The sequence below is a fragment of the Rhopalosiphum padi genome, chromosome 3, assembly GCF_020882245.1.
Source record: "Rhopalosiphum padi isolate XX-2018 chromosome 3, ASM2088224v1, whole genome shotgun sequence".
Classification (NCBI taxonomy): Eukaryota; Metazoa; Arthropoda; class Insecta; order Hemiptera; family Aphididae; genus Rhopalosiphum; species Rhopalosiphum padi.
The window spans coordinates 2,282,236-2,333,123 of NC_083599.1; the positions used below are offsets into that span (position 1 = coordinate 2,282,236).

The 50,888-nt window shown below is 27.0% G+C and overlaps 1 protein-coding gene, 2 long non-coding RNA genes and 1 pseudogene across 4 annotated transcripts; all 4 read right to left on the reverse strand.

Moving 5' to 3' along the window:
- Nucleotides 1-10,861: 10,861 nt before the first annotated feature.
- LOC132923756 (uncharacterized) lies at nt 10,862-12,735 on the reverse strand. Its single transcript, XR_009661255.1, has 3 exons — nt 12,654-12,735; nt 11,755-11,900; nt 10,862-11,001 (listed from the first exon to the last, which is right to left on the reverse strand). It is a non-coding gene; the product is annotated as an uncharacterized LOC132923756 (long non-coding RNA).
- A 6,304-nt stretch (nt 12,736-19,039) lies between these two features.
- On the reverse strand, nt 19,040-30,230 carry LOC132927269 (small ribosomal subunit protein uS3-like). 2 transcript variants are annotated; one of them, XM_060991771.1, is made up of 7 exons: nt 30,105-30,230; nt 29,206-29,351; nt 28,087-28,326; nt 27,976-28,013; nt 23,155-23,662; nt 22,891-23,078; nt 19,040-19,092 (listed from the first exon to the last, which is right to left on the reverse strand). In XM_060991771.1, exons 4-7 carry the CDS (start codon nt 28,006-28,008, stop codon nt 19,081-19,083), a joined length of 741 nt encoding a protein of 246 aa, XP_060847754.1. In that variant the 5' UTR covers nt 28,009-28,013; nt 28,087-28,326; nt 29,206-29,351; nt 30,105-30,230; the 3' UTR covers nt 19,040-19,080. The 2 variants fall into 2 exon arrangements, with proteins under 2 accessions (XP_060847754.1, XP_060847753.1); XM_060991770.1 differs by lacking the exon at nt 19,040-19,092 and adding an exon at nt 19,897-19,991.
- An 804-nt stretch (nt 30,231-31,034) lies between these two features.
- LOC132927710 (uncharacterized) lies at nt 31,035-35,088 on the reverse strand. Its single transcript, XR_009661809.1, has 3 exons — nt 33,158-35,088; nt 31,924-32,069; nt 31,035-31,149 (listed from the first exon to the last, which is right to left on the reverse strand). It is a non-coding gene; the product is annotated as an uncharacterized LOC132927710 (long non-coding RNA).
- Nucleotides 35,089-45,845: 10,757 nt separating this feature from the next.
- LOC132924024 (uncharacterized) lies at nt 45,846-46,304 on the reverse strand (annotated as a pseudogene).
- Nucleotides 46,305-50,888: the final 4,584 nt, after the last annotated feature.

A 50,888-nucleotide genomic window follows, 5' to 3' on the forward strand; every position in this document is an offset into this window, starting at 1 on the left:
TTGAAAAAATACAATAGTATTAGATGAAAATAGCATTTGTAATTTAAGATATTAGGTTTATACCTACACCAAAATTCTTTGTAAACATCATTCATGATGTGTTCTTAGCTACAACTGCTCAAAAAAGAGACGACTATCGTACAGTCTTGATCCAAAACCGCTAGACATTTGTTTGGTATACGACCTTTCAAATTAAGCATATTACATTGAATACTGAAATGAAAAACAATGGTGTAATTAAACAATTTGTAGTTAATTAAGGGAATTATGCTTATTATTCTACAAAACTTAAATCAAACTGAATCTTGTTGGTAGTAGACTGTATAAACAATAGCATGGTAAGCCTAGAAGGTTTTGGATAAATCTTCGAATGAAAATCAGCGGATTATAAGTATAAGAATTTAGATATTTAGGATGTGAAGTTTATGTTTATTATCATTTAATTGATTAATTAATCACTGAAATGAGCATAATGATCACAATGTGTTCTTATTTATTACTAAAATAGCTTATTGAATCAAGTGGTTGTGAAATCAAATCAATTAAACAAAACTTGAATTTTTTAATTTTAAAAGAAATTAGTAACCGCATAGCAGGAATAATTTGTAACTTTTAATGGTTTTATAATAAAAAAAATTAATTTAAACATAATGAACATTTTTGGTAGTATTGTACACTTTGAAAAGCTTGCTTAATATTGTGATATTTGTTTCAAACAGATCAAATAAAAATTGTAATGTATTATATGTAAAACAATTCATTGATTTTAAATATGAGTATTATATACTTTTTAGTATAATATATAATTTAAATAACTCTTAAATGGACATTTTACAATTTTTATTCAGTTTGTATTGAGTATTGTGATAATTAATGGTATTGATTTTAAAGATTTAAGATTGAAAAAATACAATAGTATTAGATAAAAATAGCATATGTAATTTAAGATATTAGGTTTATACCTACACCAAAATTCTTTGTAAACATCATTCATGATGTGTTCTTAGCTACAACTGCTCAAAAAAGAGACAAACATCGTACAGTCTTGATCCAAAACCGCTAGACATTTGTTTGGTATACGACCTTCCAAATTATGCATATTAAATTAAATACTGAAATAAAAAACAATGGTGTAATTAAACAATTTGTAGTTAATTAAGGGAATTATGCTTATTATTCTACAAAACTTAAATCAAACTGAATCTTGTTGGTAGTAGACTGTATAAACAATAGCATGGTGAGTCTAGAAGGTTTTGGATAAATCTTCGAATGAAAATCAGCGGATTATAAGTATAAGAATTTAGATATTTAGGATGTGAAGTTTATGTTTATTATCATTTAATTGATTAATTAATCACTGAAATGAGCATAATGATCACAATGTGTTCTTATTTATTACTAAAATAGCTTATGGAATCAAGTGGTTGTGAAATCAAATCAATTAAACAAAACTTGAATTTTTTAATTTTAAAAGAAATTAGTAACCGCATAGCAGGAATAATTTGTAACTTTTAATGGTTTTATAATAAAAAAAATTAATTTAAACATAATGAACATTTTTGGTAGTATTGTACACTTTGAAAAGCTTGCTTAATATTGTGATATTTGTTTCAAACAGATCAAATAAAAATTGTAATGTATTATATGTAAAACAATTCATTGATTTTAAATATGAGTATTATATACTTTTTAGTATAATATATAATTTAAATAACTCTTAAATGGACATTTTACAATTTTTATTCAGTTTGTATTGAGTATTGTGATAATTAATGGTATTGATTTAAAAGATTTAAGATTGAAAAAATACAATAGTATTAGATGAAAATAGCATTTGTAATTTAAGATATTAGGTTTATACCTACACCAAAATTCTTTGTAAACATCATTCATGATGTGTTCTTAGCTACAACTGCTCAAAAAAGAGAAGACTATCGTACAGTCTTGATCCAAAACCGCTAGACATTTGTTTGGTATACGACCTTCCAAATTATGCATATTAAATTGAATACTGAAATAAAAAACAATGGTGTAATTAAACAATTTGTAGTTAATTAAGGGAATTATGCTTATTATTCTACAAAACTTAAATCAAACTGAATCTTGTTGGTAGTAGACTGTATAAACAATAGCATGGTGAGTCTAGAAGGTTTTAGATAAATCTTCGAATGAAAATCAGCGGATTATAAGTATAAGAATTTAGATATTTAGGATGTGAAGTTTATGTTTATTATCATTTAATTGATTAATTAATCACTGAAATGAGCATAATGATCACAATGTGTTCTTATTTATTACTAAAATAGCTTATTGAATCAAGTGGTTGTGAAATCAAATCAATTAAACAAAACTTGAATTTTTTAATTTTAAAAGAAATTAGTAACCGCATAGCAGGAATAATTTGTAACTTTTAATGGTTTTATAATAAAAAAAATTAATTTAAACATAATGAACATTTTTGGTATTATTGTACACTTTGAAAAGCTTGCTTAATATTGTGATATTTGTTTCAAACAGATCAAATAAAAATTGTAATGTATTATATGTAAAACAATTCATTGATTTTAAATATGAGTATTATATACTTTTTAGTATAATATATAATTTAAATAACTCTTAAATGGACATTTTACAATTTTTATTCAGTTTGTATTGAGTATTGTGATAATTAATGGTATTGATTTAAAAGATTTAAGATTGAAAAAATACAATAGTATTAGATGAAAATAGCATTTGTAATTTAAGATATTAGGTTTATACCTACACCAAAATTCTTTGTAAACATCATTCATGATGTGTTCTTAGCTACAACTGCTCAAAAAAGAGACAAACATCGTACAGTCTTGATCCAAAACCGCTAGACATTTGTTTGGTATACGACCTTCCAAATTATGCATATTAAATTGAATACTGAAATAAAAAACAATGGTGTAATTAAACAATTTGTAGTTAATTAAGGGAATTATGCTTATTATTCTACAAAACTTAAATCAAACTGAATCTTGTTGGTAGTAGACTGTATAAACAATAGCATGGTGAGTCTAGAAGGTTTTAGATAAATCTTCGAATGAAAATCAGCGGATTATAAGTATAAGAATTTAGATATTTAGGATGTGAAGTTTATGTTTATTATCATTTAATTGATTAATTAATCACTGAAATGAGCATAATGATCACAATGTGTTCTTATTTATTACTAAAATAGCTTATTGAATCAAGTGGTTGTGAAATCAAATCAATTAAACAAAACTTGAATTTTTTAATTTTAAAAGAAATTAGTAACCGCATAGCAGGAATAATTTGTAACTTTTAATGGTTTTATAATAAAAAAAATTAATTTAAACATAATGAACATTTTTGGTAGTATTGTACACTTTGAAAAGCTTGCTTAATATTGTGATATTTGTTTCAAACAGATCAAATAAAAATTGTAATGTATTATATGTAAAACAATTCATTGATTTTAAATATGAGTATTATATACTTTTTAGTATAATATATAATTTAAATAACTCTTAAATGGACATTTTACAATTTTTATTCAGTTTGTATTGAGTATTGTGATAATTAATGGTATTGATTTAAAAGATTTAAGATTGAAAAAATACAATAGTATTAGATGAAAATAGCATTTGTAATTTAAGATATTAGGTTTATACCTACACCAAAATTCTTTGTAAACATCATTCATGATGTGTTCTTAGCTACAACTGCTCAAAAAAGAGACGACTATCGTACAGTCTTGATCCAAAACCGCTAGACATTTGTTTGGTATACGACCTTTCAAATTAAGCATATTACATTGAATACTGAAATGAAAAACAATGGTGTAATTAAACAATTTGTAGTTAATTAAGGGAATTATGCTTATTATTCTACAAAACTTAAATCAAACTGAATCTTGTTGGTAGTAGACTGTATAAACAATAGCATGGTGAGTCTAGAAGGTTTTGGATAAATCTTCGAATGAAAATCAGCGGATTATAAGTATAAGAATTTAGATATTTAGGATGTGAAGTTTATGTTTATTATCATTTAATTGATTAATTAATCACTGAAATGAGCATAATGATCACAATGTGTTCTTATTTATTACTAAAATAGCTTATTGAATCAAGTGGTTGTGAAATCAAATCAATTAAACAAAACTTGAATTTTTTAATTTTAAAAGAAATTAGTAACCGCATAGCAGGAATAATTTGTAACTTTTAATGGTTTTATAATAAAAAAAATTAATTTAAACATAATGAACATTTTTGGTAGTATTGTACACTTTGAAAAGCTTGCTTAATATTGTGATATTTGTTTCAAACAGATCAAATAAAAATTGTAATGTATTATATGTAAAACAATTCATTGATTTTAAATATGAGTATTATATACTTTTTAGTATAATATATAATTTAAATAACTCTTAAATGGACATTTTACAATTTTTATTCAGTTTGTATTGAGTATTGTGATAATTAATGGTATTGATTTAAAAGATTTAAGATTGAAAAAATACAATAGTATTAGATGAAAATAGCATTTGTAATTTAAGATATTAGGTTTATACCTACACCAAAATTCTTTGTAAACATCATTTATGATGTGTTCTTAGCTACAACTGCTCAAAAAAGAGACGACTATCGTACAGTCTTGATCCAAAACCGCTAGACATTTGTTTGGTATACGACCTTCCAAATTATGCATATTAAATTGAATACTGAAATAAAAAACAATGGTGTAATTAAACAATTTATAGTTAATTAAGGGAATTATGCTTATTATTCTACAAAACTTAAATCAAACTGAATCTTGTTGGTAGTAGACTGTATAAACAATAGCATGGTGAGTCTTGAAGGTTTTGGATAAATCTTCGAATGAAAATCAGCGGATTATAAGTATAAGAATTTAGATATTTAGGATGTGAAGTTTATGTTTATTATCATTTAATTGATTAATTAATCACTGAAATGAGCATAATGATCACAATGTGTTCTTATTTATTACTAAAATAGCTTATGGAATCAAGTGGTTGTGAAATCAAATCAATTAAACAAAACTTGAATTTTTTAATTTTAAAAGAAATTAGTAACCGCATAGCAGGAATAATTTGTAACTTTTAATGGTTTTATAATAAAAAAAATTAATTTAAACATAATGAACATTTTTGGTAGTATTGTACACTTTGAAAAGCTTGCTTAATATTGTGATATTTGTTTCAAACAGATCAAATAAAAATTGTAATGTATTATATGTAAAACAATTCATTGATTTTAAATATGAGTATTATATACTTTTTAGTATAATATATAATTTAAATAACTCTTAAATGGACATTTTACAATTTTTATTCAGTTTGTATTGAGTATTGTGATAATTAATGGTATTGATTTAAAAGATTTAAGATTGAAAAAATACAATAGTATTAGATGAAAATAGCATTTGTAATTTAAGATATTAGGTTTATACCTACACCAAAATTCTTTGTAAACATCATTCATGATGTGTTCTTAGCTACAACTGCTCAAAAAAGAGACGACTATCGTACAGTCTTGATCCAAAACCGCTAGACATTTGTTTGGTATACGACCTTCCAAATTATGCATATTAAATTGAATACTGAAATAAAAAACAATGGTGTAATTAAACAATTTATAGTTAATTAAGGGAATTATGCTTATTATTCTACAAAACTTAAATCAAACTGAATCTTGTTGGTAGTAGACTGTATAAACAATAGCATGGTGAGTCTAGAAGGTTTTGGATAAATCTTCGAATGAAAATCAGCGGATTATAAGTATAAGAATTTAGATATTTAGGATGTGAAGTTTATGTTTATTATCATTTAATTGATTAATTAATCACTGAAATGAGCATAATGATCACAATGTGTTCTTATTTATTACTAAAATAGCTTATGGAATCAAGTGGTTGTGAAATCAAATCAATTAAACAAAACTTGAATTTTTTAATTTTAAAAGAAATTAGTAACCGCATAGCAGGAATAATTTGTAACTTTTAATGGTTTTATAATAAAAAAAATTAATTTAAACATAATGAACATTTTTGGTAGTATTGTACACTTTGAAAAGCTTGCTTAATATTGTGATATTTGTTTCAAACAGATCAAATAAAAATTGTAATGTATTATATGTAAAACAATTCATTGATTTTAAATATGAGTATTATATACTTTTTAGTATAATATATAATTTAAATAACTCTTAAATGGACATTTTACAATTTTTATTCAGTTTGTATTGAGTATTGTGATAATTAATGGTATTGATTTAAAAGATTTAAGATTGAAAAAATACAATAGTATTAGATGAAAATAGCATTTGTAATTTAAGATATTAGGTTTATACCTACACCAAAATTCTTTGTAAACATCATTCATGATGTGTTCTTAGCTACAACTGCTCAAAAAAGAGACAAACATCGTACAGTCTTGATCCAAAACCGCTAGACATTTGTTTGGTATACGACCTTCCAAATTATGCATATTAAATTGAATACTGAAATAAAAAACAATGGTGTAATTAAACAATTTGTAGTTAATTAAGGGAATTATGCTTATTATTCTACAAAACTTAAATCAAACTGAATCTTGTTGGTAGTAGACTGTATAAACAATAGCATGGTGAGTCTAGAAGGTTTTAGATAAATCTTCGAATGAAAATCAGCGGATTATAAGTATAAGAATTTAGATATTTAGGATGTGAAGTTTATGTTTATTATCATTTAATTGATTAATTAATCACTGAAATGAGCATAATGATCACAATGTGTTCTTATTTATTACTAAAATAGCTTATTGAATCAAGTGGTTGTGAAATCAAATCAATTAAACAAAACTTGAATTTTTTAATTTTAAAAGAAATTAGTAACCGCATAGCAGGAATAATTTGTAACTTTTAATGGTTTTATAATAAAAAAAATTAATTTAAACATAATGAACATTTTTGGTAGTATTGTACACTTTGAAAAGCTTGCTTAATATTGTGATATTTGTTTCAAACAGATCAAATAAAAATTGTAATGTATTATATGTAAAACAATTCATTGATTTTAAATATGAGTATTATATACTTTTTAGTATAATATATAATTTAAATAACTCTTAAATGGACATTTTACAATTTTTATTCAGTTTGTATTGAGTATTGTGATAATTAATGGTATTGATTTAAAAGATTTAAGATTGAAAAAATACAATAGTATTAGATGAAAATAGCATTTGTAATTTAAGATATTAGGTTTATACCTACACCAAAATTCTTTGTAAACATCATTCATGATGTGTTCTTAGCTACAACTGCTCAAAAAAGAGACGACTATCGTACAGTCTTGATCCAAAACCGCTAGACATTTGTTTGGTATACGACCTTTCAAATTAAGCATATTACATTGAATACTGAAATGAAAAACAATGGTGTAATTAAACAATTTGTAGTTAATTAAGGGAATTATGCTTATTATTCTACAAAACTTAAATCAAACTGAATCTTGTTGGTAGTAGACTGTATAAACAATAGCATGGTGAGTCTAGAAGGTTTTGGATAAATCTTCGAATGAAAATCAGCGGATTATAAGTATAAGAATTTAGATATTTAGGATGTGAAGTTTATGTTTATTATCATTTAATTGATTAATTAATCACTGAAATGAGCATAATGATCACAATGTGTTCTTATTTATTACTAAAATAGCTTATTGAATCAAGTGGTTGTGAAATCAAATCAATTAAACAAAACTTGAATTTTTTAATTTTAAAAGAAATTAGTAACCGCATAGCAGGAATAATTTGTAACTTTTAATGGTTTTATAATAAAAAAAATTAATTTAAACATAATGAACATTTTTGGTAGTATTGTACACTTTGAAAAGCTTGCTTAATATTGTGATATTTGTTTCAAACAGATCAAATAAAAATTGTAATGTATTATATGTAAAACAATTCATTGATTTTAAATATGAGTATTATATACTTTTTAGTATAATATATAATTTAAATAACTCTTAAATGGACATTTTACAATTTTTATTCAGTTTGTATTGAGTATTGTGATAATTAATGGTATTGATTTAAAAGATTTAAGATTGAAAAAATACAATAGTATTAGATGAAAATAGCATTTGTAATTTAAGATATTAGGTTTATACCTACACCAAAATTCTTTGTAAACATCATTTATGATGTGTTCTTAGCTACAACTGCTCAAAAAAGAGACGACTATCGTACAGTCTTGATCCAAAACCGCTAGACATTTGTTTGGTATACGACCTTCCAAATTATGCATATTAAATTGAATACTGAAATAAAAAACAATGGTGTAATTAAACAATTTATAGTTAATTAAGGGAATTATGCTTATTATTCTACAAAACTTAAATCAAACTGAATCTTGTTGGTAGTAGACTGTATAAACAATAGCATGGTGAGTCTTGAAGGTTTTGGATAAATCTTCGAATGAAAATCAGCGGATTATAAGTATAAGAATTTAGATATTTAGGATGTGAAGTTTATGTTTATTATCATTTAATTGATTAATTAATCACTGAAATGAGCATAATGATCACAATGTGTTCTTATTTATTACTAAAATAGCTTATGGAATCAAGTGGTTGTGAAATCAAATCAATTAAACAAAACTTGAATTTTTTAATTTTAAAAGAAATTAGTAACCGCATAGCAGGAATAATTTGTAACTTTTAATGGTTTTATAATAAAAAAAATTAATTTAAACATAATGAACATTTTTGGTAGTATTGTACACTTTGAAAAGCTTGCTTAATATTGTGATATTTGTTTCAAACAGATCAAATAAAAATTGTAATGTATTATATGTAAAACAATTCATTGATTTTAAATATGAGTATTATATACTTTTTAGTATAATATATAATTTAAATAACTCTTAAATGGACATTTTACAATTTTTATTCAGTTTGTATTGAGTATTGTGATAATTAATGGTATTGATTTAAAAGATTTAAGATTGAAAAAATACAATAGTATTAGATGAAAATAGCATTTGTAATTTAAGATATTAGGTTTATACCTACACCAAAATTCTTTGTAAACATCATTCATGATGTGTTCTTAGCTACAACTGCTCAAAAAAGAGACGACTATCGTACAGTCTTGATCCAAAACCGCTAGACATTTGTTTGGTATACGACCTTCCAAATTATGCATATTAAATTGAATACTGAAATAAAAAACAATGGTGTAATTAAACAATTTATAGTTAATTAAGGGAATTATGCTTATTATTCTACAAAACTTAAATCAAACTGAATCTTGTTGGTAGTAGACTGTATAAACAATAGCATGGTGAGTCTAGAAGGTTTTGGATAAATCTTCGAATGAAAATCAGCGGATTATAAGTATAAGAATTTAGATATTTAGGATGTGAAGTTTATGTTTATTATCATTTAATTGATTAATTAATCACTGAAATGAGCATAATGATCACAATGTGTTCTTATTTATTACTAAAATAGCTTATGGAATCAAGTGGTTGTGAAATCAAATCAATTAAACAAAACTTGAATTTTTTAATTTTAAAAGAAATTAGTAACCGCATAGCAGGAATAATTTGTAACTTTTAATGGTTTTATAATAAAAAAAATTAATTTAAACATAATGAACATTTTTGGTAGTATTGTACACTTTGAAAAGCTTGCTTAATATTGTGATATTTGTTTCAAACAGATCAAATAAAAATTGTAATGTATTATATGTAAAACAATTCATTGATTTTAAATATGAGTATTATATACTTTTTAGTATAATATATAATTTAAATAACTCTTAAATGGACATTTTACAATTTTTATTCAGTTTGTATTGAGTATTGTGATAATTAATGGTATTGATTTAAAAGATTTAAGATTGAAAAAATACAATAGTATTAGATGAAAATAGCATTTGTAATTTAAGATATTAGGTTTATACCTACACCAAAATTCTTTGTAAACATCATTCATGATGTGTTCTTAGCTACAACTGCTCAAAAAAGAGACGACTATCGTACAGTCTTGATCCAAAACCGCTAGACATTTGTTTGGTATACGACCTTCCAAATTATGCATATTAAATTGAATACTGAAATAAAAAACAATGGTGTAATTAAACAATTTGTAGTTAATTAAGGGAATTATGCTTATTATTCTACAAAACTTAAATCAAACTGAATCTTGTTGGTAGTAGACTGTATAAACAATAGCATGGTGAGTCTAGAAGGTTTTGGATAAATCTTCGAATGAAAATCAGCGGATTATAAGTATAAGAATTTAGATATTTAGGATGTGAAGTTTATGTTTATTATCATTTAATTGATTAATTAATCACTGAAATGAGCATAATGATCACAATGTGTTCTTATTTATTACTAAAATAGCTTATGGAATCAAGTGGTTGTGAAATCAAATCAATTAAACAAAACTTGAATTTTTTAATTTTAAAAGAAATTAGTAACCGCATAGCAGGAATAATTTGTAACTTTTAATGGTTTTATAATAAAAAAAATTAATTTAAACATAATGAACATTTTTGGTATTATTGTACACTTTGAAAAGCTTGCTTAATATTGTGATATTTGTTTTAAACAGATCAAATAAAAATTGTAATGTATTATATGTAAAACAATTCATTGATTTTAAATATGAGAATTATATACTTTTTAGTATAATATATAATTTAAATAATTCTTAAATGGACATTTTACAATTTTTATTCAGTTTGTATTAAGTATTGTGAAAATTAATGGTATTGATTTAAAAGATTTAAGATTGAAAAAATACAATAGTATTAGATGAAAATAGCATTTGTAATTTAAGATATTAGGTTTATACCTACACCAAAATTCTTTGTAAACATCATTCATGATGTGTTCTTAGCTACAACTGCTCAAAAAAGAGACGACCATCGTACAGTCTTGATCCAAAACCGCTAGACATTTGTTTGGTATACGACCTTTCAAATTATGCATATTACATTGAATACTGAAATGAAAAACAATGGTGTAATTAAACAATTTGTAGTTAATTAAGGGAATTATGCTTATTATTCTACAAAACTTAAATCAAACTGAATCTTGTTGGTAGTAGACTGTATAAACAATAGCATGGTGAGTCTAGAAGGTTTTGGATAAATCTTCGAATGAAAATCAGCGGATTATAAGTATAAGAATTTAGATATTTAGGATGTGAAGTTTATGTTTATTATCATTTAATTGATTAATTAATCACTGAAATGAGCATAATGATCATAATGTGTTCTTATTTATTACTAAAATAGCTTATTGAATCAAGTGGTTGTGAAATCAAATCAATTAAACAAAACTTGAATTTTTTAATTTTAAAAGAAATTAGTAACCGCATAGCAGGAATAATTTGTAACTTTTAATGGTTTTATAATAAAAAAAATTAATTTAAACATAATGAACATTTTTGGTAGTATTGTACACTTTGAAAAGCTTGCTTAATATTGTGATATTTGTTTCAAACAGATCAAACAAAAATTGTAATGTATTATATGTAAAACAATTCATTGATTTTAAATATGAGTATTATATACTTTTTAGTATAATATATAATTTAAATAATTCTTAAATGGACATTTTACAATTTTTATTCAGTTTGTATTAAGTATTGTGAAAATTAATGGTATTGATTTAAAAGATTTAAGATTGAAAAAATACAATAGTATTAGATGAAAATAGCATTTGTAATTTAAGATATTAGGTTTATACCTACACCAAAATTCTTTGTAAACATCATTCATGATGTGTTCTTAGCTACAACTGCTCAAAAAAGAGACGACTATCGTACAGTCTTGATCCAAAACCGCTAGACATTTGTTTGGTATACGACCTTTCAAATTATGCATATTACATTGAATACTGAAATGAAAAACAATGGTGTAATTAAACAATTTGTAGTTAATTAAGGGAATTATGCTTATTATTCTACAAAACTTAAATCAAACTGAATCTTGTTGGTAGTAGACTGTATAAACAATAGCATGGTGAGTCTAGAAGGTTTTGGATAAATCTTCGAATGAAAATCAGCGGATTATAAGTATAAGAATTTAGATATTTAGGATGTGAAGTTTATGTTTATTATCATTTAATTGATTAATTAATCACTGAAATGAGCATAATGATCATAATGTGTTCTTATTTATTACTAAAATAGCTTATTGAATCAAGTGGTTGTGAAATCAAATCAATTAAACAAAACTTGAATTTTTTAATTTTAAAAGAAATTAGTAACCGCATAGCAGGAATAATTTGTAACTTTTAATGGTTTTATAATAAAAAAAATTAATTTAAACATAATGAACATTTTTGGTAGTATTGTACACTTTGAAAAGCTTGCTTAATATTGTGATATTTGTTTCAAACAGATCAAATAAAAATTGTAATGTATTATATGTAAAACAATTCATTGATTTTAAATATGAGTATTATATACTTTTTAGTATAATATATAATTTAAATAACTCTTAAATGGACATTTTACAATTTTTATTCAGTTTGTATTGAGTATTGTGATAATTAATGGTATTGATTTAAAAGATTTAAGATTGAAAAAATACAATAGTATTAGATGAAAATAGCATTTGTAATTTAAGATATTAGGTTTATACCTACACCAAAATTCTTTGTAAACATCATTCATGATGTGTTCTTAGCTACAACTGCTCAAAAAAGAGACGACTATCGTACAGTCTTGATCCAAAACCGCTAGACATTTGTTTGGTATACGACCTTCCAAATTATGCATATTAAATTGAATACTGAAATAAAAAACAATGGTGTAATTAAACAATTTATAGTTAATTAAGGGAATTATGCTTATTATTCTACAAAACTTAAATCAAACTGAATCTTGTTGGTAGTAGACTGTATAAACAATAGCATGGTGAGTCTAGAAGGTTTTGGATAAATCTTCGAATGAAAATCAGCGGATTATAAGTATAAGAATTTAGATATTTAGGATGTGAAGTTTATGTTTATTATCATTTAATTGATTAATTAATCACTGAAATGAGCATAATGATCACAATGTGTTCTTATTTATTACTAAAATAGCTTATGGAATCAAGTGGTTGTGAAATCAAATCAATTAAACAAAACTTGAATTTTTTAATTTTAAAAGAAATTAGTAACCGCATAGCAGGAATAATTTGTAACTTTTAATGGTTTTATAATAAAAAAAATTAATTTAAACATAATGAACATTTTTGGTAGTATTGTACACTTTGAAAAGCTTGCTTAATATTGTGATATTTGTTTCAAACAGATCAAATAAAAATTGTAATGTATTATATGTAAAACAATTCATTGATTTTAAATATGAGTATTATATACTTTTTAGTATAATATATAATTTAAATAACTCTTAAATGGACATTTTACAATTTTTATTCAGTTTGTATTGAGTATTGTGATAATTAATGGTATTGATTTAAAAGATTTAAGATTGAAAAAATACAATAGTATTAGATGAAAATAGCATTTGTAATTTAAGATATTAGGTTTATACCTACACCAAAATTCTTTGTAAACATCATTCATGATGTGTTCTTAGCTACAACTGCTCAAAAAAGAGACGACTATCGTACAGTCTTGATCCAAAACCGCTAGACATTTGTTTGGTATACGACCTTCCAAATTATGCATATTAAATTGAATACTGAAATAAAAAACAATGGTGTAATTAAACAATTTATAGTTAATTAAGGGAATTATGCTTATTATTCTACAAAACTTAAATCAAACTGAATCTTGTTGGTAGTAGACTGTATAAACAATAGCATGGTGAGACTAGAAGGTTTTGGATAAATCTTCGAATGAAAATCAGCGGATTATAAGTATTAGAATTTAGATATTTAGGATGTGAAGTTTATGTTTATTATCATTTAATTGATTAATTAATCACTGAAATGAGCATAATGATCACAATGTGTTCTTATTTATTACTAAAATAGCTTATGGAATCAAGTGGTTGTGAAATCAAATCAATTAAACAAAACTTGAATTTTTTAATTTTAAAAGAAATTAGTAACCGCATAGCAGGAATAATTTGTAACTTTTAATGGTTTTATAATAAAAAAAATTAATTTAAACATAATGAACATTTTTGGTATTATTGTACACTTTGAAAAGCTTGCTTAATATTGTGATATTTGTTTCAAACAGATCAAATAAAAATTGTAATGTATTATATGTAAAACAATTCATTGATTTTAAATATGAGTATTATATACTTTTTAGTATAATATATAATTTAAATAACTCTTAAATGGACATTTTACAATTTTTATTCAGTTTGTATTAAGTATTGTGATAATTAATGGTATTGATTTAAAAGATTTAAGATTGAAAAAATACAATAGTATTAGATGAAAATAGCATTTGTAATTTAAGATATTAGGTTTATACCTACACCAAAATTCTTTGTAAACATCATTCATGATGTGTTCTTAGCTACAACTGCTCAAAAAAGAGACGACTATCGTACAGTCTTGATCCAAAACCGCTAGACATTTGTTTGGTATACGACCTTCCAAATTATGCATATTAAATTGAATACTGAAATAAAAAACAATGGTGTAATTAAACAATTTATAGTTAATTAAGGGAATTATGCTTATTATTCTACAAAACTTAAATCAAACTGAATCTTGTTGGTAGTAGACTGTATAAACAATAGCATGGTGAGTCTAGAAGGTTTTGGATAAATCTTCGAATGAAAATCAGCGGATTATAAGTATAAGAATTTAGATATTTAGGATGTGAAGTTTATGTTTATTATCATTTAATTGATTAATTAATCACTGAAATGAGCATAATGATCACAATGTGTTCTTATTTATTACTAAAATAGCTTATGGAATCAAGTGGTTGTGAAATCAAATCAATTAAACAAAACTTGAATTTTTTAATTTTAAAAGAAATTAGTAACCGCATAGCAGGAATAATTTGTAACTTTTAATGGTTTTATAATAAAAAAAATTAATTTAAACATAATGAACATTTTTGGTAGTATTGTACACTTTGAAAAGCTTGCTTAATATTGTGATATTTGTTTCAAACAGATCAAATAAAAATTGTAATGTATTATATGTAAAACAATTCATTGATTTTAAATATGAGTATTATATACTTTTTAGTATAATATATAATTTAAATAACTCTTAAATGGACATTTTACAATTTTTATTCAGTTTGTATTGAGTATTGTGATAATTAATGGTATTGATTTAAAAGATTTAAGATTGAAAAAATACAATAGTATTAGATGAAAATAGCATTTGTAATTTAAGATATTAGGTTTATACCTACACCAAAATTCTTTGTAAACATCATTCATGATGTGTTCTTAGCTACAACTGCTCAAAAAAGAGAAGACTATCGTACAGTCTTGATCCAAAACCGCTAGACATTTGTTTGGTATACGACCTTCCAAATTATGCATATTAAATTGAATACTGAAATAAAAAACAATGGTGTAATTAAACAATTTGTAGTTAATTAAGGGAATTATGCTTATTATTCTACAAAACTTAAATCAAACTGAATCTTGTTGGTAGTAGACTGTATAAACAATAGCATGGTGAGTCTAGAAGGTTTTAGATAAATCTTCGAATGAAAATCAGCGGATTATAAGTATAAGAATTTAGATATTTAGGATGTGAAGTTTATGTTTATTATCATTTAATTGATTAATTAATCACTGAAATGAGCATAATGATCACAATGTGTTCTTATTTATTACTAAAATAGCTTATTGAATCAAGTGGTTGTGAAATCAAATCAATTAAACAAAACTTGAATTTTTTAATTTTAAAAGAAATTAGTAACCGCATAGCAGGAATAATTTGTAACTTTTAATGGTTTTATAATAAAAAAAATTAATTTAAACATAATGAACATTTTTGGTAGTATTGTACACTTTGAAAAGCTTGCTTAATATTGTGATATTTGTTTCAAACAGATCAAATAAAAATTGTAATGTATTATATGTAAAACAATTCATTGATTTTAAATATGAGTATTATATACTTTTTAGTATAATATATAATTTAAATAACTCTTAAATGGACATTTTACAATTTTTATTCAGTTTGTATTGAGTATTGTGATAATTAATGGTATTGATTTAAAAGATTTAAGATTGAAAAAATACAATAGTATTAGATGAAAATAGCATTTGTAATTTAAGATATTAGGTTTATACCTACACCAAAATTCTTTGTAAACATCATTCATGATGTGTTCTTAGCTACAACTGCTCAAAAAAGAGACAAACATCGTACAGTCTTGATCCAAAACCGCTAGACATTTGTTTGGTATACGACCTTCCAAATTATGCATATTAAATTGAATACTGAAATAAAAAACAATGGTGTAATTAAACAATTTGTAGTTAATTAAGGGAATTATGCTTATTATTCTACAAAACTTAAATCAAACTGAATCTTGTTGGTAGTAGACTGTATAAACAATAGCATGGTGAGTCTAGAAGGTTTTAGATAAATCTTCGAATGAAAATCAGCGGATTATAAGTATAAGAATTTAGATATTTAGGATGTGAAGTTTATGTTTATTATCATTTAATTGATTAATTAATCACTGAAATGAGCATAATGATCACAATGTGTTCTTATTTATTACTAAAATAGCTTATTGAATCAAGTGGTTGTGAAATCAAATCAATTAAACAAAACTTGAATTTTTTAATTTTAAAAGAAATTAGTAACCGCATAGCAGGAATAATTTGTAACTTTTAATGGTTTTATAATAAAAAAAATTAATTTAAACATAATGAACATTTTTGGTAGTATTGTACACTTTGAAAAGCTTGCTTAATATTGTGATATTTGTTTCAAACAGATCAAATAAAAATTGTAATGTATTATATGTAAAACAATTCATTGATTTTAAATATGAGTATTATATACTTTTTAGTATAATATATAATTTAAATAACTCTTAAATGGACATTTTACAATTTTTATTCAGTTTGTATTGAGTATTGTGATAATTAATGGTATTGATTTAAAAGATTTAAGATTGAAAAAATACAATAGTATTAGATGAAAATAGCATTTGTAATTTAAGATATTAGGTTTATACCTACACCAAAATTCTTTGTAAACATCATTCATGATGTGTTCTTAGCTACAACTGCTCAAAAAAGAGACGACTATCGTACAGTCTTGATCCAAAACCGCTAGACATTTGTTTGGTATACGACCTTCCAAATTATGCATATTAAATTGAATACTGAAATAAAAAACAATGGTGTAATTAAACAATTTGTAGTTAATTAAGGGAATTATGCTTATTATTCTACAAAACTTAAATCAAACTGAATCTTGTTGGTAGTAGACTGTATAAACAATAGCATGGTGAGTCTAGAAGGTTTTGGATAAATCTTCGAATGAAAATCAGCGGATTATAAGTATAAGAATTTAGATATTTAGGATGTGAAGTTTATGTTTATTATCATTTAATTGATTAATTAATCACTGAAATGAGCATAATGATCACAATGTGTTCTTATTTATTACTAAAATAGCTTATGGAATCAAGTGGTTGTGAAATCAAATCAATTAAACAAAACTTGAATTTTTTAATTTTAAAAGAAATTAGTAACCGCATAGCAGGAATAATTTGTAACTTTTAATGGTTTTATAATAAAAAAAATTAATTTAAACATAATGAACATTTTTGGTAGTATTGTACACTTTGAAAAGCTTGCTTAATATTGTGATATTTGTTTCAAACAGATCAAATAAAAATTGTAATGTATTATATGTAAAACAATTCATTGATTTTAAATATGAGTATTATATACTTTTTAGTATAATATATAATTTAAATAACTCTTAAATGGACATTTTACAATTTTTATTCAGTTTGTATTGAGTATTGTGATAATTAATGGTATTGATTTAAAAGATTTAAGATTGAAAAAATACAATAGTATTAGATGAAAATAGCATTTGTAATTTAAGATATTAGGTTTATACCTACACCAAAATTCTTTGTAAACATCATTCATGATGTGTTCTTAGCTACAACTGCTCAAAAAAGAGACAAACATCGTACAGTCTTGATCCAAAACCGCTAGACATTTGTTTGGTATACGACCTTCCAAATTATGCATATTAAATTGAATACTGAAATAAAAAACAATGGTGTAATTAAACAATTTGTAGTTAATTAAGGGAATTATGCTTATTATTCTACAAAACTTAAATCAAACTGAATCTTGTTGGTAGTAGACTGTATAAACAATAGCATGGTGAGTCTAGAAGGTTTTAGATAAATCTTCGAATGAAAATCAGCGGATTATAAGTATAAGAATTTAGATATTTAGGATGTGAAGTTTATGTTTATTATCATTTAATTGATTAATTAATCACTGAAATGAGCATAATGATCACAATGTGTTCTTATTTATTACTAAAATAGCTTATTGAATCAAATGGTTGTGAAATCAAATCAATTAAACAAAACTTGAATTTTTTAATTTTAAAAGAAATTAGTAACCGCATAGCAGGAATAATTTGTAACTTTTAATGGTTTTATAATAAAAAAAATTAATTTAAACATAATGAACATTTTTGGTAGTATTGTACACTTTGAAAAGCTTGCTTAATATTGTGATATTTGTTTCAAACAGATCAAATAAAAATTGTAATGTATTATATGTAAAACAATTCATTGATTTTAAATATGAGTATTATATACTTTTTAGTATAATATATAATTTAAATAACTCTTAAATGGACATTTTACAATTTTTATTCAGTTTGTATTGAGTATTGTGATAATTAATGGTATTGATTTAAAAGATTTAAGATTGAAAAAATACAATAGTATTAGATGAAAATAGCATTTGTAATTTAAGATATTAGGTTTATACCTACACCAAAATTCTTTGTAAACATCATTCATGATGTGTTCTTAGCTACAACTGCTCAAAAAAGAGACAAACATCGTACAGTCTTGATCCAAAACCGCTAGACATTTGTTTGGTATACGACCTTCCAAATTATGCATATTAAATTGAATACTGAAATAAAAAACAATGGTGTAATTAAACAATTTGTAGTTAATTAAGGGAATTATGCTTATTATTCTACAAAACTTAAATCAAACTGAATCTTGTTGGTAGTAGACTGTATAAACAATAGCATGGTGAGTCTAGAAGGTTTTAGATAAATCTTCGAATGAAAATCAGCGGATTATAAGTATAAGAATTTAGATATTTAGGATGTGAAGTTTATGTTTATTATCATTTAATTGATTAATTAATCACTGAAATGAGCATAATGATCACAATGTGTTCTTATTTATTACTAAAATAGCTTATTGAATCAAGTGGTTGTGAAATCAAATCAATTAAACAAAACTTGAATTTTTTAATTTTAAAAGAAATTAGTAACCGCATAGCAGGAATAATTTGTAACTTTTAATGGTTTTATAATAAAAAAAATTAATTTAAACATAATGAACATTTTTGGTAGTATTGTACACTTTGAAAAGCTTGCTTAATATTGTGATATTTGTTTCAAACAGATCAAACAAAAATTGTAATGTATTATATGTAAAACAATTCATTGATTTTAAATATGAGTATTATATACTTTTTAGTATAATATATAATTTAAATAATTCTTAAATGGACATTTTACAATTTTTATTCAGTTTGTATTGAGTATTGTGAAAATTAATGGTATTGATTTAAAAGATTTAAGATTGAAAAAATACAATAGTATTAGATGAAAATAGCATTTGTAATTTAAGATATTAGGTTTATACCTACACCAAAATTCTTTGTAAACATCATTCATGATGTGTTCTTAGCTACAACTGCTCAAAAAAGAGACGACCATCGTACAGTCTTGATCCAAAACCGCTAGACATTTGTTTGGTATACGACCTCTCAAATTATGCATATTACATTGAATACTGAAATGAAAAACAATGGTGTAATTAAACAATTTATAGTTAATTAAGGGAATTATGCTTATTATTCTACAAAACTTAAATCAAACTGAATCTTGTTGGTAGTAGACTGTATAAACAATAGCATGGTGAGTCTAGAAGGTTTTGGATAAATCTTCGAATGAAAATCAGCGGATTATAAGTATAAGAATTTAGATATTTAGGATGTGAAGTTTATGTTTATTATCATTTAATTGATTAATTAATCACTGAAATGAGCATAATGATCATAATGTGTTCTTATTTATTACTAAACTAGCTTATTGAATCAAGTGGTTGTGAAATCAAATCAATTAAACAAAACTTGAATTTTTTAATTTTAAAAGAAATTAGTAACCGCATAGCAGGAATAATTTGTAACTTTTAATGGTTTTATAATAAAAAAAATTAATTTAAACATAATGAACATTTTTGGTAGTATTGTACACTTTGAAAAGCTTGCTTAATATTGTGATATTTGTTTCAAACAGATCAAATAAAAATTGTAATGTATTATATGTAAAACAATTCATTGATTTTAAATATGAGTATTATATACTTTTTAGTATAATATATAATTTAAATAACTCTTAAATGGACATTTTACAATTTTAATTCAGTTTGTATTAAGTATTGTGATAATTAATGGTATTGATTTAAAATTGATTTGATAACATTTAAAAGTTTTATGATTGAAAAAATACAATAGTATTAGATGAAAATAGCATTTGTAATTTAAGATATTAGGTTTATACCTACACAAAATTCCTAGTACAAATTATTCTTGATGTGTTCTTCACTTTAAATATTTCATAAAGAGACAACCATTTTAATGTCTTTATCCAGAACCGCTACATAATGCAATTAAAAAATGACATTCTTGATTTTAAATCGTTTGATATAAACCGAATTGTTTATAATTTAATAAATTCTGAGTAATTTTTAAAATTTTTGCACAATTACTCATAATCACAAAGTTTCTATGTAGAAAAATCACAAACCTTATATTTGTATGTATCTATTAGCTATTGCTTATTTCTAATTTATAAAGTATGTATAATATATTCTAATACGGTGTATTCATATTGCATATGGTATTTCTTAAATCTCCTAAGTATTTTATACATATCTCAGCATAACTAAGTATATTTTTAAACTATACGAATGTTTTACTATTTATGTATAAAGGTTATATATTTATAAGGCGTTATACCCGCATTGGTTTTTTCTGTCTTATTGACGTACATCATAGCAAATTTGCTTTCAGCAGAACTCATTTTGTGATGTTAGCTTAAATTTTAGAGTAAATTTACCTATTATCAAATTTAAAGCTAAGAATATTATCTAGAAATGTCATATGTTTTTATTGATATTATTATTGTAAAATGAGTTATGAACGTTATTAAGTTGTAATATTTTACATAGCTATTTTTTATTTTAAAATCATAATATCAACAAAATCATAAGACCTTTTCTAGATAATATTCTTAGCTTAAATTTGATGCTAGGTAAATTTACTCAAAAATTAAAGCTTACATCACAAAATGTGTTCTCTTGAACGCAAATTTGCTATGGTGTACGTTAGTAAAATAGAGACAACACATGCGGGTATAACATCCTCTTAATTTATATATATAGTTAATAAATCATTCATATAAAATTTGCTCCATGATATATATTGTACATCAATTAAATAGTATATTGTATTAGGTATATTCGGTTAATAAACTGTGTATATCGGATACAGAAATAATTGATTGGAAACAATGAAAACTGATTTTTAAGCAAGTATACTAATTCACCATATCGGTTGTTATAATATATATATTATAGAAAGTGCAAAAATGCTAATACACAGGTATAATAATATAATAATATAATGTAGGGTTTTATATTACCCTGTTTGCAATTAGTGATTCATATATTATATCAGTGGTATGGCAAGCATATTTCGATCCCTAAACAAATTATTTAAACAATAACCACCCACTATACCCTCTACAACATAATATATAATCTAAAACTGTATGGTAGTTTAGAATTTTCATTAAAAAACATATACGCCATTAACAATTTAATATAAAAAATTCTATGTTAGATAATTAATTATCATTCATCCACACAAATTTAAATTTTTAAGTTCAACATAAATTTCTAGGGCTAAGCAATTGCATAAGATAAATGTCATTCAACATGCCACAGTATTATAATATATGAAAAATAATAATGTAATATAATTTATTATAATATATATGTTTAATTTGTAAAACAAGGTTCTCAACTCATGCCAAACCCGAGATGAAAATTCAACTAATATCATCTAAGACTAATAGTAAATCAGTTGTAATAATAAAAAGCAATTTTAATCATCTTATTAAAATTTTAAGTCCAGTTTATATCTATTCTTATTTTAGATTAATTCTGAATTTTTTGAATTAAATAAATACTATTTTTGTTGTAAATAATCCTTAGATAATTTGTTACATTTAAACTATAGTGTAATTAAAACTACTCTTTATGCAAAAGATAATAGTAAACTACTGCACAACTTTCTACTTAAAAAAAATAATATCTGAAAGGTGGACGGGAATTATGTGCTATGAAGCAATCTCGATATATTTTAAAAATCGAAAAATTCCCACATTATTTTGATTGTACACAATCATCGTGTACAAACTTAGAAACCAGTATACAATACAGCAAAACATTGTTTTTAGTTGTTCCTGTAAAATTTACGAATTGCTTCATAGCACGTTATTAACACTCACCTATCAACTGCTGATAGATACTAACATACAAAAAGTTAATAACTAAAAATAAAATAGAATTAAGACTTGTGTTAAAAAAAAACTTTAGTTTATTTTATACAATCATTTCAACCAACAACAGGTTCAATTGGAACAGCAGGTACTGCTACTTCAGGTTTAGATTTAACATCACTGGTTGGTGCTATAGGTAAAATTTCTTCATTTGGTTCTTCAATGATGACATTATCTGGCAAAGGCTTCTTTGGGCCAAGTTTACCTTTTCGGTCCCATGGCAACATAATTTTTATTTTGATACCCAAAACTCCTAAAAAAATACATATATTAAATTATTAATTATTAATAATTTTCATAAAAAGAATATTAACGTTTACAACAATTACCTTGTCTTAAACAAACGTGTCTAGTAGCCATATTAACATAATCATTGCATGGGTCACCACTGTGAATCATAAGTCCATCAACGAATTTCATTGCCTTAGCACGTTGACCTCTTAATTTACCAGCCACTACGACTTCACATCCCTTAGCTCCACTTTCCATGATGAATCTCAACACACCATAACATGCTCTCCTGATTTCTAAACCGCCAGTCAACTTGTAACGTAATGACTCAGCTTGGGCAACAGCACACAATCCACGATGTGCTATTTTCTCAGCGAAAAGTTCAACTTCTTTATCTTTGAAATTAAAACGTTTTTGGATGAGAGATGTAAGTTCACGAATACGGCGTCCGTTTTCACCCAATACGTCTTGAGTACGTGTTGCACAAATAACAATTTCTGTGCGCGATGGAGAAGCACGGACATCAACGCCAGAATAACCATCTTCAGCAAGTTCTCGTGTCAAAAACTCGTTGAGTTCTGCACAAAATATACCATCCGACACAAACTAAAAAAAAGAAAAAACTAATATTATGATAACTGATAAATTTTACATACAGGTATAGTACCAGTCTAGCGATAAGCATTTTGTCTATTCTATCAGACTATTTCTATTTTATTTTTTTGTAGGGGAAATTTATTACACTATACAATTGGTTTTTAAACAACCAATTGAACTCAAAAATTTGAAATTTACTCATTAGAAAAACATGGAGAATATATTAACTTTCAGAGCAAAAATTACCAATTTTTTTTTTTCATTAACCGCCTTTTAATTTATCTTTACAGTTTTATAGGTTACAATAGGAGTACTTACTTTGACAAATTACTTTTTTTTTAACTATTATATAATAATTAATAATGTATAAATGTTATATTATGTCTTATTTTAATGTACCTAACATCGTTCGTAAGTATCTCATAGTACTGTACTAATGTTTGTTTTTAATTTGTGGTACTAGATGAATATAATTATAAAAGATATACATAGTTTAAATTATATAAATACAATATACATTGAAGATTTGTCTAGCTTTAATTATGATAACGATAATATTATAAAATGTTCTTTCTCTTAATATTCATAGTATATTTGCGAATTTTGACGAACTAGTCTTAGTGTTAAATTTAAACAAATCCAATTTTGATATAGTTGTTCTTACTGAAACATGGCTCTTATACGACTTTAATTTTGAGCTGAGTGGATATCAAACTATTATCTCACTCAGTATAATAAATAAAAATGATGGTGTAACCGTATCTTTTAAAAATTCTCTTAAAATAATTAATATTTCACATATGATAATAACTGAGTGTAACTCTGTTGAAATCTCTCTTGATATAGATAATATACCTATTAATATATACAGATCCCAATAGTAATATGGATAACTTTTTGGATAGCTTAAATAATTATCTAGAGCACTTAGATAATTATAATAAACGGTATATCGTTAGTGATCTGAATATTAATGTAATGGACCCAAATTTGTCAAATGACTATCTTAATATAATGGCATGTAATTATTTTATCTTTTGCATAAATTAATAACTATACACGTGTAACAAATAGAACAAAAATCTTGTATTGATCACGTATCTATTAAGAACATTGCACAAACTCATTTATACTGGAATGTAACACATCATTATGGAACAATAATCCAATTTAATCATCAATTAAGTTCAATCAATACACATAATATTAAGAATATTAAAAAGAAAAAAATAATTGATGTAATAAAGCTCATAAATGAAAATATTGATAATGTTATGATAATTGGTTTGATTTTTTAAATACAGATAATATAGATAAAGGTATGAATATTTTTTTTACATAAAATAGATGAAATAATGCTTCTTCAAGTGATACAGAAATTAATACAAAAAATAAATTTAAAACTTGGACGACCAAGCGTTTAGTGATCTATATAAAAAAAATAAACACAAGACTACATGATATTAATTTAAAAATGAAACATAGAAAATATAGAAATTTATTTACTAGTTTCATAAAAAAAGCAAAGCAAATATATTATCAAACCTTTTTAAAAAAAATATGACAAATTACCAATGACATAGCAGGTAAGCCAATAAACAAAAATATAGTTATAAATGAAATTATGCATAATGATCATATACTAAAAGATAATATAGATATGTATTGCAAATAAATTTAATAAATATTTTATTAATGTAGGTAATTGTATTAAAAAAAATATACTAAAAACCAAATTTAAGAAAGAAAATTGGGATAATCTAAATTCTAATTGTCATGTTAAAGATTCTATTTTTCTAACTCCCATTACTCGTGACAAAATAATAATATATATAAAAAAGATTAAAGATCATTCTACATTCGTTGAATAATTAATAATTGTATACTTAAAAATACTACTGGTAGTTTATCCCTTCCACTAAATGGTATTATTTAATTTATCTATGTCTTCCGGTATATATCCAACTTGTTTAAAAAAATGTATTGTCACTCCTATACTTAAGCAAGGAGATAAACTATTGTGTAGTAACTATAGACCAATCTCCTTATCCTTAACTTTGTCAAAAATCTAAAAAAAATGTATTAAATATAGAATTATGTCATTTTTAGATATAAACTCATTCTTCTTTATTTAACAATTAGGATTTCTCTTACATGCGATGCCCACTTTTTCCTACATAAATATGTACATGGACATCTTGATCAGAATAATAAAGTATTAGATATATTCATGGATATTAAGAAGGCATTTGACTGTGTGAATCATCAATTGTTACTTACAAAATTAAATTATGCTGGAATCCGATGTATTGCAAATAATCTAATTAGTTCATATCCAAGTGATAGATCTCAAATAGTCAAAATTAATGATAAACTAAGTCAATCGTTATCAGTAAAGCATGGTGTTCCACAGGGAGCAGTCTTGGGTCCATTATTTTTTATCCTATATATTAATGGTTTACTTAATATTAAAACAGAAGCAGAAATAATGTGTTTTGCTGATAACACAATCATTCTTGTCCATGATAAAAATAATAATATACTAATAATAATTAATAGATAATAATTTACTTGAATTAAAATTGAGTAAAACAATACACATTGTTTTTATTAGACAAAATATTGATATTCAAAATAATTTAAAAATCTGTCAACACTCGACACAGTGCTTAATGAATAATAACCTAAGCTGTATGTGCATATGTAATGAAAATATTAGCCATATAAAATACCTAAGAATATATATTGACTCCTGTTTAAAATGGAAAAATCATATAGAATATTTAATCTCGTTAAGCCATAAATTCTTTTATGTTTTTTTGTAATTTTAGTCTTTAGATATATATACTGGATAAAACACAATTAGGAATAATATATATCTCACTAGTTCAGTTAACTATTTCTTATGGAATTGAGTTGGGGTTGTGCTTATGATATTCATCTAAAAAAACTAAAAAAAACTATAAATAAAATAATTAAATTTATATTAAAGTTACCGAATTACACATGTTCGGATATTATATACAAGGAGTTAAATGTATTTAATTTTGAATAAGTTATTAAAAAAAAATTTGTTATTAATTATGTATAAGGAAAGGAGTATTGTTCCAATATGTAACCATAATGTTAACACTAGATTTAAGAAAAATTAAATATAAATATACCTAGATGTTATAAAATATAAATCTTTTGGTCTTAAAATTTCATTTAATACCGCTATTATGCTTTGTCAAGATTTAAAAATCAATATCAATCTCTTCAAAAACTATTATTTTTTAAGTATAGTATATTAAAACTAATCTAATTTCTAAAGTATAATTTAATATAGGTATCTTAATCATAAACATTGTTGTTTTCATTTGTTATGTTATTATAATTTTCTTTTTTCTCTTCTATTATTATATTGTAAAAAATTATCATTTGCAAAATAAATAAACAATATATAAATAAGTTGTCAGCAACGTGTATAAAAATGAACATTTATACTATTCCAATAATAGGTATCATAGGCGTAGTTAAAGGGGATTTTGGATGTTCAAACACCCCCCCCCCCCCCCAAATAAAGGATAAATAATTCATATTTAATTTCAATGTTTTATAATATTAATATAGACCTAGACCAAATCCCTTCAGAAGATATTTCCTACCTACGCCCATGGTAGGTTTATATATAAAAAATATATCCTGTCAAATGAAAATGTATTTTTAATTAATAAATAAAAGAAGTAACCTGGATGGCCACAGTGGAAAAAATTAAAATAGCATTGGGTTGTTTTAAAACTACTCATACCAGTAGGAATATTGGTCTCTGATAAGCAATAATATTTTAACCGTAAATATAGATAAGTGAAAAATAATTAATATTCTTAGTGTACAATTTCAAAATTCTTTATTAAGATCTATATTATCCTTTTAAATATAATATTATTGCTAAATGTTTTGTTAAAATTAACCCTAACATTGGCGCAATCAATAATTATCCTTGATTAGGTTAATATTAACCTAACAATATCATTTGATACAGTTGTTTCAAATCAACAAGCAAAAATTGATCATGAAAATCAAACACATTTTTATAATAAATATTAACAAATATATTATAATACATTTATTATGAAAAAAGATGCACTCTGTAAATGGCATACGATAACAAACACATGCAGTGATTAATTTGTCAAAAATATTTCAAGTAATGTATCGGTCATCTTTTTCAAACATTTTAATAAAAAGCGATGCGTTATAAGATATTATAGTAATAACTAAGTTATTCAAGTTTTTTTAATAGTGAAATAGAAAACATGCTAGGTGCATAATATACTCACCCTTTTCTTAACAGAAGTTGTTTTAGCAGGCATCTTTTCTAAAAACAATGTATTTACATAAAGTAATTGAAATGGAGTTTTTAATACAATATAAAATTTCTTAAATCTTACCTTGTTACTTATTTCCAAAAGTCGAACGCAAAATAAAACTTGACAACACGCTAACGTTTTCTAGACGTTGACACGTAGTCATTTGGCAATGAATATGTTAACCAAAAATTTCCTTGACAAATGCAATCGTAATACAGTGTGACCAACACAATTTTAGTGTGTTACAGAATGTGTACAATTCAATAAGACACATAAAGATAACGTGGCATATTCTTAAAAATTGTTTTTGTATTACAGAATCTGTAAATTTATTACAAGTTATTTTAAAACGATTACAAGCTACCAGTGTAATTTGGTTCTGGTGTGTAGCAGCCACCTTCGAGGTAATTGAGTGAAAATCATTTCACCGGAAATTCGGTAAAAATAATAATCGGGTATATAAAATATGGTCACTATAACATATGATAATGTCGATAACCATGTATGTGAGTTATCACTTATCACTTATCAATCGGTGTAAAGTCTGTTTTGACGCTTGCCCGGTGCTTTTTTATTATTCAAAAATAATAAATGTATGCCGAAATTGGTAATCGAGTATCAAGAAATCAGTCCTCAACAGGTAAGCCTCGATAACTAGCAGGACAATCTGATAACAGCGGATTGTCATAACTCCTAACGTCAAAAGTCTGATGATGAGTTGTAGAAAACAAGGGTTAAGTCGAAAGACGTGTAGAAAAATAAATTAAGAAATCACTTGTCATCGGAGAAAATCGATTTGAACGCAACTAAACCTCCAAAGTAGAACATCAGACTACGTCGGAACGCAGACGATGTTAAACATATATTCATAATAATAATAACAACAAAATATAATATAATAATAATAAAATATATATCCTACAGGTTGTCCAGACCTTTATATACGAAAATGTAAAAAACAAAAATAAATACAAACAATTGCAATTGAGTATCTATCCAACGGTCATCAACCAGTTTTATAATGTTATATAATTAAAAGAACCCTAAAAAAAGGGCTTTTTAAAGTTTTGATTTAAGTTATTTTAATAAGTATCGATTTAAAATTGATCTGATATCATTTAGAAGTTTTATGATTGAAAAAATACAATAGTTTTAGATGAAAATAGCATTTGTAATTTAAGATATGAGGTTTATACATACACCAAATTTCTTTGTAAACATCATTCATGATGCGTTCTTAGCTACAACTGCTCAATTAAGAGACGACCATTGTGAAGTCTTGATCCAGAACCGCTAGACATTTGTTCAGAATAGGACCTTCCAAATTATGCATATTATATTGAATACTGAAATGAAAAACAATGGTGTAATTAAACAATTTGTAGTTAATTAAGGGAATTATGCTTATTATTCTACAAAACTTAAATCGAACTGAATCTTGTTGGTAGTAGACTGTATAAACAATAGCATGGTGAGTCTAGAAGGTTTTGGATAAATCTTCGAATGAAAATCAGCGGATTATAAGTATAAGAATTTAGATATTTAGGATGTGAAGTTTATGTTTATTATCATTTAATTGATTAATTAATCACTGAAATGAGCATAATGATCACAATGTGTTCTTATTTATTACTAAAATAGCTTATTGAATCAAGTGGTTGTGAAATCAAATCAATTAAACAAAACTTGAATTTTTTAATTTTAAAAGAAATTAGTAACCGCATAGCAGGAATAATTTGTAACTTTTAATGGTTTTATAATAAAAAAAATTAATTTAAGCATAATGAACATTTTTGGTAGTATTGTACACTTTGAAAAGCTTGCTTAATATTGTGATATTTGTTTCAAACAGATCAAATAAAAATTGTAATGTATTATATGTAAAACAATTCATTGATTTTAAATATGAGTATTATATACTTTTTAGTATAATATATAATTTAAATAACTCTTGAATGGACATTTTACAATTTTTATTCAGTTTGTATTAAGTATTGTGATAATTAATGGTATTGATTTAAAAGATTTAAGATTGAAAAAATACAATAGTATTAGATGAAAATAGCATTTGTAATTTAAGATATTAGGTTTATACCTACACCAAAATTCTTTGTAAACATCATTCATGATGTGTTCTTAGCTACAACTGCTCAAAAAAGAGACGACCATCGTACAGTCTTGATCCAAAACCGCTAGACATTTGTTTGGTATACGACCTTCCAAATTATGCATATTAAATTGAATACTGAAATAAAAAACAATGGTGTAATTAAACAATTTGTAGTTAATTAAGGGAATTATGCTTATTATTCTACAAAACTTAAATCAAACTGAATCTTGTTGGTAGTAGACTGTATAAACAATAGCATGGTGAGTCTAGAAGGTTTTGGATAAATCTTCGAATGAAAATCAGCGGATTATAAGTATAAGAATTTAGATATTTAGGATGTGAAGTTTATGTTTATTATCATTTAATTGATTAATTAATCACTGAAATGAGCATAATGATCACAAAGTGTTCTTATTTATTACTAAAATAGCTTATTGAATCAAGTGGTTGTGAAATCACATCAATTAAACAAAACTTGAATTTTTTAATTTTAAAAGAAATTAGTAACCGCATAGCAGGAATAATTTGTAACTTTTAATGATTTTATAATAAAAAAAATTAATTTAAACATAATGAACATTTTTGGTAGTATTGTACACTTTGAAAAGCTTGCTTAATATTGTGATATTTGTTTCAAACAGATCAAATAAAAATTGTAATGTATTATATGTAAAACAATTCATTGATTTTAAATATGAGTATTTTATACTTTTTAGTATAATATATAATTTAAATAACTCTTGAATGGACATTTTACAATTTTTATTCAGTATGTATTGAGTATTGTGATAATTAATGGTATTGATTTAAAAGATTTAAGATTGAAAAAATACAATAGTATTAGATGAAAATAGCATTTGTAATTTAAGATATTAGGTTTATACCTACACCAAAATTCTTTGTAAACATCATTCATGATGTGTTCTTAGCTACAAATGCTCAAAAAAGAGACGACCATCGTACAGTCTTGATCCAAAACCGCTAGACATTTGTTTGGTATACGACCTTTCAAATTATGCATATTACATTGAATACTGAAATGAAAAACAATGGTGTAATTAAACAATTTGTAGTTAATTAAGGGAATTATGCTTATTATTCTACAAAACTTAAATCGAACTGAATCTTGTTGGTAGTAGACTGTATAAACAATAGCATGGTGAGTCTAGAAGGTTTTGGATAAATCTTCGAATGAAAATCAGCGGATTATAAGTATAAGAATTTAGATATTTAGGATGTGAAGTTTATGTTTATTATCATTTAATTGATTAATTAATCACTGAAATGAGCATAATGATCACAATGTGTTCTTATTTATTACTAAAATAGCTTATTGAATCAAGTGGTTGTGAAATCAAATCAATTAAACAAAACTTGAATTTTTTAATTTTAAAAGAAATTAGTAACCGCATAGCAGGAATAATTTGTAACTTTTAATGGTTTTATAATAAAAAAAATTAATTTAAACATAATGAACATTTTTGGTAGTATTGTACACTTTGAAAAGCTTGCTTAATATTGTGATATTTGTTTCAAACAGATCAAATAAAAATTGTAATGTTTTATATGAAAAACAATTCATTGATTTTAAATATGAGTATTATATACTTTTTAGTATAATATATAATTTAAATAACTCTTAAATGGACATTTTACAATTTTAATTCAGTTTGTATTAAGTATTGTGATAATTAATGGTATTGATTTAAAATTGATTTGATAACATTTAAAAGTTTTATGATTGAAAAATTACAATAGTATTAAATGAAAATAGCATTTGTAATTTAAGATATTAGGTTTATACCTACACCAAAATTCTTTGTAAACATCATTCATGATGTGTTCTTAGCTACAACTGCTCAAAAAAGAGACGACCATCGTACAGTCTTGATCCAAAACCGCTAGACATTTGTTTGGTATACGACCTTCCAAATTATGCATATTAAATTGAATACTGAAATAAAAAACAATGGTGTAATTAAACAATTTGTAGTTAATTAATGGAATTATGCTTATTATTCTACAAAACTTAAATCAAACTGAATCTTGTTGGTAGTAGACTGTATAAACAATAGCATGGTGAGTCTAGAAGGTTTTGGATAAATCTTCGAATGAAAATCAGCGGATTATAAGTATAAGAATTTAGATATTTAGGATGTGAAGTTTATGTTTATTATCATTTAATTGATTAATTAATCACTGAAAAGAGCATAATGATCACAATGTGTTCTTATTTATTACTAAAATAGCTTATTGAATCAAGTGGTTGTGATATCAAATCAATTAAACAAAACTTGAATTTTTTAATTTTAAATGAATTTAGTAACCGCGTAGACGAGTATCATTTGTAACATCATTTAATTGGTTTTATAATAAAAAATGTTTAATAGGAGTTTTGTACTTAGTAATTCCACCTAAATATATTGACGAAATCATTTTGAATGAAACTCAATTGTCTATGCTGTTCTTTCATCAGTTATAGACTACATACATGCATAACAGAATTAAATATACAAAATCGTTTAAACAAATAGCAATATTATGCAATGATTTAAAAACTGACATTTCATACTGATTGATTGTTATGTTTTACGATACAATATTATCATACAGTAGTACTGTACAGATTACTGTTACGGCGTAGATGGCTGTGGTAGATGACTACCAATATATTATTTTATAATTAACCTAATTAAATAATTCATTTATTATCTATCAATAGTATAAAATCAAAATATAATAATATAGATATTTATTATTTATAAGCAACAGTTATGGTGATTAAATGCACACCAATTAGTATTTGATTTTTGACGTTTGAAAGGTTGAAACCCAATTAAATTATAACAATATAGGTACTATCATTGCATCTAATTAGATTGATTTTTAACTTTATGTCATGAAGTGTAATGAGATCAATTGTGTACTACATTGGCAATGATGCTAATAAGATAAGATAGAGAATTTAGCACATGACCTAATATGTACTTAGTATTGTGCTGAAGTTGTTAAATAGGTAACTATATTTATAGCCTTATGTACCTTTGAATATCGAGCTATTTCGTTCATTCCGTTTTCTGTTATCATTTCATGTGACATATTTTCTTGCCCGCAGTTCTTATGTTGCAGCCTCGGTCTGCGGTATTAGCAATGAGCTAGCGTGTGCGATCAGCTAGTTGTGTGACAAGAGACTCGCGGCTACATCACTCGTTACTCCAAAGCTCTTTTTATGCATGCACTCGGTCTTAACATGTCTTATCATATATTCATATTCATTTGATAGTTGCCTTTTTGATAATTGTTACGAACGGTTCTTTGCGTTAAAACTGTTTTAAATTATCAATTTTCTTATCACATCAAAATCGATGACCACGTTCGTGGATATGACTTTAAACCTTATCTTTTATCACGGAAAGATTTATCATTCTGACTGTGGCGACACCGATTGTCACCACTTTACTGGTCGACCCACCAGCCCGACCGACGTTACCACTTTTGATACGTGAATTATACCTTTTTTTTATGTTATATTCGTTCACAATTATATTTGAATTATATTCGTTTTTATACTTTTACACGTAAGCGACCATTGTGAATTTTATATATGTTTCTATCTACTCGACGCAGCGATCGCGCCCCTACTCCGCGCCGAACCGTCCCGCGAAGGCTACGACGCCGATCGCGACGTAAAGCTCGTTTTCTTTGCTCACGACGTTCGACCGAGCCACATCCGCGACAGTCCGACCGAACCTTTAGCCGCCGACCCAAACCCGACGTTCCGCGCCATTTTTACACGTGGGTATGGACCACGACCTCGCGCATCGACGATCGCACTTTCGAGATGTAATGACCACCGACACGACATGTCCGGTACGCGCTACGACGCGCACGGTCCCGTTACATCTCGCGATTCCGCGACAAACGAGCACTTTCAAGCCGAATCTGGTTTCGACCCGCTCTCGTCCCGTCGACCAACACGTCCCCGACGTTCCCGGTCTCGCGACCCGAACTCGACGGCTTTCGCGCCCACGCGCAACCGCTCACGATTCCTCTTACGAACTCGCGTGCGCCCCGACGCTATCACCGCACGCCCGAGCATCGAGCACCCGACGAAACGGCAACTATTGTAAGCCTAGTCACTCACATGCGTACTTATGTCAACCGCAATACCTCGTTATCAATAATCGGCTTTCGACGCATACGCGTCCGACTATAATTACGTGTTTATTTATTTACCTCCATGCCTGTCTAACCTCCATGCCTGTCTAGCCTCCATAACCTTCTACTCACGAAGTCAGATCGACAACGGATATTTGGGCGGCAAGTGTATCGGTCCGGTGGTAAAACTTACACCGCGACCGCGGTAAACCGATACTCTTGTGCGCCAAATGACTATGGTATGATCTTGGTAGGGAAATATTATTTATACAATTGCCCATTCGACCTACATAGATGTAGATAGAATCGGTAAAATACGTTTTTCCGTGCATAAAAGTGTAAGAGGATAGCCAAAGCGGAACGTCGAAAATCCAACTAAATAAAATTAGCTGTATATGGTACATCACCGTGGTCTCAACCTATTAATTGCATTTTATCTTACCGCTTTAATTGGGTCATAAAAGTAAAAGTAGGACACTCATAAATTAATTGTGGATAAAAGTATAAAATATGTAAAATACTATATTATCCCGAAGACCATAATATATTATATGCTATCGATTTCGGAAGATCGCCTTTTTTAGTAGACTGTGTATGCCGTGTGTCATCACAACCACGGTAAACATTCCTTGTTTAGTCACTGCCGACTAGTAGATTTGCCAGTTTCCCAATTTTCAGTTTTATTTTGACGTACAATTTTTTTTTTAAATTAGTAAATTGTTTTAATTATGTTTTTCTGTGAGATTTGTCAAACTCATTTCAGGTTTAAATAAGCATTTAAGGACAAAACACGAAGGGTTTAAAAAGCACAGACTTTTAAAAAAAATTATGTATTTCTGTAATGATTATGATGAATCATTTAATCTTATAATCTAATTTTTATATTATGGTTAAAAAAGTCTATCATATTTTCTTTGGAAATAATGGTCAAAAACTTTCAACTTCGGATTGTTTTTAAGTTTAAAATATAAAAAAAAAACCATTTAAAAATTTGAGTTTTCCATTATTAAATGTTGGTTGTATTAGAATAACATATCATTTTTTTTCTTTTTGTCATATTTATTTTTATTTGTACAATCTGTATAATATATATTTACAATAAGCACAACAGAGAGAGGAGATATATAATAGGTCATGATTGGCTTGTTGAAGGAGCTATTCAGTAATATCATACTTATTTTTTTATGTTATAGTTAATAAAGTAATATTAAAAAAAGGTATTTTAATTATTAAGGTTTAAATTTTGATACCAAATCTAACTGGCAATTTATGATTGTATCATTGTTCTTAAATCTTACTACATTGCAATTTGAAATATATAAGTTTCTAATAAGAAATTAATTTGTTGTTTTTCCATTTTTTTGTATTTAAAATATTTTTTAAAATCCATGTATTCTTACAGAGTAGAAAAGTGGGCCAATTTTAATAGGAATTGTATTGGGATCAATAACAATATATGAATTTAGAAGCACTGCATAAAAATATCAAACATTGTTGTTTAGACAGAAAATAATGCAAACGATTTGATTTTTCTACTAATGACTTTAGTAAGAGACAAAAGTTTTTAAAGAATAATAAAAATTTCAAAACAAAAAAAATCATGTAAAATTACACAGATTATAGCAGTGCATAAGATAAATTTTAAAATAACATTACTGGTTGGTAAGCTCACAGACAGAAGTTAATTTACAATATAAAATATAAAAGACATTAAAATCATGTAATGAATGTGTGTTGTGCTGTGATAAATGCAAAATATGTATACATACATATAAATGCTCATGTATGAATAACATTATTTATTTTAATATTTGCAGACATGTTCATGCATGTGATAAAACAGAGACATGGGTAGTTTGCCGCAAGATGAAAATCAGATTTTATCACCAACACAAAAATTAGTTGTTGATAATGGTATAAAAAAGCAATTATAAAATAAGACTTAAATACAAAAACTAATGGAGAAATTAAAAATAAACTTGAAACAATATATGGTATGGTTAGGCACAATTAGATTTTTAGGCACAATTAATGGTTCAGCACAATTAGAAGAGACTGATACAACATATATTATTAAACAATGCGATAACATAATTTTAAAATTGACAAATAATAAAAGTTTTGAAGAAATCACCACAAATAGAAGCAATAAAAGAAAAATTATTTAAAAATATATATATATATTAAAGTCAGCAGCATACTTTATCTTCTTTAGAGAGCAAACACATAAGACAATTATTCTTAAATAAAAATAAAGAAACGTTATATAAGTATAACAGCAATGTTTGATCACTTATATTTCAATTAAATAACCGATTATTGATTTCTATTTTCATTGTTTAGAATTATGTGTCATTGACTTTCTATATTTTTGGTATAACTTCTGTGGTAACATAGATGTCCTCTTGTTACCGTTTGCAATGTTCCAATACATCTTAATTTCATTTTCTGTTTAAATCAACTGTTAATCAACATTAAACTGTTTCTGTTATTCTAAAAACATGTAAATTTCAGATTTCTCATCATTGAATATTAATAAAATTATTATTCATTAAAGTTTAAATGTTTAACCACAGAATACATTTTAAGTAAATACTAAATTATATGTATTATTTAAAATATAAAATTAAACTAATTATTTTAATGCATTTTTTTTGATAGTGTTGTTATATTTTAGTTAACCGTTTGATTAAAAATATATCTGATCAGCATTATTATGTATGCATATTAGATTTCATACTTTGCCAACAACTTTATTTGTATAATTTATTGGTAAGTTTAATCTAAAATTAATAAATTAGAAATGTTTTTTATCAAATGATGCATATTATTGATAAATATAATCTTCAGGTAAAAAAATTGATTTTATATCAGTGACAATTAGTAGAATTAGTATAATTAATCAAAAATAACAGTGAACTATATGACTTTTATATCTACACCAACTACTATGAATCAAAAGGAACATGATGGTATTATATGCAGTTCGCCACTAACTACATCATTTAATTTTAACCAAAGCCAAAGTTCTGTACCTAGTACACTTACAAATGTATCTTGTGGTAATTCTAGTAAAACTTATAGTATTCTTAAATATTGTGATAAAATGAATCTTGAGGAAAAAAAAAATATTGAATGTTCTTTTGGCTGGTGCAGTTTATGCTACAGCTGCTCCATTGAGTTTAGTGGATAACCCTTACTGGATAGAATTATTTAAAACACTTCACCCAGCATATAAAACACCTACTAGTCATTCAATTTCAAATAAACTTCTAGACGATGAATTCTCTAAAGTTAAAGATTATACCACAATTTGTATTGCTGATTCGAACGCACTTGGTCTTATGTGTGATGGCTGGACTAACATCCAGAAGTATCATAAACTTTATAGTTACAACTCCTAAACCAATTTTTTATAAGTCATTAGCTATTGGAGTTAATCGTCATACAGGAGAGAATATAGCTGAGCATATTATTTCTGTGATTGAAGATGTTGGCCTACGTAAAGATTTGGTGTTGTTACAGACAACACTAAAAATATGAAAAAGGCTTGGACTCTTATAACTGAATAGTATCCTCATATCACTTCATATGGATGCGTTGCACATGGCCTAAATTTATCGATAAATGATATAATTAAAATGAATTCATTAAAAGATATTATTAATGATGGAAAAGATATAGTCAATAATATAAAAAGGGGGCACATAACTAGTGCAGTATTTCAGGATAAAAGAAAAGCAAATAGTTCCACTTCTATGGCACTTACGTTACCAGTTGTTACTAGATGGGGATCAGTTGTGGTTTTTTTAAAATCACTATTAGTTAATAAACAAATAATCCGTTCAATGAATGTTGATGAAATTATTGAAAAAGACCTAAAGCCAAATGTAAAGAAAACTATAAACAATTTAAATTTTTGGAAAAAAGTTGAACATTTCTATTGTCTTATGAATCCAGTTGCAAAATGGATCACAAAAATTGAAAGTGATACACCACAATTAAGAAATGTACCTGTAATATTTATAGAATTGAAAAAGTCTTTTGAAGAGACATTACAAAATAATACAATTTTAAATAGTGAAGAAAAACATAATATTATGAAAGCTCTTTATCTAAGAAAAGAATTTTGTCAATCTAAAATTCACAAAGCTGCAAATATACTTGACCCAAAATACTTTGGTAAATCTTTTAATTCAGATGATCACAACGAAGCAGTAGAATTTATTTATCAGTTATCCAAGCACTTGGATAATATAGAGATTGATGCAAGAAAGGTAATTTCTGATTTTGCCAACTTTAAAAACAAATCTGGACCATTTTCAAAAACCAAAGAATATCTTTGGGTAGTTTCAGAAGAGACGGAGGCATTACATTGGTGGACAGCATTTTGTAATGATACAGAACTTGGTAAAATAGCTATAAAAATACTATCTTTATCTGCAACTTCTGCTGCTGTAGAACGTACTTTTAGTACATATAAAGATGTGCATAGTTCAAAAAGAAATAGACTAATAATAACATATTTTAAATAATAAAAATAAAAAATAATTGCATATAGTTAAATAACAGAATAATGGTGTGTATTAAAACAACTCTAACTTAAATAGTTCCAGCCTTATAAATTCAAAAAAAAAAAATAATAACATGTTTTAAATAATAAAAATAAAAAATATTTGCATATAGTTGAATAACAGAATAATGGTGTGTATTAAAACAACTCAAACTTAAATAGTTCAGCCTTATAAACTTATAACTTATAATTTATAAACGTAAAAATATCTTCTACATTATATGTAAATTGTAAATATATTACATATTTTTATGTTTCATAAAATAAACCAACTTAAAAAAAATTTTCACTTGCAAGTTGACGAAATTATAAACGTTTAGATATAATAATTTTTTTTTTATTTTTCATTGAAATGAAATATTTCAAGAAAATAAATTTCATGAAATTTTAAAACACTAATTTTGATATATAAAAATCAAATTTAGGGCGAGTAGTTTATGAGTTATAAGTATTTAAAGTTTAGATGCGCGGAGTGGAGTGGTACAGGGTTACCCCACAAAATGTTTATCCACTACTCCACTTGTCTAAACTTTTAATAAAAACATTGTTTTTTACAACTTGAAACTATATAAAAAATGTTTTCAAAAACATGAATACTTTTTGAAATAATGACTGTTTTATGATAAAAGAATCACGCTGTATAATATTATTAACTGTTATAATCTTCATATTTCTTATGAAATAACTACCAGTAATTTATATTTATATATTCCTTTTACTTATCACATTATAGTCTTATACCTAATATTTAGTAGTTTTTGTTTTTAGATTTATCTGGCATATAATAATTTATATATGTTCTGATGAAGATGGTGAATTCACTACAATAAATATTTGATATTCAGGAGAAAATGACGATGATCAAACCGATATAGATGATGACGAAGTAATATATATTAATTAATCTTGAATAAAAAAAGATATTTATATATTTATGTTGTATTTTCAAAACTTTAGAAAAAAGTAAACAAAAACACTCTTGAAAGAGCAACTTAAAACAAATATTGTTATTAATTAAATAATTATATATTTTATGTGAATAGAGAAATTTTTTTCATGTAAATGTTTGTTGCGAGCCCATGGTTCGATTTTGGAAGAAGCAATGACTGCATAAGACTTATATTAAAGATGTGATGTTAAAAATGAGTGCTAAGTAAATTAAAATAAAATTCATTTGTTTGAATAATATATTCTTGTTGAAGAATTATTTACTTTATACAAAATAAGATGAACAAATTACTATAGGGCATTAGAATTTCAATTTTTTTTTTTAATGAAATGCTTTTTAAATAGCATGTTCAATATTGAATATTTGAATCCAATTTGATCTAATTGGAATTTTCGATAAGGATTTAATACAATTGTGACAAAACAATGATAATACTAAACTTATTGATATATAAAAAATAAAATGTTCTAGTTAAAAGTGTTTGGTATCTATATTACATTAGATAAACAATTAACCGTTAAGTTGAAACACTCTTGAATTTTTCCAAACACAATTATCTCTTAATATGTGCAATTACATACATACATCAGTTATTGTTATTCATTACTATATAAAATTAAACATTAACATTTGAAAATAAAACCAATTAAATTAATTAAATTATTTTTTTTTTAAATATTAGAGCATAATAGCTCAATTGCTTAAAAAAATTCAATGTAAAATAGTAACTAATATTAATCATAGACTCAACATATAGTTTATGTTAATATGATATAATTAACATATTTCTGTTAATATGTGCATTAAGTAAAGACAGTCAAGTCTTGATATGTATACACTTGTATTATTTATTATTCTCTATATTTTATGGAGAAAAATATAAACAAATTTGAAATTACAAGCATAAACATGATAACTTATGATTATGAATATTATCATTAAAAACAATCAAACTCAAAAATTACAAACACTAACAATCAATTAATACACTACTGTAACTTTGTATGACACAAATAGTGTTTTTAATGTATCTTTTATGTTGGTAAGATTTATCAATATTAAATAGTTAGGCAATAATTGTCAACGTCCGGTGAACACCCAAGCACTGTACTCTACACCAAAATACCAGGGCAAAACACAAACCAACACACCACTACCGAACCCCCACTGAGGTCGGAAAACCACGCTCTGCAATCAAATGTTGACGTGTCCGATCCTACTTTTGGAAATTTGTGGTTATCGGACACAACTCGCGAGGTGTTGGGAACGGGAAGAGATTACCCGGGGTATGTGTACATACAAATAAATTAATAGTACAGCATTAACAAAACTGATACAAATATGAATAATAATAATAATCGGATCAACACCATAACACACAACAAAGTAATTACCTATATAATGTTAGACCTAGCGGGCGCCCTGTAATAATAGATTATAATAGCTAATAAAGTAATAATAATAATAATACACACTCCGGCCAATATGACCGAGTATAAAAAAAATACAAATAATAATTTATCAAAATAGACAATATAATATAAAATAACATACGACCTGATCTGGTACGAAGCGGGACGAACACGCAGAAGACCACTCCACCGGTTACAACCTGAACTCTGGGGACTGCAACGGGTTCTTCAAATCGGCACTTTCTCGGCTTTCTCCACAGGTAAGCAATTGGCTGGTAAATAACTACGTATTATTTGCACAGTCGCGGATCCAACCGCGTGGTACGCAATCCACGGGAGGATGAACAAAATTACAGTAACACACGATATTTATTATATACATATATACGGTGTGTCTGGCTTGTAAATGCCGACAACACAGTCGACTAAGGAAACCGAAGGCACGTAATATATATATACCTACATATATAAATATTAATTACTTCTAAATAACGGGCCGCGGCTTTATTACTTATTGCAGGTGGTGGTGAACTTGGTAGCGTCCAACGAGTTCAACCGCGCACTCAAAGGAACTGATTTGTCGTCGGCGACGCAAAAAAAGAACGCGGAAAGTCGGCAAAACGGCACAACGGCTTAAAGTACGAACAAACGCGTTGTCTACATAACATAGCGCTAAGCGGCGAGCGAACGCAACGGTGCGTCGGATTTGACAGTTTGACTAGTCGGAGCTCGACCGCCTGGAAAAGAATAATAATACAAGTTAAAAGGCTGGCGATACAGCTTATAAGTTAGCACTCTAGACAGAACGGCGGCGGCGAACTTAGGAGGGGTAAAACCGGCTAGAGAAGATACGCCACCCGTTACACGGTCTATAGAGATTATCTAATATCTAATCAGGATGTGGCGCGATTATAGATTCATGTTCGAACATATGGCCATAATGATTAATTTCACCTCGCAGAAAATATGTATATCTATAATATTGATGGTAAATAAGGAATATTACGAATAGTTTTGTACAAAAATGGTGCAGTTGGATTTCAGAGCCGATTATATACTGTATATGCTATACAAGTATACAACGCAGACATAGTAAATTAGTAACATCTCGTGCCTAATAATATAGTGTAAAAACTACAAAAGAACGAAAAATAATAAAGACCGCCGTCACGATAGGCACTGTGGTGATTTTTTAATGTTTACATGACCATGAAGCAACCTGTATAATCTATAAGCCTTGACTAGTTATAACAACTGTATCGCGATGTATATAAGATCTTTTCTACATAATATCGTGAACCGTATAAAGGCGGAATGATAAGGTTTCACTTGTTTGTAAACTTGATTGAACATTTTACAACAGACAGTCATCACCACTGGGAGTGCTATATGATCTATGGAGGCCGATAAATGAACACTTGTATACCAAAGTAATATAAAAATATAAAATTGAATATATGTCAACATCGACAGTCAATGCTCATGTGACAAAAGTCAATGAAATTGTGCGGTCTAATAGACGTTTAGCTGTTCGAGAAATTGCGGAAGATTGTAACCATATATCGGTTGGTTCATGTCATGAAATTCTGGTCGAAAAACTTGGAATGCACCGCGTTGCAGCAAAATTTGTCCCTCGGTTGATGTCGCAAGATCAGAAAGACAACCGCGTAACCATCTGTTAAGAATTGTTAGATCGCGCAAACGATGATGACATGTTCACGAAGCAAATTATAACGGCTGATGAGACATGGGTCTATGGCTATGATGTTGAGACAAAAGTCCAATCATCACAGTGGGTTGGTAAATTTTCTCCAAGACCAAATATTCAATGCACTAAAACAGTAAATGTAACCGGCCTTCGAGTAATGTGGCGGTACCTGGCGGTATTCATGTTAACTAAATTTGTGCCGTCAAAAATCGTGCCGCTTTTTTCATGAAGTGTTATCATTTATATATTATCGTATTCCATAAATATTTGGCCATTAAAAATTAGTGTGACGATGGAGCCTTCCTTCGCATACCATATTTTATACACTCAGTCTTTCGCTAACTAATTACGGCTTAACTAGCTAACAGATCAGTCTTTATCCAGTGTATGTGTGCTTTAAGCTACCCATGTTATGTTTATATTATATTGCAATTGTTTTCGTAATATTTTTCGGGTTCATTGCCATAATTATTAAATTTTATGGGCTTTTTGGCACAACAGTGATCCTTTAACTCGAACCATTGTTTTAAAGCGTTTTCAATTTCTTCTATACTGACTTTTTTCTTTTTTTTATGATTTGAATTTCTATTTGCCAATGATGTATTATTTGATTTACTGTCGACTTTTTAGCATCTTACCCAGTATACTTTGAGACACGTTCAATTTACATGCTATTTGTCATTGACTCATTTAAGGAAGTGCGTCTTACTTTTTATGTGTTTTGATCATAGTATTTGTTCACTATAACACGAAACAAATAACAACGAAAAAAACATAAAAATGTGTACACAGACAATTACGCAGCATACATAGAATTACTGAACACGACAGCGCGTATTCATACACTACTTATTGTACCAACATTAACGACTGTTAGGTTTATCACGAAAAGGTAATATAATTTATATCCACGATAAAAGCAAAATACCCGTACCATTTATAACACATTTATTCAATATGTCGCCGCCGCACCACCACCGACCGAAACACACACACACAGACATATCCGTGAATTATATTATTTATTTTTGTATTAGATGTATCTTATTTGTGACTGTGAGTTATATAATAATATGTAGATTAGACCACGACCGGGGCACCGATCAGCATAGGGCCGCTGCGGTCAGGCAGTTCTGTTCCGTTCGTTATATTTTTCCAACGCGGATCGTAATTGTATCGTAGGCGCGATGCGCGAATCGCCACAATTTATTATATTTTCATGGTCATTTATATTATATTATTACTATGTTTTAGAGTTTTAATTGTGTTTGTGTAGTTATATTATACTATTTTGGATAGGTAGCAGCTGACCAGCCAAGCACCGTCTATATATTGAATTTTTATAATAATTATTATTGATACAATAAATATTATTATTTATTAGTACCAAATAACTTATACTATTATTTATTCTTGTTATTATGCTGCTTAAGTCAAGCCATTGTAGGCCAGCCAATCACATATCTTTTACCTATTGAACCAAAAGGGTCGTATTATTGTTATATTGTATACTATTACCAGTCTTTAAGGGCCGTGCTTAATTATTATTATTAGGTATTATATTGTTATGTTGTGAAAATATATATATTGTCGTTTGAACAGTAATACAACAAATTGGGTACCATCATTCTGCATTACTTTTCTGTTATTAGTTTAAGGCGTTTAAGCACACACCCATATATATACACAATTACACACCCACCACACACACACACAGGTCGGTCGGTGTGTGAGTAAGCTTACAAAGAAGAAGCGACCAGGCGAACGGTCTATTATTGTTTATCTAGTTTCTACTAGATAGATTCTCAAATACTGGACTGTTAAATGATATTTCACTTGCACGCCAATTTACTGATAAATAAGATTCCACAGTATCTCTTGATTTTTTATATACTATTCTGGATATCTCACCTTCAACCACTTCTTCATTCATGGATTTTTCTATGTACAAAGATCTTTTTTGTAAGATATTACGTCACTTGTTTTGTGGTCATCTTACCCAAGTATTCTTTTTTCTCATCTTCATTCAAATTGTCTTCAGCCCATTTTTTATTAAATAATATCGGGAATTTCATATTTATATTCATCATTACAGTAGCTATTGGGTCTGAGTCTCTGATGACTTTTGCGTATTTCTCTAAAGTGTTGAAGGAGCAAATAGGCATACTCTTCATTAACTTAATAGTCCTGGATCCCTTCCTATTATTCTTTTTTATTATCTCTCTCGCTGCTTTTAGTAAGAATTTTTTCCTTGACTCTACAATATCGGTAATGCTTGCCTCATTTATTTCTCCATAGTTAAATAAGAGGATGTGTTTGCTTTTCAAAAAATGTTTACTACCGCCGTAGTCGCATATTTATACCGACTTGCCGTTCTCGCAGCCGACGATTGTGGAGTCCGTCATCTCGGATCGAGTAATCGAGTACCGTATCACCATTGTATGTACGTATTTTCTTTATTTTTTCAATTTTCAAATGACCCTGTTAATCGGTGTGTGAGTCAAATAGACGAATTTTTTTCTGTTTGTTAGAATACGTGCAAATCGGGATCAGCCGTTTTGAGTCTAATAGGCAAATGAGTCAATTAACCGTGAGCCCAATAAGCGGCAACCATTTTATATCAATGTCCAAATAGAAGTATGATTGTGGCCAACTACTTTTGAAAAATATGGTTTCACACAGGGGCGTCATTTCACATTTTTTCATGGGATGCAAAACCAATATTGAAAATCTATTCAATCTATTATCAATAGTAATATATAGTAATACCAGTCACTCGCATGGTAGAGTCATCCCATGAATTTTTTTCAACACAGCTTTTTGTAAATGTAGATCATTTTATTGAAATTATAGTATAAAACAAATAACAATAATTTTGTTCATGAGATACATTTGAACACCCTTGCATCCCACAAATAACGCCACTAGTTTTACCCTTCTGTTTTGTTGTTGGTTTGATGTCCATTATCAATGGTAGTTTGATGGACTTTCCATATTGGTGGTGGAATATTTCGAAGTCTAATACCATTATTTGCATTATACTGAATACTTCTGTAAGACCCATAGACATATCACCATGAATCGTTGTATTAAAATAATCCACCAGACCTAGCTGTTGCATAATTGTTCTTAAAAAATCGATTCCTTCTAAACTTTGTTTTCTGGTAAAAATGCTAGATTACAGATATTTTCTACAAATTATACTAAAATTATTATTTCTATACATATTTTCGTTCAAGACTGTATTTGTTTATGCGGTTTTTTTTATGAGATTTATGAGCAAAATACAAGTGTAATAATTTATTACTTATAAATATTGATTTTACTTGAATCCTTATTATACTTGGTTGTTGGAATTCGGTCGGCGATAATGCAAAGTTGCCATCCATAAACCATTCTTCAGCTTCTGATAACAATTTTAACCCATCATCTAAGGTGAAAGTTGTTATACGTTCATCCGAGTTTGAACCATTATCATATAGAAAAAAATCTTTTAAAATTTAGTTCACCAGTCGTGCACCAATTACCTATTAATAATATTTTATAAAAAATTAATCTTTATTTATATTATTATTAATAATTTTTAATTTATGGAATTACCTTCGACTCCCCTTCAATTCCTTCGATTTCCATATAATGTCCCCCAAGTGTTAAAATAACTACCGGTAATTTCGAAGGTTCTCTACCCTAGGGCAGCAATTTATTGCTGGAGGAGACTTAAAATCTAAACACCCCAGCTGGGGAAATCGTTCTAGAAACACTCATGTCTTAACCTCAAAAACATCACTTGGTAACATCCTCTCCTGGTTTTACTTAAGACTACGTGACATTCTCAACATATTCTTTGCGAAAATACTAAACCACCTTAGTACAAACGTAACTAACCTAGACTATATCACCTCTGATCACACCCCGATCTATATTGAGCTAAGCACTATGCCCATTAAATTAACCAGGTCATTTCTCACCCCTGGCAGATAAAATTGGTCTAAATTTATAAATCTAGTCTCTATCAAAATTAGTTTCCAACCCTCATTAAAAACTACTCTTGAAATACACAAGGTTAGGTTAGGAGTTGCAACAAAGATTACATAATGCTTTCGGTACAGACAGCGAATCGGATGAATCAACAACTGCTGTAAACTGGGAAGATACCGATATTAGTGATCAAGAAAAGATGACAGACCATAGAGAAAGGAATTTAGCTAAAATACAAACACCAGACGACTTAACCGATGAAATCGATCTGAAATACAACAATATCAGTATGAAGAAGAACAAATGACATTACCCATTGGAAGGATTAAAGGAGAGACCAGTCGTATATATATCGCCCAACAAGCCAAGGCATTAGCACAATTCCAACAGCAGGTCGCTGCACGAGTGACCAAGTATCAAGAAAAGTCAACGAGGGCGATAATAATAGTTACTACCGACGCAGAAGGAAAACGGATACGAGAATGGATGAAAAAAAGATGAAATGGAAATTATCCAGCAGGTTGAACATGCGATGCGAGGAAGAAATATAGTGGAGGCCACTAAGGAGATGATGCAACTGAAGAGAAGAATCACGGAGCAGGAAGAATCAAGACAAAGCGATCATTGCCTGAATCGACTAGTAATAACTGAGAACAAAGAAAGGCACAATCATGCTACTCAAGCACCGGTTTCAGCTATATCAGATAGACTAGAATCAAGTAGTAATGTGCCAGTTCCCAATTTAAGTAAGGCAGAAAAAAGGCCTGCCACCAAGCGTATGTGGTATCAAAAGAAAAGGAACAACAAAAGAAAATAGATAAGAAGGTCAATGATGGTAAAGTAACCACTTGTATATATGTATATAATAAATATTTCCTTTGTATATATTTTGATCTTGTCCCAATCTACAAAGTCATATACAAAGAAAAAGGGGACTATATAACAAACATGAACTAGCCGTTAATCTGTAATTGTTTAAAATACGCTCACAACCTGCGGCATGGTGGCGGAGGTCATGCACAACAACAAATATCACCGCCAACGCGACGACAGAACGCGCTATTCCGCGATCGGTCATTGTTCCCGGGTAGCGGCTAGCGGCACCCTCTAGACTTTTCTACCGATTCTAACACAAAGGGTGAGTTCGGGGCTCTTTTTAGTCTTAGTCTTCCGATCAGATACGCTCACAGCTGGTTAGCAAATGACTCCTTCTTTCGGCTACTTGTAAAAGAGATAGTTAGAAGAGGGTCATTTGCTCGGCCGATCAGCTGTGGGCCGTATTCGCCAGTTTAATACCGACGCGTAATTTTCATAGTGCCTTCCGTCCGAGTAACATTGACACAACAACTGCAGATGTTTCTGGAAGAAATGAGGAAGCGGGTGATGACGTAGTCAGTTAATTAGATTATGGAAACTTTTTAGTGCTTTGTATTCAAATATTATGAAAAAATCTTTTGAAGCCCCATGCTCAACTGTCGTTCAAATTGACACATCATTTGATTTTGACATGTCCAAATATAAATTGTGTGGCTTTTGTTATCTCAATCCTACTACCAATAAAAGCAAAATGTGTATGTTGCATTTTTATCAGAAGAGACCAGCAGTAATCTCAGTTTTTAAAACGATATGTATTCAACATACGAAAATTTTCATAGTTGCAAAACAAAATACCTAATTAATATTAATTATTTTGTTAAAAAATACAATTCAATATAGATTCTTAACGAATAGACAAAAATATAATAATTTTAGTAAGCAGCCTTTTGTTCTACTAGTACTACTACTTACTCTTTACTAGTAAGTCAGAACTAAAAGAGTAAATTTATTCTTCTAATTTTATAATGATTTTTTTTTTTTTAATTAATCTTTTGGCTTTATAAATTGGTTATTATTTATATTCATAAATTACCTATTAATGGTTTAAACTGGAGATGAGCACAACTCAGTAATTGGGATATTCGACTAATTGTTATATTTTACTCTATAAGACCGACTTACAGTTGGTTACAATTTCTATGACCAACTAATAACAAACGGCTAAATTACTATCGATTATTGATAAGCAACTAATAACTAATGGCTATCGAAAACGACTTACAACTAATACCTACTGAAAACGACGACTACATGACTAACGAATAAATTAGTACAATTATGATTGTTACGAATTTGTGACGAAAAAATAAATATTCATTCTTAAGTTTCATTAAAATAATTTATAATTATAAATAATTAAATATGATATTTTACAAATAATATTATTTATATTTATAAATATTTGATGCATACAAGTTGAAAGTTAAATTAAATGTTTAAAATGGTTTTAAATTGTTATTTAAAAAGATAAGTATGTCTAAATGTTTTGCATTCAGCCGATTTCTTTTTGCATTTAATATTTCTCCTGCCTTTGAAAATACTCTTTCAGAAGAAATAGAGGGGGCTGGAATAATAGAATATTTCATTGCAATCTCAAATAATGGATCTAATAATATTTTATGTTTTTGCCAAAAATCTAGGGGCACTGCTGAACGTTTTTCAAGGGGAAGACTAACATCTTGTGAACAAATTGTTTGCGCATTAGTAATAGATGTAACATTTGTTCTCTCTTGTTCAACTTCTTCTGTCAAAAATCCCCACAAATCAGTACAATGGTTAACATCTTGAGATTCAAGATCTAACATGGGGTTCTCTGTCAAATCTTTTGGTTGTTCCTTTTGATCTACTGAAAAATAATATATTTTAATTCGTGGTTTATGACTAATGTCTAATGAGTCATTACTCAGTAATGGAAATGGATCGGCGATATTGAATTGTGTTCATGACACTTTTATGTATTTGAATTGAATCCCGCTTATTATTTTAATATCTTTAAATTGAGTCCGTATAGAGATAAAATGTCATAACTGCCTAGTACCTTCACAGTCAAATTCACTCAAAATTAAATGCGTTTTTTCTTTCAGGACATCCAAATATTTGTATTCTTGTAGACACTCCTCTGGGCATACAGTACCGGCGTTATACAACTTTAAAGGGGGGGGGGGTGAGATCAAGATTTTGCCGACTCATAATTTTTTTAAAACATAAACAACCACCTCTGCAACTGTATCAAGAGCCGGCACAAGAAAAATCTGACGGAAAGGGGGGGGATTCATACCAAACTTTCTAACACCAAATATCATCACTGCAGACTCGAAAAAAATTTAAAACCGGAGTAATAATAACGAATGCAATTCTAAAATAATTTTTTAATGTAAATCAAATACTACAAAAGTACGTATTATGCATGGTTAGTCTAAAATCAAATGCAATATATATTCAGACATATGTATATTAATATTTTTACAAACATTTCTAAATCATGCCCAAAGAAAAAATATCATTAGTTCAACGTTTAAAAAGCTATGTACGTGAATTTGGTACCGACACGTTTTCATATGATTCGTCAATGCTTTTTTGTAAATACTGTGAAATTAAAGTTAATTGTTAAAAAAGATTTAATGTAACACAGCATCTGAAAACGGAAAAACATACCAAAGCATTTAAACGCCGGCAAGAAAAAAACAGAAAAATTACAACAACTCCTTACAAATTCAAGTAAAAAATCATCTTTCAACAAAGATTTATGTCATGCTTTATTATCTGTTAACATACCTTTAAATAAACTTTCAAATAATCAATTTCGTAATTTTTTGGAAAGTTATACGGGAAAAGAAATTCCATGCATATTTCATGGTTTTTTAGTGCTACAAGTCTCGAGCCCTGGTGATTATTAATCTAATAATTTAAATATACAGTAGAACCCGTTTAAGACGCTCTCGCTTAAGACGATTTCCCGGCTAATACGCTCATTTTTACGAGTCCCTTGATTTTGACAACGTTGTTTAACATGGAATTAACTCTGGATAATACGCTCTATGTTCCCGGATAAGACGCTCGCCTTGTCAGTTATATTAATATAAAAATACATCGTATATACGTATCACTAATAATAACTA

Coding starts and splice junctions, on each gene's coding strand:
- LOC132927269 (XM_060991771.1), bottom strand. CDS start 28,008: ATGCCTGCTAAAACAACTTCTGTTAAGAAAAGG. Junction 23,663..27,975: donor CAACTTCTGTTAAGAAAAGG/GTGAGTATATTA, acceptor TCTTTTTTTTAG/TTTGTGTCGGATGGTATATT. Junction 23,079..23,154: donor ACACGTTTGTTTAAGACAAG/GTAATTGTTGTA, acceptor GTATTTTTTTAG/GAGTTTTGGGTATCAAAATA.